The 70,939-nt window shown below is 38.9% G+C and overlaps 4 protein-coding genes and 2 long non-coding RNA genes across 16 annotated transcripts; 3 read left to right on the top strand and 3 right to left on the bottom strand.

The window, feature by feature from the left end:
• Positions 1 to 789: 789 nt before the first annotated feature.
• On the bottom strand, positions 790 to 2,173 carry LOC139191577 (uncharacterized). Its single transcript, XR_011575652.1, has 3 exons — positions 2,032 to 2,173; positions 969 to 1,124; positions 790 to 882 (listed from the first exon to the last, which is right to left on the bottom strand). It is a non-coding gene; the product is annotated as an uncharacterized lncRNA (long non-coding RNA).
• A 507-nt stretch (positions 2,174 to 2,680) lies between these two features.
• LOC139191576 (uncharacterized) lies at positions 2,681 to 7,473 on the bottom strand. Of its 3 annotated transcripts, none has more exons than XM_070812494.1 (5): positions 3,810 to 7,473; positions 3,601 to 3,698; positions 3,419 to 3,516; positions 3,238 to 3,311; positions 2,681 to 3,062 (listed from the first exon to the last, which is right to left on the bottom strand). In XM_070812494.1, exon 1 carries the CDS (start codon positions 5,089 to 5,091, stop codon positions 4,417 to 4,419), a length of 675 nt encoding a protein of 224 aa, XP_070668595.1. In that variant the 5' UTR covers positions 5,092 to 7,473; the 3' UTR covers positions 2,681 to 3,062; positions 3,238 to 3,311; positions 3,419 to 3,516; positions 3,601 to 3,698; positions 3,810 to 4,416. The 3 variants fall into 3 exon arrangements, with proteins under 3 accessions (XP_070668595.1, XP_070668593.1, XP_070668594.1); XM_070812492.1 differs by having other exon boundaries at positions 3,238 to 3,335; XM_070812493.1 differs by having other exon boundaries at positions 2,681 to 3,154; positions 3,238 to 3,335.
• A 10,370-nt stretch (positions 7,474 to 17,843) lies between these two features.
• On the top strand, positions 17,844 to 28,396 carry LOC103435420 (uncharacterized). Of its 9 annotated transcripts, none has more exons than XR_011575644.1 (17): positions 17,844 to 18,966; positions 20,590 to 20,801; positions 20,930 to 20,998; positions 21,078 to 21,167; positions 21,434 to 21,548; positions 21,886 to 21,962; positions 22,849 to 22,910; positions 23,204 to 23,256; positions 23,687 to 23,741; positions 24,772 to 24,949; positions 25,770 to 25,937; positions 26,169 to 26,230; positions 26,567 to 26,639; positions 26,742 to 26,766; positions 27,690 to 27,795; positions 27,880 to 27,926; positions 28,321 to 28,396. It is a non-coding gene; the product is annotated as an uncharacterized lncRNA (long non-coding RNA). The 9 variants fall into 9 exon arrangements; XR_011575645.1 differs by having other exon boundaries at positions 27,731 to 27,795; XR_011575646.1 differs by lacking the exon at positions 27,690 to 27,795.
• A 978-nt stretch (positions 28,397 to 29,374) lies between these two features.
• Positions 29,375 to 38,596, top strand: LOC139191131 (uncharacterized). Its single transcript, XM_070811683.1, has 9 exons — positions 29,375 to 30,033; positions 30,098 to 30,412; positions 30,499 to 30,790; positions 31,054 to 31,080; positions 36,399 to 36,587; positions 36,749 to 36,922; positions 37,316 to 37,513; positions 37,661 to 37,774; positions 38,026 to 38,596. The coding sequence occupies exons 1-9, from the start codon at positions 29,375 to 29,377 to the stop codon at positions 38,368 to 38,370; spliced, it is 2,313 nt and encodes a 770-aa protein (XP_070667784.1). The 3' UTR covers positions 38,371 to 38,596.
• Positions 38,597 to 38,862: 266 nt separating this feature from the next.
• LOC103454347 (glutamate receptor 2.8-like) lies at positions 38,863 to 44,307 on the bottom strand. The gene is made up of 5 exons (XM_008393942.4): positions 43,915 to 44,307; positions 41,762 to 43,122; positions 41,095 to 41,404; positions 40,593 to 40,996; positions 38,863 to 39,456 (listed from the first exon to the last, which is right to left on the bottom strand). The coding sequence occupies exons 1-5, from the start codon at positions 44,186 to 44,188 to the stop codon at positions 39,142 to 39,144; spliced, it is 2,664 nt and encodes an 887-aa protein (XP_008392164.4). The 5' UTR covers positions 44,189 to 44,307; the 3' UTR covers positions 38,863 to 39,141.
• Positions 44,308 to 45,705: 1,398 nt separating this feature from the next.
• LOC103431004 (F-box/LRR-repeat protein At3g26922-like) lies at positions 45,706 to 48,573 on the top strand. Its single transcript, XM_008369152.4, has 4 exons — positions 45,706 to 46,044; positions 46,317 to 47,276; positions 47,361 to 47,504; positions 48,075 to 48,573. The coding sequence occupies exons 1-4, from the start codon at positions 45,970 to 45,972 to the stop codon at positions 48,396 to 48,398; spliced, it is 1,503 nt and encodes a 500-aa protein (XP_008367374.3). The 5' UTR covers positions 45,706 to 45,969; the 3' UTR covers positions 48,399 to 48,573.
• Positions 48,574 to 70,939: the final 22,366 nt, after the last annotated feature.

Genomic DNA, 70,939 nt, shown 5'->3' on the forward strand with positions numbered 1-70,939 from the left:
TCTTGCACAGCAGCCTCCCTTTCAGTTGGAATGCTCTTCTCCAGTTCAGAAATCTCAACTAAGGCACCATCCAATTCTCCCTTAACCTTGGATACTTCCAAGGTAGCCACCTCCAACTGTTTTTTAGTTGCCTCAAACAATTTCTTAAGCCTTAGGTTCTCACCATTTCGCCTTTTCAAGCTCTCCATGGTTTCATCCTTCAGTTGGAGAGCCTGAGTCAAAAGTCCCTTATTCCTTCGGGCCTCGTCCACAAGCTGCTTATTCTCCTTCAGTTTTGCCTTGTACCGCTCAACCTCTTGCAGTCTGTCGTGATACTCGGCCATGACCTGCATGGCAAGACGATCATCACTACCTAAATAATGATAATAAAGAGGAAAAAGTAAGGAAATGACAAAGTAACACTCATATATGAAGACAGCTTCAACATCCGGTCGCAATCCGATTCATCCTTAGCTAAGGGCTCTCCGAGCTCATCGAAGGCGAATCGACGCCCTGCCAAGCAATTGTTGATATCCCCAAAATCCTTTGGCCGCGTGGCAACCCTCAAGTCCTTCCACGGGACACTGCCAGCTCTTTCCTTGCCTTTCCCCTCATGGCGGGAACCAGGATCACTTTCCTGGACAGTGTGCTCCATGGTAAGAGGATGAGGCAACAGTCGGCTCCCTTCTCCTACAACTACGGCAGTAGCATCATCAACGGTCTTGACTCCAGTCTTCCTAAAGGCAGGCCCCTTAAGGACCCCATCTTGGGACTTAGGTCTAACGGATGGTTCCCCTCGGAACTTATGAATTTTCTTATGCGGTAGGATGTCTTCCGAAGGAACTAACACTGGTGCTTTCCTTTTATGGGTGCTAGTCCCTGTTTTCTTGCTTACCTTCTCCACTGCATAAGGAAAATCAAAATAAGAAATACAACTTTCCAAATAAAGTAAGGAATTGAGCTAAGTTTACATGAAGGATACAACTTACTCGATCGTCCCTGGCTCTCGGAAACTAAGGGTTGAAAACCGTACCGACGAAATAAGGGTCGTAGCTTGCTTAAGTGTCTATCCTCTTTGGGCACCCTCAACACCTTCTCTATGTCAGATAGCTCTTGCCCAAACAGTTGGATGGTGCCCCGCGTCACTACATGAAGCAAAGTGTTAGAAGCAAGAAAAGACCACAACAAATAGCAAATAGTACGAACGGTTGATACGTTACAACCTACAGTCTGGAAGTGAGTAAGCACACGTCGCTCAGGCGTGACACCCTTATCATACTCCCAATCATTATACAGAAAGCACCAACGGTTTTTCCATGTGTAGTATGCCTTTTTCTTACCATACACAATACGCTCTCTCTCACTCCGACATGCACACTCGGCATAACCAGTGCATGATTTTGCTGGGCGCATCTTGTAACAGTAACGCCACTGATGGAAGGAAGGCTCACACAACCCACACTCCATCCAAATGATATAAAATCCAATCAAAGTATCCCAGAAACCAGGATTGAGTTGCCCAGGTGCATATCCGATCAAAGATAACATCTTTTGCAACCACGGATGTAAAGGTAGTCTCACCCCTAAAGTCAGTAATATCTGGGTGTAGAACATAACATGACCCTGGGGAGGCTCAGAAGGCCATTCTTCATCATGTACCAAACGTATCCCTACACTACGAGGGATATTACATGACTGCCTTAGCGCCTCAACCTGCTTCTCATTATCTAACAAGTTATTCTTTAGATGGTCTGCTGTGAACTCAGAGCGAACTATGGGTATGGCATAAAAAACAACCCCCTCACCCAACGCCATGGTGGAAGAACTAGCAATAGCTAAAGTTTGACGGTTGGGAAGATCATCCAATGTTTCTCTAGTACCGGACTCTAACAAAGACCCTGAAGACTCCGACATTGCAGACTCAGACTTAGAGCTAAAGCTAGAAGAGCCCTCATCACTAGAACTTCCAGGCTCTGACATCTACAATAAGAAGAAACAAATTCTATCACTACATGCATGATCAAAACATAAGGAAGTTCCTATATTACCCACATGAAGATGGTGCAAAGCGATGCCGGAACCCTTCTCAATCAGAAAGCAATCCGTCTTCCACAGTCACTACAAAACAAGCAAATGAAGACCGTGTCAAGCGCCAAAAAAAAAAAAAAAAAAAAAAAAAAAAAAAAAAAAAAAAAACAGCTTCATCCAAAAAAGCTTCACCCGAAAAGCTTCACCTCCAAAGCTTCACCCACAAAGCTTCACCTCAAAAGCTTCACCCACAAAGCTTCACCCAAAAAAGCTTCACCCACAAAGCTTCACCAAAAAAAAAAGCTTCACCCGAAAAGCTTCACCTCCAAAGCTTCACCCACAAAGCTTCACCTCAAAAGCTTCACCCACAAAGCTTCACCCAAAAAAGCTTCACCCGCTTCACCCAAAAAAAGCTTCACCCGAAAAGCTTCACCTCCAAAGCTTCACCCACAAAGCTTCACCTAAAAAGCTTCACCTACAAAGCTTCACCTAAAAAAACTTCACCTAGAAAGCTTCATCTACAAAGCTTCATCTACAAAGCTTCACCATCAAAGCTTCACCTAGAAAGCTTCAACACCAAAGCTTCACCTACAAAGCTTCAACACAAAACCTTGCTCCAAATAAACAAATTTTGTTCACACAACCTAAACATTTTTTGTTTTACACCCACAAGGGCCCAAAATCTTCCTTCTTATTTATTCACTTATATATGTTCCCAAACATATTATGATAGATCAAATAATAATTCAAAGTCCAAAATTTAGTTATGGACAAAAATACAAGCAATTCACCAGTACTGAAGTTGCTACAAAAACTGGAATCTTCCCCAGCCTAGAAATCCAACAAAGCTTCGCCTCCTTTTCCCTATCAAATTTTTGCAGCTGCTTCTTCTCTCCAATGGAGCTGAATTTTGGACACCCTCTAGTTCTTGAGCAGATGAAAAACTTTCAAGAAGGAACCATTTCTGTTTGAGCCACGGAAATTAAAGTGTTGAAGCTCCAAGCATGACAGTCGGATTCTTGCAGATTTCGAAGCTGCTGTGATGTTTCGAAGATCTGGAAATATTTAACCATTAGTTCATTCTGAATTTTTGATATGTTATGAAAGAGACGATGAGGAACAACTTCAATGAAGAAAGCATGCTGATCTGAGCAAGAGAAAATAGAGTTTCAAAGCTCACAACAAATCTGACGGGTTGACAGAAAAATAATAACCAGTCATTCATCATACCTGAATTTCTTGAGTTATACAGCTCCGAGGGATCTCAAATTTGGATATGTTGTAGTTCACAAGCTGAGGAACAACTTCAATGAAGAAAGCATGCTGATCTGAGCAAGAGAAAATAGAGTTTCAAAGCTCACAACAAATCTGACGGGTTGACAGAAAAATAATAACCAGTCACTCATCATACCTGGATTTCTGGAGTTATACTGCTCCGAGGGACCTCAAATTTGGATATGTTGTAGTTCACAAGTTAAGGAACAACTTCGATGAAGAAAGTATGTTGATCTGAGCAAGAGAAAATGGAGTTTTTGAAGCTCACAACAAGTTTGACGCGTTGATATACAAATGACGAACAATCACTCATCATACCTGAATTTCTGGAGTTGTACTGCTCCGATGGATCTCCAATTCGGATATGTTGTAGTTCACGAGCTAAGGAACAACTTTCATGAAGATGGTTTTGCGATCTGAGCCACAGAAAATGATGTTATATTGAAGAAAAGCTAAAGGAAGACTAAAGCAAAGCAAAAGAGAAGCTAAAGGAAGACAAAATCATGGCACATGATAATGAGTCATACCCTACCCCTCATTCAGCTCCATTCGAATACACCCATGTAAATGACACAAGAAAAAGGGAGGGAGTAAAAAAAAAAAAAAAAAAAAAAAAAAAAAAAAAAAAAAAAAAAAAGTTCATAGGCCTCCACTTCTTTGGGCCTAACACATCTTCATAACAAAAAACAATATATGAAGAAAGAGCCCTGGGTTACCACTTCGAAAAGAAACAAGTGAAGTTTTCCTACTCATGACATTGACTACTAGCTAGACACCTCATTCGGCAACTCTCTTCGCCTGAAGACTTGGGGGACTCCCACCATATGCTACTGCACCTTGATACTCGACAGTCTCACAACCACTCAGTGACTTGGATTTTTCAAGTCTCCAACCGAGAAGTTTTCCTCACTCGGGAAATTAAGGGAACACTACCTCAAACTACATGCTCCACTCACAAAGCTTCAACAATACAGGTTTCAACAAAAGCAAAAAATTCAAAGAACTTTATGAAAAAGGCTTTGGTGTATTTAACACAATATGTTGAAATGAAGCAAAGCTTATTTATTAATATTTTCGATAAGCCACAAATATGTACATATACATGAGTCAAAATAAACAAACAAAAGGGAGCCTTCACAAAGGTTGCTTAGGGGAAGTCTCAGCAGTCGGTAGAGCCCCAGAAAGAGAAAGCACCGGAGGGTGGTTATCCGGAGCCTCAGTACTTGACAAAACCCCAGAAGGAGGAGGCATTGGAGGTTCATCATTTGAAGCTTCATTACCAGGTACAGCCCCAGAGGACGAAGGCAATAAATGCCTTTGGAACAAACCCACAAACCGCTGATGATCAAGTAAAACCTTACCATCAGATTCCTTCATCTGGTCAAGCTTCCTCTTCATGTTTGTAGCATAGTCATGGGCGAGCCGGTGCAACTGCTTATTCTCATGCTTGAGCCCTCTAATCTCCTGTTTGAGACTCATCACTTCAGCAGCCAATGATTCAACTTGGCGGGTTCTAGCAAATAGGCGTTGGGCCATATTAGACACAGAACCTGCACACTGAACACTAAGAGCCAGAGAGTCCTTAACAGCCAACTCATCAGACCGTTTGGAAAGTAGTCTGTTATCTTTGGGAGTGAGAAGGTTCCTGGCCACCACTGCAGCGGTCATATCATTCTTCATCACAGAATCCCCAACGGTAAGAGGACCAGTAGGGGATATGAAGGATGGGCGCCATATGTTGTCTGGAGAAGGCGTGGCTGTCTCTTCTCCAAGGTTCAAGTCAAAACGACGGTCGGAGGGTCCAGACATTTTCAAATGTGTTGAAGAAGGAAGAGGTCAGACAAATCAAGATCTTAGAAGTGCAAGAAATGAGCTTCTACTGGTAGAGATTCAAGTGTGCTGTGGAACTTAATGCCAGCCTCTATAAAAATCTGCACTCGACGGAGCTTCAGAAATCGAAGAGGCGTTTGCTTTCTCAAAAGCTGGGCTGCTCAGAGACCACGAGGGCCGATCTCAGAAATCGAAGAAGCACCTGCTTTTGCAGCCTCGTCAGCACCTGTCACATGCACAATCAGCTTTGCGGAAATTACGGGCAATCTGTCGAAGATTTCTGGTGAAGCAGAAAGCACGTGAATCTTACTGATCAATCACCGCTCTCCATATGCACCATCAACTCCTCGGGTACCACATATAACTTTGTCAAAGATCTCTGACAAAGTTTAGGCACGAGAATTTCGAAGTGCCAGCTACCCTACTATTACCCATAAGGGTAAAGGAACAGCACCACTGCTTGACAACTGGAAAGTCCCTATGTGTGTCGACCTCCGTGTTTTGTGGCAAGACAGGTTGGCAAGAACGACCAACCTTTACTCACATTCGAGAAAAGACTCCCAACATAATTACTTTCTCAAAAACCGGAGTAGCACCGCTTTCCGAATCTCGAGAGTCAGATCCTCGACGGGATTGCTTGTTCGAAAACCGAAGAGGCACAACTCTCAGAACTTCGAGAGCCAGATTTCCTTAGATAAAGCTTGTCTGTAATCTCCACACGTAATATCAGCTTTCCAGATACCACATACCACTTTTTCAAAGTGCTCTGACAAAATTAAAACACGTGAAGCTGGCAGCTCCCACTACATTGCTGTGACCAAGAAGGGTAAAGGAATAGCATTACTACTTGTTATTGGGAAATCCCTATATACATTGACCTCCCTCCTCAACGGACAGGCAAACCTGCAAAAATGCTCAACCCTTTCTCACATTCGAAAAGGCACCCTCAACATAACCTCTCGAAATACTCAGCTTTATTTCCCCCCGATAATACCTCAGCAAATAAGCCACACCAAGAACAAGAGTATCTCATATCATCAGGGTCGAAAGCAAGAGTATCCCATATCATGCTTTCTCCCTGTCTTTGTCTTTGTCCTTGTCCACACCTGCAGGACAAGGAGAAAGAGAGCAGTCAGTCGGAACCTGAAATCAAACCTCCAATTTGGAACTGACTGCCTGGAGCCTTTGCCTGGTTGCTTACTTAGCATTGCTCTCGAGTACTCATCCTCAACTGCTGTCAAGGTCACGAATTCCACCGGCAAATACCTCATGACAGTTGATCAGATATTGGCTCTTTACACTGAAGCTGCCAAGCGTGGATGAGTCACTATGAAGGAATGTTCTGAAGGACCATTTAAATGCAAAGGTTGCACACCACTTCTGCCATGCAAAAGATTGAAGCAGAAGGTTCAACGGTGAGCTGAAACAGATCACTACAGCACGACACCTTTCCATACCACATTCATTATTCCGTCAACAGCAAAAGTATCCCATATCATCAAGGTCGAACGTACTCTAGATTTGATGGACTTGTTTTGACCCTCAAATTTTTGAGTCGGCCTTATACTCTGAAGGGCACCAGAAAACCCTCCAGCACAGTTCAAGAATAAGCCTGTGGAAAGTTACTTCTTCAAAAGCAAAAGTATCTCATATCATCTCTTATCCATTTGCTTCTCCTTATCCTGGCAGTTGAATGAGAGACAAGGAGAATGAGAACAATCAACCGGAAGCCGACGTCAAACCTCTGATCCTGGGTTGCTTACTTGGAAGTTTGACTGCTTACCTTGTCTGTCGCCTCTTTCGGCAGATCTCCTAGCTCGGCGACTTGGGGGACTCCTACTATAGGGTTTGTATCACACTTGACTAAGCCCGAAACTACAACTAAGCTTCAAGTGAAATTGATACATTACCTTGTGCGTCAACATCAGCTAAGTACACCATTCCCGGATGGAGGAAAGGTATTTCCAGAGAAGGGCAGATGAAGATCAGACCACACTTCGGTACTTAGAAGTTTCGTGATTACTCAAGGGATTGGATCTTGCAAGTCCCCAACCGAGGAGTTTCCCTCACTCGGGAACTTAGGGGAGCACTGTTTGTACCATACTTGACCAATCCCGAAACTACCGAGCACCGGCCAACGCTATACTGTCAAGGACCCAGAAGAGTTCCCCTCCGACCAGGAGGCCAATCACTACTCGACACGTGTCAAGATTAGAAGCCAATCAGAGCGCAGCACGTGTCAACATCAAGAACCAATCATAACATGACACATGTCAATGTGACAAAGCTACAAGTTTTTCTATAAATAGGGGTCATTCCCCCACAATATTGCCGAATGCCATTTTGTGTTAAATCATTCACAAGAACTCACTAAATTGAGAGCTTGATCCTTTGTACTTGTGTAAGCCCTTCACTACTAATAAGAACTCCTCTACTCCGTGGACGTAGCCAATCTGGGTGAACCACGTACATCCTGTGTTTGCTTCTCTGTCTCTATTCATTTACGTACTTATCCTCACTAGTGACCGAAGCAACCAAGCGAAGGTCACAAAACCTGACACTTTCTGTTGTACCAAAAGTTCTAAAATAATAAAACTACGAAATAAGTTCAAAATTGTAATATAAATATATATAAAAGTGAGAAAATGAACATGAGGGGAGAAGAAAGAGAAAGGGGGTGGGGCTAAGTCGAAGATCAAAAATGAGAGATGAGAGATGAAAGAGAGAAGATAAGTTGACGTATGGAAGAGGGAGGGGCGAAAGGAGACAAGAAAGAGAAAGAAAGAGGGAGGGTGGGGAAATGAGTGGAAAAAAATGGTAGTTGGTGACACGCCCCGATCCCGATGTCCTTGGGACATCGGGATAATCACGTGCTGGCCGACACCCGAAGGGTGACGAAAGCCATTTAATTTAAGCAAAAGCTGGAAAATATGCTAAAACATTCAATAGGAACTAATAACACAATATTAAAGTTCAACTGCTAACTATTAAAATTAGGATAACGCATAACATGTTCAGAGCATACGTCTAATACTGAATACAAGCGAAATTCAAGATAGAGAAGTGCTATTACAATAGGTGCCGAAGCAGAGAAGATATATCACTGAATCACTGGTAGGGAAATTCCTCGTAGCTCAGATCGTATTCCTCGTTATAAGGTCCTAAAGGGGGCGTAAAACAAACATGAGTGGACCAAGTTGATATATATAATAAAACAGTTATCAACATACTAACCCCCAGGTTTTATGAAAACACACACACACACACACACACACACACATATATATATATATATATATATATATATATATATAATGATAAACATAGGTTTTCCGAAACCTAGCATGTCATGCAATGTCTTAAATCATAACCTGTATATATAATAATCACTAGTAAATGTCCAATAACCCCCAGTCCCGATGCCAGCTCCCTGTCTTTGAGCAGACAGTCAGAGGAAAATACATTTTACGCCCCATGCCAGCTCTCCGTCCCTGTGCTTAATAGCCAGAGGAAACACACTTCAGGCCTTATCCCAACACCAAACTGTCGCCCAGGATGGACCAGACACTATCCTTACGTCCCGTAGCTGAAAGGACCACTAGGTAAGTACGAAACCATTGAACATGTATATATTGAAAAGCAACTTCATAGTATAAAGTCATCCATCATCTATACTATAAAGAGGTGTTCTAAACATGTTCTAAATATCATATCGTCATCCATCATATTATTCTATTAGAACATGGGTTATAGGAAAAATAGTAATTATTCAATCTAGCCTCAGTAAGCATGTTATCTCACAAAACATTTCATAAAACATAATCATTAAATCATGCTTTTCATGTATGCATTTCTACTATTAAAACATGCATTTTTGAAGGGGTCCACTCACCGTACACCGATAGTGCAAAGCTGTACCAAAAATGAATAATGAAATCACCGCTAATAATCGCACCTATTCACATAAAGGGTACATGTAGTCAAACTCTACTCAATCGATTGAATTTGGGAAAACGAACTTCAGAAACGGGTCCAGAACATCGAAATTAGCCTAGGAGAGGTCCTGAACGAAAACCCAAAAAGTCAACCCGAAAGTCAAAGTCAATGGTCAACGGTCAGACGTTGGACCAAGTTTAGGGCTTTAGGGTTAGGCCGATTAGGCCCTAAGGGTTTAGGGTTTTAGGTTAGGGAAATGGGTTTAAGGAAATTGGGTTTAGGGTTTGGGCATCAAGCCCTTAACAAAAACCCAAAGGCTTTTTTGAAACTAAAAGGAATAAAAAAAAAAAAAAAAAGGAATAGGGCTTGGGCTTAACGGGCTTGAGGCCCAAGTTCCTTCTGGCCCTGAGGCTTGAAAGCCAAATGTTTGGGCGAACGGGCCAAAGGCCCTAAAGGAAACGGCCCGAAGGCCTTTAGGTCTTAAGGAATTTTAAATAAAAATAAAAACTGAAAGGGAAAGGGTTTTGGGCTGAAACAAAACGGGCTTAAGGCCCGTAGGTTTGAGAAACGGCCTGAAAGGCTTGGTGCGAAACGAAGAAGAATGCCGGAGCTTTCCCAGCTCCGGCCGACTACAAAATGGGTCATTAGGGTCCGATCTAGTTACCAACATGAAGAGGAAAGAGAGAGGAGTAAGTCTATACCCTTGGTTTGCCGTAGAACAGCCTGAGGTGATCGGAAATCTCCTCAACAACCACGGGCTCACCGGAGATGGGTAGGCTTTCCCTTGAGCCAATCTCATTTTAAAACCTTGGAAATAACAAGGAAATACTCAATAAAACACATCCACGCATCAATCTAGAACGAATAAAGGGAAAACCCGAAGCTTACCTAACCGAAAAAATGAAGAAACTCACCGGAGGTGTTCCGGGGTTTCGCTGTCCTTGTTGCGACAGGAGAGAGAGAGAGAAAAAGATGAGGTTTTGATGGCGATGATGGTGTCTTCTGTCGAGCAGGTGGTGCAGCTATGTGTGTGCATGTTCACGGTGAAAGAAGAAGAGATATGAGAGGATTTTGAAAGAGAGAGAGATAGAAGAGAGCGTGCAGAGAAAGAAATAAGAAGAAAGGGGTCACGGGCTAGGGGAGGGAAAGAGAAACGTGATGGGTGTTGGGGAGCTAACACTTGGCAGCTTGAGGGTGAGAAAATCCCACTTAAGATATGGGTAAAAAAAACATCTAAGGGTTTAAAATAGTTTAAAACCAATAATTTATTGGGGGAATTATAATTATATATATATAAGGGAAGGGTGTAACAATCTACCCCCTTATAAAAACTCGTCCCCGAAATTTACAACCTTAAGCAAATAAAAACGGATACTGACTCCTCATCACATCCTCAGTTTCCCAAGTCGCTTCCTTAACAACGTGGTTCCTCCAGAGCACTTTCACCAACGGAATAACTGAATGATATGAGAGGGATCTGGTACATATTTTCGAAGCATAGAAACGTGGAAAACGTTATGAATTAGTGACAACTCTGGTGGTAGCTCCAGCCTATAAGTAACCGCACCAATTCTTTCAGTAATCTGATAAGGACCAACGTATCGACAACTCAGCTTTCCTCGCTTACCAAAACGAACAACACCCTTCCAGGGAGATAACTTCAAGAACATAAAGTCACCAACCTTATACTCACGATCCCTGGAATGTTTGTTCGCAATGCTTTTCTGTCGGTTTTGCGTTGCCTTTAGGTTTCTCTTAATCAGTTGGATGTTAGCATTGGTAGTGTCCACAATCTCTGGTCCCAACAACACTCGTTCGTCGACCTCTAACCAACACAACGGCGTCCGACACACTTTCCCATACAGAGCCTCATAAGGTGCCATGTCGATACTCAAATGATAGCTGTTATTGTATGCAAACTCAACCAACGACATATAGCTATCCCAATTACCTTTCCACTTGTGAACATACACTCTCAACATGTCTTCCAATGTCTGAATTGTCGACTCAGACTGACTATCGGTATGTGGATGATAGGCAATTCTGAATAGCAACTGAGTACCCATGGCCGTATTAAAAGCTTTCCAAAACCTGGAAGTGAACCTAGGATCTCTGTTTGAAACGATGGAAACGAGTACCCCACGAAGTCTGATAATATTATCGATGAACAACTTCGACGACTTTTCCAGTGAATAAGTCTGTTGAACAGGCAAGAAATGAGCAGTCTTAGTGAGTCGATCCACAATTACCCAAATGCCGTCCAATCTCGACTGTGTCCTCGGCAAACCATACACAAAATCCATGGTGATGTCTTCCCATTTCCATGCTGGTATAGGCAGATTTTGCATTAGTCACTTAGGTCTTTGTCTCTCGACCTTCACCTGTTGACAAATAATGCATCTACTCACATAATCCACCATATCTCGCTTCATTCCAACCCAGTAATAGAACGGACGGATAATGCGATATAATTTGGTGCTTCCTGGATGCATGGCATATGCTGAAATGTGTGTTTCATCCAGGATTTCCTTTTTCACTGCTTCGTTATCCTGTGGCACGTACAACCTGTTTTCTAACATCAAGGCTCCATCCTTTCGAATATTAAAATCTTTCCTTTTTCCCCTGGAAACCAAACTCTTTAGGACAACACACTCCGGGTCGAGTTCCTGAGCTTCTATGACCATATCCACTAAAACAAATCTAACCTGGAAATGTGCCAACCAAGCTCCCTGATCACCCGTGTTCACCGTAACGCCCATTTCTCGACGAGAAAATAGTAGCGGAACATGGATAGCTCTAAGGGATGCAAGTTTTCCGTGATATTTCTGACAAAGTGCATCCGCCACTACATTGGCCTGTCCAAGATGATATTCGATCATGCAGTTATAGTCACTGATAAGTTCCATCCATCTTCTTTGCCTCAAGTTCAAGTCTCTCTGTGTAAAGATATATTTGAGACATTTATGATCAGTGAAGATGTGACACTTCTCGCCGTACAAGTAATGTCTCCAAATCTTCAAAGTGAACACTACTGCACCGAGTTCTAAATCATGAGTGGGATAGTTTCTCTCATGCATCTTCAGCTGTTTGGAAGCATAAGTAATGACTTTCTCATGCTGCATCAATACACAACCCAGACCTGACAGGGATGCATCCGTGTAGATCTCAAACTCACCACTATCGTCTGGAAGAGCAAGAACGGGAGCTTGAGTGAGACGCTGCTTCAGCTCCTGAAAACTCCACTCACAATCTTCTTCCCACTTAAACTCAACCTCTTTCCGAGTCAACTTATTCCGAGGCAGGGCAGTTGCTGAGAAACCCTTAACAAATCTTCGGTAATATCCAGCCAGACCTAGAAAACTCCTCACCTCTGTAACATTCCTCGGTTGCTTCCATGTAGTTATCGCCGACACCTTCTGAGGATCCACACTAATTCCCTCAGTAGATACTACATGTCCGAGAAAGCTGATCTGGTTTAGCAAGAATTAACATTTGCTGAACTTAGCATACAACTGCTGACTTCTCAACCTTTCCAACACCAACCTTAAATGTTTCATGTGTTTGTCAACACTCTTAGAATAGATCAGAATATCATCGATGAACACAATCACAAACCGATCCAGATACAGTCTAAAGATTTTGTTCATCAAAACCATGAACATTGCAGGTGCATTTGTCAATCCAAAAGGCATGACACGGAATTCAAAGTGTCCATACCTAGTGCGGAAGGTAGTATTCGGTACATCTTCATCCTGAATTAGCAGCTGATGATAACCTGAGCGAAGATCGATCTTAGAGAACACCTAAGCACCATTCAACTGGTCAAACAGGTCATCGATTCGAGTCAGAGGATAACGATTCTTCATCGTCACCCGGTTCATCTGCTGGTAGTCGATGCAAAGTCTCATCGATCCATCATTCTTTTTAACAAATAAAACAGGAGCGTCCCAGGGAGACATGTTGGGCTAGATATAACCTTTATCCACTAGCTCCTGTAGTTGAATCTTTAATTCTCTCAATTCCGCTGGTGCCATTCTATAAGGTGGTAAAGAGATAGGGTCTGTACCTGGAAGTAAATCGGTGGTAAATTCAATTTCCTTCACAGGCGGTAACCCTGGTAAATCCTCCGAAAAGACATCAGTGAATTTCTTCACCACCTGCACGTTTTTAGGACTTAACGAATATTTACCCTTCATCACTACGTGGGCTAGGAATCTCACACATCCTTTATACAACAACTTAGATGCCTGGATAACAGAAATAATACTATTAGGAATGATTCGTCGCTCATCCTGAAATGTGATTGACGGTCGTCCAGGTAGATTGAACATCACAGATATCTCCCAACATGCGACATATGTACGATGCCTGGATAGCCAAACCATCCCCAATATAACATCGAACTCCGCCAAATTGAAAGGAACTAAATTAGCCTCCATCATTTCCCCTTCCACTATTACCGGGCAACCTTTATTCTCCCACTGTGCACAGAACAGATCTCCATGCGGCATTTGTACAAGCATATCATAGCCAAGCGATGTAGGATGCGAATGATGAAGACACAAATGAAAAAGTAACACCAAGATCAATTAGAACTCTCGCCCAATTACCATAGATAAGTAACATACCAGTAATAACTTGGGGATCCTGATCAGCCTCATGTTGAGTCATGGCATTGATACGTCCATGGAATTGACGTCCTGCACCACCGTTATGACCACCTCAAGCCCTAAAACCCTGGTTGTTACAGCCTGCTCGATTCCCTTGAGTGCGACTACCTGAAGCCACACTAGACTGTTGCAGCTGTCTCTAAGTGGAAAATTGAGTATGTTGGCTCCCACTCCCGCCATAGTTCTGAGTATAATTGCTGCCATAACTAGAACTCAGGTTACCCCGTCCATTATAACTCAGAACAAATGCATAACTTTTGGCAGGTTGCCCTGAAAGGCAAAATCTAGCAATATGCCCCGTGCCTCCACACTTGTGACACGTGATTGGTGATCTGAAGTGATTGAATGATCGCCTCCCAGTTTCATTGCATGAGCCCTCGTTAGAAGAACCTGAACCTTGGCCCTGGCGTTTGAAGGAATGAGAGCGTCTAGGGCCAACAAAGTTAGAGGAGCTACCAGGTTCCCTCATACTCCGGGATCGAAAACCACGACCCCTCTGGTTCTGGTACAGAGGTTGGTTTCAATTTCTGGGTGGTTTCTGAAACTATGACTGCTCCTGATTATGAGTCTCCCATCTAGACTGCTCGATTATCAAACAAGTCTCGATCATCTCCTCATAACTTTTGTGCCTTATGGCTGCCACTGGTTCATGATAGTCTGGATTCAAGCAAAGCAGTAACTGAACCATCATTTCACTCGGGTTCTCATAAGTGCCTGAATGATGTCTTGACAAACGCCAAAAAGTATTATCAACCTCCGTGATACTCAGATCACCCTAGCGAAACTCCAGGAATTGTTGTCTCATCCTTAACTGATAATTGGGGCTAAGAAAATGTGCGCTGAACAGTCTCCGAAATGTAGCCCAAGTCATCGAAGTACCAGGTAGACGAGAATGCTTCACTGACTTCCACCAAATCTTAGCATTCCCCTTAAGAAAATAAGCTGCAGTCTCTGCCCATTCACCTGGTGGGCATCTCATACTCTCAAGAGTGTCATCCACCTGCTCCAACCATTCTTCAGCCTTCGGACAGTCTCCAACTACTCGAAGATCCGGAATACCATGACTACGAGCAATCTCAATGTATGTGCGATTCGATCTATTACCACTATTAAGGACATTCCGTAAAACATTGGTCAATTGTTGGATTCCTTCCCCTATACCAGAACGAGCTCGTCGAGGTACATTCCCACCAGCTGGGTCCATAATTCTGATAAAAGACAAACAAGATTTAGAACAACTGGACATTAAGGATATTATAAAAATAATGATTACCAAATGGTGGAATGAAATCCTAAGTATGCTCTGAATGAACTAAGCTCTGATACTAATCTGACACGCCCTGATCTCGATGTCCTTAGGACATCGGGATGATCACGTGCTGGCCGACACTCGAAGGGTGACGAAAGCCATTTAATTTAAGCAAAAGCTGAAAATATGCTAAAACATGCAATAAGAACTAATAACACATTATTAAAGTTCAACTGCTAACTATTAAAATTAGAATAATGCATAACATGTTTAGAGCATAAGTCAAATACTGAATACAAGCGGAAATTCAAGATAGAGAAATGCTATTACAATAGGTGCCGAAGCAGAGAAGATATATCGCTGAATCACCAATAGGGAAATTTCTCGTAGTTCAGATCGTATTCCTCGTTATAAAGTCCTGAAGGGGGCGCAAAAACAAACATGAGTGGACCAAGTTGATATATATAATAAAACAATTATCAACATACTAACCCCTAGGTTTTATGAAAACACACACACACACATATACATATAATGATAAACATAGGTTTTCTGAAACCTAGCATGCCGTGCAATGTCTTAAATCATAACCTGTATATATAATAATCACTAGTGAATGTCCAATAACCCCCAGGCCTTATGCCGACTCCCTGTCTCTGAGCAGGCAGTCAGAGGAAAATACACTCCAGGCTCCATGTCGGCTCCCCATCCCTGTGCTAAATAGCCAGAGGAAATACACTCCAGGCCCTATGCCAACACCAAACCATCACCCGGGACAGACCAGAAACTATCCCTACGTCCCGTAGCGGAAATGACCACTAGGTAAGTACGAAACCATTGAACATGTATATATTGAAAAGCAACTTCATAGTATAAAGTCATCCATCATCTATACTATAAAGAGGTGTTTTAAACATGTCTAAATATCATATCGTCATTCATCAGAAATTCTATAAGAACATGAGTTATAGGAAAAATAGTAATAATTCAATATAGCCTCAGTAAGCATGTTATCTCACAAAACATTTCATAAAACATAATCATTAAATCATGCTTTTCATGTATGCATTTCTACTATTAAAACATGCATTTTTTAAGAGGTCCACTCATCGTACACCGATGGTGCAAAGCTGTACCAAAAAGGAATAATGGAATCACCGCTAATAATCGCACCTATTCACATAAAGGGTACATTTAGTCAAACTCTATTGAATCAATTGAATTTGGGAAAACGGACTTCAGAAACGGGTCCAGAATGTCGAAATTAGCCTAGGAGAGGTCTTGAACGAAAACACGAAAAGTCAACCCGAAAGTCAAAGTCAACGGTCAACGTTGACCAAGTCAAAGGTCAAAGTTGACCGGGTCAAACGGATCTGGGCTTAGGGTTGGACCGGGTTTAGGGCTTTAGGGTTGGGCCGATTAGGTTAGGGAAATGGGTTTAAGGAAATTGGGTTTAGGGTTTGGGCATTAAACCGTCAACAAAAACAACCCAAAGGCCTTTTTAAAACTATAAGGAATAAAAATAAAACAACATAAAAAGGAATGGGGCTTGGGTTTGGGCTTGAAAGCCAAAGGTTTGGGCTTGGGTGAACGGGCCAAAGGCCCTAAAGGAAATGGCTCGAAGGCCTTTGGGTCTTAAGGAATTTTAAATAAAAATAAAAAATGAAAAGGAAAGGTTTTAGGCTGAAACAAAATGGGCTTAAGGCCCGTGGGTTTGAGAAACAGCCTGAAAGGCTTGGTGCGAAATGGAGAAGAACGCTGGAGCTTTCCTAGCTCTAGTCGATTGCAAAAGGGGTCTGTAGGGTCTGATCTAGTTACCAACATGAAGAGGAAAGAGAAAGGAGTAAGTCTATACCTTTGGTTTGCCGTAGAACGGCCGGAGGTGATCGGAAATCTCCTCAACAACCACGGGCTCGCCGGAGATGGGTGAGCTTTCCCCTGAGCTAATCTCATTCTAAAACCTTGGAAATAATGAGGAAATACTCAATAAAACACATCCACGCATCAATCTAGAACGAATAGAGGGAAAACCCGAAGCTTACCTAATTGGAAAAACGAAGAAACTCGTCGGAGGTGTTCCGGGGTTTTGCCGTCCTCACTGCGATGGGAGAGAGAGAAAAAGACGAGGTTTTGATGGCGATGATGGTGTCTTCCTTCGAGCAGATGGTGCAGCTATGTGTGTGGGTGTTCACGGTGAAAGAAGAAGAGATATGAGAGGATTTCAAAAGAGAGAGAGAAGGGAGTGTGCAGAGAAATAAAGAAGAAGAAATGGGTCACAGGGTAGGGGAGAGAGAGAGAAATGTGAGGGGTGTTGGGGAGCTGGTACTTGGCAGCTTGAGGGTGAGAAAATCCCACTTAAGATCCGGATTGGGTAAAAAAAAATCTAAGGGTTTAAAATAGTTTAAAACGAATAATTTCTTAGGGGAATCATAATTATATATATATAAGGGTGGGGTGTAACAGTTGGGCCAATTTCTTGGGTTGTTTAATGATAAATATTAAAACTAGCCCATTAAGATCAGTCTGTACAAAGGAACTAGATTGTTCTAGTTTAGACATGCATGAGATTTTTCTAGAAGATTCTAGCAAGCAATATTGAAGGTTGCCGGTGCATGCTTGAATATGCTAGACAATTCTAGCAAAGTATAGCAACAAGATGGCAAAGCCAAATCCACCGACTTAGGCCAGGAAAATCTAGAAAATGTTTTTGTTGTAGAAAAGTCCAGAACAACCAGAAATTATGGCTAGGATGAAAAGAGCTCAATACCACCGACATGGTAAGTCGACTATGATTGCCTATAAATAGGTGAGGTGCTAAGCAAATCAATCAACTAAGAACTAATTAAGAAACTAAGAGAGAAAAATTGATATTACTTATTCTAAAGTAGGGGGGAGGGCAGGCACTGTTCACCTTTGTTTTGATTTTGCTTTATTTACAACAATACCAGCCGAATGGGAGTGGGTTGGGATGGTAATTCTCAAAATTTCGGAGGGTAATTTTGTCCATATGGCTTATCAGGGAGCCACTCGATTTCACGCTATTTACAACAATGCCGTCAGGTTTGGGCTGATATTGGGGCTGGGTTGGAAGGGCAATTTTGTCCTGTTTGTTTGAGACGGATTGGGGTGGGTTTACGTTTGCTGTCATTCAGTGCGGGTTTCGGGGATGGGAGGCCATGCCTCCGATAGAGAGGGAGAGAGAGAGACAGAGCGAGAGAGAGAGGGAGAGGGATCCTGGCATGGATGAGTGGAAGGGAGACAGTGAGAGAAAGAGAGAAGGAGGGGTTGGATGGTGAACAGAGCCGAGTAAGGTCCCCTCAGTTCATGAATCACTCTGGATCGTCCGTTCCCTTTTGCATGTCGGATCAATGGCTGGATTTCGAAAGCTAAGTTCCATTTTTTATTCCATTCTTTGCTGTTAGCATAGATGTGAACTGTCGGGTTAGGTTTTGGGGGTTCCTTTGTTTCGTTTTCTCTCATTTTCTCTCATTTTGGGGATGCATCTCTCTGTTCTGTGCATTGTCTTCTGTTTTAAGGTCAGTTTTCTTCTTCTTTTTTGTGGCTTTTTTTTGGGGGGTTTTCAGTTTGTTGATCTTTCACTCTCTATTTAGATTTTTCGTTTGTGAATGATTAAATGGGTATTGGGTTTTGGTGGTTGAAAATATGTTTTTTTTTTCTGCTTAAGCTTCTTGCTCATTTTCCTGGGATTTTTGGTTTTCGGTTGCAAGGGTAAAGAGAACACTAAAATCTCAGGTTAAATGGGTATTGAGTTTTGGTGGTTTAAAATATGATTTTTTTCTGCTTAAGCTTCTTGCTCATTTTTCTGGGATTTTTGGTTTTCGGTTGCAAGGGTAAAGAGAATGCTAAAATCTTAGAAATTGGTATTGGCAATTGTATTAATGCATTTGCATTTTCGTTGGTTTGCAGTATAGGTGCATTGAGACCTAAAAATATTTGCTTGAACTTCATAAATTTTTCTGAGGCTCCGATCCTTGAAAGGTATGTGTTTTTGAGCTAAGTTCAATTTTTAATTCGCTTCTCTACTGTTAGCATATATTGTTATCATTTCTGCCCTTTTGTTATGAATTATTTCTGGATATTATATAAACTGCATAAAATTTGGATATGATGAGAAAACTAATTAAACTGAATCTTGGTAATGATTTCGTTTTTGAGAAGCTGTCGAAAAACAAAGTTTGGATAGGAAAAACATCATCCTTACCAGTTAAGTCATTGATAGCATTTTGAGCATCCTGAAAAAGTAAATGAGAGTATGATGAGATTCAATTTAGTTACAAATTGACAAACTGTTAAAGGCAGAGGTTGGGCTCTAAACTATTGTTCAGTGTTTATCTGTACTGGTTTGTCTTACGGAAGTATTATTTTAAATTTGTTGTGTGCTTGAGGAGGTCTATCTTTTATTCTGTCCTCAAATTGGTCTGTCTTTGGAATGGAAAGATAAAAATTTCGTAAATGTTTTGATATTTTTGACACGATTTATACTTGGGATTTATATTTTTCAAAGTTTGTAAAAGTACTTGACCTGTGATGAGTTCCTTTGTATACCTTATTAAATAAGTTACATATTTTTTCGTGAATAATTGTGTGTTTGATCTGGTACTAGAACAAGAATGCTGTTTGAAATTTTGTTGGCGTGCTAAGTGAAACTACCACTACTGAGGCTTTGGAGGAATGGTGTCAAAACCCATCAAATTTTCCCATACTTATTGCTTCATTTATTTTGTTAAGCTTTATTTGCCTCATTCTTCACCTGTGATGGTTTCATCAATATTGGTAACATAGGATAATTTCATGTTTTTTTCTTTTGGTTTTACGGCATTTTTCCTCGCTTCAAAATCTTATAGGCTTCATAAATTTACTTACATTTGTTGGGATTCTAATCTTTTTACTGAAATTGTTTTGGTCCCTGCTAAACACTGAACAATAGTTTAGAGCCCAAGTCAAGTATTTTTACAAGGGACTCATCACATTTCAGCAGCTTTGAGAACCGACCAGTAAAGATTATGGTAATTCACTAATTTAAACATAAACCAGCTTTGAGAGTGATACTCACCCATTGTCTGTTTTCCTTGCGAGCATATTTTCTACCCAAAGTTTCCCAAACTGTTCTCAAACCGCTGTATCGGCATATCTTACCAACTTCTAATAGTCTCTGGTGCTAGAACATCTTCTAACGTCATTCTAAAAAAAATAGATTGATACGTAAAGACATCTAAAAGCAGGTAAGTAAACAGTTTAATGAGGACGAAATTCAGAAGTAGACCCAAATTGTCAGATATTCCTTGGGAGTAAGCATTGTTCGTTTTTAATCACAAATGGTAGCTGAAATTATCTTATTTATTACCACCATTGATTTGAATTTGTAATACACAATGTTTAAATCATTTGATCGTTAGTTAGTTAAATTTAATACTGGTAGTTTGGTTGTGATCGAATTGATCCAATCTCAAAAAGTGTGACATGTGAGGTGATAACAGACTAACAGAGGAGAATGAGTTGACACTTCTGTGTTTGATTTACAAATTTTGGCTAATGCTTGCCTTTTTTTTTGCTTCCTGGTGATATATATCTGCCTTTTTCTTTTTCCTGATGAGACTGCAGGTTTTGGATTTACTGATCTTCGATTCCGCCTCCCCTCTCCTCTACCTGACCCTCCTTGAGGGACGGATGGACAGGGGGAGAGAGAGAGGGCAGAGAGCATGCCCTGCGTTTTTTGGGGTTAACGGGTTACCCCACGGGGTTGCTGAGCAGAGGATGTCTGAGGGAGGTATGGGAGATGAGAGGGTTTTCAGTTTTGTCCTCTGATTCAACAGGTAAAACACTGTTCAGAAATCATTGTTTATTGTTTGGTTTTCCATTTGCTTTGTTTGTAAAACTGTGATTGACATTTTTTCTTAAAAAGGGAATGAGAAAATAAAATGGGCAGTACCTTATTTTGCAGGAGAAGATTTCTGATGAGTTAGATAAGAGAGCGAAGAAGTTTCTTAGAGGAGCAGAAGCAAATTTGGAGGTATGGCCTAGAAACTTTGAGTTTTCATGAAACGTATACATGTTTATTTGTCACTGCATCTTGGATTTTGTGTTTTCAGGGCTTGAAAGATAAGAAATTGAAGGGTTAACTTGCTGTTAGAGAAGAATTGTATGGAAAATCTGCACAAGCTGCTGCCAAGGCTGAGAAGGTGATTTGTTTTCCATAATGTGATATGTTGGTCTGTTCAAACTTTAATGGAAGGAAAAAGAATCTTACATAGAGTGATGCTTAAGCAGTAGACTAGATTTTGTACTCTCTTTTCCAGTCGTGTACTGTTGTATTACATTTTTCTCTGATTTATTGGATTTAGTTTATACAAGCGATCTTCTACATGAAATCTTGCTTCTTCTGTTCTTTTAGTCCATGTAATACTGATAACAATTGATTTGAATGTTTGTTTTGTTTTTTTATCAGAATTATCAGTGGCTTCTACCAAGTGAGGGAGGCTATTTGGAGACTGAAGGCATAGAGAAGACATGGAGGATCAAACAAGAATCAATTGCTCTGCACCTATCAATGCCGCCAAATGGTAATAATGCTTCCCTCTCTTCTCTCTGCCTCTCTATATGTATATATTTATCATTTTCTAGATGGAATAATCCATTGATCATCCAAGTGGCTGCTCGATTTTGCATCTTCTCATTCCCAATTGAAGTGGCTGTTCAATCCATACTAGCTAGATACATTTGAATCGGTTAATTATTGTTGCTGACAATATATGATATCTAATGTAATTGATTCATTCAATTTTTCATACCTGGATTTAATTCTTTCTAATCAGTGCTGCAAAATCTGTATTGCAAGCTATTTTTTCCGAGAAACAATCAGATTATTGGATCTAAGTTGCTAATTGTTTTAATTTTGAGGCTTCAATAAAATCAGCACCCACAACTGGAGAAGTCAAGAAGCCTGACTGCTACTGCCCTGGAATCGTCCCTCTTCAGTAAGTTTTCAACACAATATAGTTCAAATCCTCTGAATCATGTTCTTGAATTTTACTATATGTATTTTGTTCTTTGCATTTTGTTATCTGAACTCTATTCTTTGAATTTGGTTACCTGAATCGTGCCTAATATTTGATGTGGCCAGTGGCTTTGTATGGTTGGCTGGTGTAATTTGGGAGTGTTTTTAGTTAATGGGAGACGGGACAAAGGTGTGAGGCAGCGAAGTCAAGTGGGATTAGGAATTTAGGATAGTAGAGTATTTGCTATTTATGGGATTAGAAGTCTTTCTTTATTTTTGTCTTGGTGCAATGAAAAAAAAAAGGGTGAGTAATTTTAACTCCAGTTTAATGTAATAACATGTGAATTTTTCTCATTATTGCTTTTTTCCATTCTATTAAAACAACCTTTGATTTCTTTGATAGTGCCTTTTTCTATCTGTGCTATTATAATTGTTCTCAGCTATATTGGAACTAAATTTTTCGTGATGCTCTTTCCTTTTCTTCTTAGTGAAAAAACATACTAAAGTAACAATGCAATCGTGGTGGGAATAAGCGTTCTCAGCTATGTATGGATGTGTGATATGAATTAGGTGGATGATGTTGAAGCATCTCAATAAAAAAAAAAGGATCTTAGATATTATACATTAATCCATAATGAATTTGTTGTCCGCCTTGCATCAAAGGTGAGAAAGGCCTTCTTTATTTCGGCCTCAATTATTAATTGAAAACTCATTCATATTTTTTCATAGAACTTCCGTCATTATGCGCTGCTATTTAATTGCTCTTTTTGGGTTTTCTAGCCGAAAAGTCAGTCAGTGTATATTTAATTTAGTTCCCCTAATTTTCTTTTTAATTCATTTATTTTTTGTTTTGTTGGGTGATGCAGTTTGATCAAATCGGGTTGAATTGAATAATCCTTGAAGTGACAAGAAGGAACTGACTAAGCAAGTAATAATTCTTAATTACGTACATGTTTTCATTTTAATTTATGATTTGATTGGCCCTTTCTTATATAAATTTTGAGCTCCATAATCATTGGACCATTGACATGTTATGAGTGCTGATTAGTTTATATGTGTAAATATAGTGTATAGGTGTTAAGTACTTCAGATGTTATTGACGATCTCAGAAGGGAAGGGGCATCCCCTTCTTCTTCTCCTTTTTCTTTTCTCTTGAATTCTCTCTCAAAAAACTAAACCACGGCCGCCAGTTTTCTTATCCCTAATCGCCGATCTCCTCAGGTTTGCACCAAGCCAGCGAAGGAATCAGTGGAACGGAGCTCAGACTGTCAGAGGTATAAATTCACATCCTTAATTTTTTTATTTTATTAATTTCAACCGGATCTGAGAAATTCTAAGCCATGGATCTATGTATAGTGTGTGTTGAATCTCTAAGCATCTCTATTTTTTTTTTCATCAAATGGTCTCTATAGTGTCTGTGTATTTGTGCATCCATGTATGAATATGATCTCTGCAAGCTTATTATTGTCCTGGGAAACCACCTAAATTATCGATTCCTTACTTTCTATGTACAATGTTATCAAACTCTAATTTCAAATTTTCTGATTTTGGGGTGGAGGGAGTGCTAATATAGTAATTTTCAGGTATTTTGGTTCTTTGCTGGATTTTTTTTGGGTAACTTTGTGATTTGCAGTTGATTTTAGGAATTGATTTATGGGTTTGGTTTGAATGCACTGACATAAGTTATTGTTTCTGTTAATGCAGATGATGGAAATTGACCCTGAGTTCAAACTGAAACGATATGATTATTTTCGTTATGGTGAGAACTCAGAACCCTTTCTTAAACTTTCATGTTTTTGGAATTGAGAAATTGGGTTAATTTTATGATGATTCACCAAGAATTTGTCAATCATTTTAATGCATATGAGATAGGGTTTCTGCTTTGTAGGATCTGTTTTTGGTTTTTAGATATTGCTTGATTTGGTATTGTCAAATTGTATATGAATTTCCATGTTCACTTTGTCAGTATAAATTTCCAAGATTGTCATTCGATTCTAAAGACATACATTGAACGATACATATTCCAAGATTGTTGTTGGACAATCAAGCAAATCAAGATTATCATTTGTCAAGATTGTTTTTAGAAAGTAATTTCTCTGATCAAATCAAACAAATCAAGCAAAGTGAACATGGTATATGAATTTCCAAGATTGTCAGTATGAAACGATACATTAATGCTTGATTTGGTATGGCTTTTCTTCACAATTTAAATGTAAGAAGCTTTTAATTTTTCTGGATTCAATTTTAAATAAGATTCTGTTATGGGTTGTTAATCAAGCATTGAATTGGTTTTGGAGTTTTCGTTTGATCAGAGAGATAGTGTGTTTTTTTTGGTGAAAGTTTTAATCGGTGAGATTTTTAGTTAGGCTATGTTGTGGGTTTTGGCAAATTTCTAGCGTGTTTATGCACGTGGTTTTGATTATAGACTTGGAAGAAAATGGGATTGAGGGTGAGGGAAAAACGGCGGAGAAAGCATGGAAAAGAGATTTGGGATTAGGGATAGGGAAACAGAGGAAAAGAATATGATAGAGGAATGGGTTCAGTTCATTTTCACTATTTTTTTAACTGATTTGGGATTTTGTTTGGGTTTGAGGCCATCGTTGGCGTTAAGGCGTTTATTGTCACACCGTGTGTGTTTTTTGCTAACTTTTATTGGTAATTTTTATGTTCTTGCGATTTTGTGTGGTAGGGTTTCTAAATTTTATCCTTGATCATTTGGTTTTTTTAATTTACGATTTTACTGATTTTCACGTATTTGTTGTGCAATCTCTTCTTTATTTTCTCTGCAGCACAATGCATTTATGAAATTTCTCATTTTGATGAGTGGGATCGCCAGTTTCCTCCACCTTTTATGTTGCTCACCGCTTCACTGCAAACAAGATTAAACCAGATCCCTTCCAAGTTTCAGCCACCGCTACCACCAGGACCTCAGCTATCTTTCCATTGTTCCTCAAAACTTTCATATTGGTACATAAGCTCAACTCTGATTCTATTTCAAACCCAAAGATTGATTATGTTTACTCTTTTTTCTCTGTTATTTAGTAAACTTTCCCAACCGTCACAAAATGATTTATAAGATTAGGAATTGATAGAACAGTAGTTGTTAAACATTGTGGCATTTGAAAGTCTTTATGTGATTAAGATGTGTATTTGTTTTAATTACAATTTAGGTGATGGAAAATTTAAATTTAATTTGTGCATGTTTCGTTTTTTTTCTACCCAGCTAACAATCTGTTGCTTGGAGTTCATCCTTTTGATTGTACACTAGCTCTTGATGTCAGCTTAATTGAATGTAAATGAAATCCAACTCTTATCTTATCATCTCACCTATCTCTTGGTTATTTGAATTCTCTAGAGATGCCTGTTTTGATTTGTGATTTTGTTGGATTTAGTCTGGTGAAATGTGTTTATCTGCATTGGTTCATTTTAGGGTGTGACTCTGTTCACGTCTGGGGTTGATGAAATTGTTTAGTGTGATGCTTTTTCTTTGTTTGTATTAATTGAGTTTACAATGTATTTTAAAGCCTGAATTATAGATTTGTTTTCCGTATTGAATGTCAAATTATAAGTGTATAGATACAAAAAATAATTTAGTGTATGTATTTTTATGTGTGTTTGTTCCCTTTGTCCCTTTCTCTTCTTCTTTTGCTTCGGTGGCTGAAGCAATTGGGACATTGGTCAGAACCCCTTTCTTCCCATTTTTGTTTATGCTAATTTGAATCGGTTATGTGTGTGTATATATATTTTTTGAATCCTTATCAAAGTTGGTTTCTTTAATGAAATGCAGAGGCTACTCAGAAGGAATTGAGGAGGAGAGGGAAGGTTTTGCCGTCGAAAAAGTCATCTCGGATGGCTGCTGAGGGCTTGCTGGCTCTAGCTCAGAATGAGAACAAGGCTGTTATTATTGAACTTAACTGTGAGACTGACTTTGTTGCTCGATATCTTTCGATACTTGGTAAGTGTGACTGATATGATTCCTCCATATTTTTTAAGTTCTATTTGATTAGTTGCTATTATAAGTATATGGTTGCGTACTTAATTTCAGTCGTCCTTTTTTCCCCTTATTTCTTCTTCCTCTGCTTTGCTTTTGCTGCTTCTTTTTCTTCTTCCCCCTTTTTTCCCCCCTCTCTTGCTTTATTTCTTCCGATATTCTCTCTCTCTTGCTCTCTTCAAAATCCCACAACAGTCTTTGGAGTTGGAGGCTTTTGCTATGTTGGGTTTTTTTCCAATAACTCAAAGGGCCGAAAGGTATTCCCTTTTCATAATCTTCTCTCACAATTTCTTTAGGGTTAATTTCAATTTTCTTATGCCATTTGCAGTGGTGCTTTTTAGGGTTTAACTATTTGATTTCACAGATTCATTAGACACAGTAAATAGGTACATTTTAAATTCGTATTTCATAACTTGGTTGCTTGATAGTACTGCCACTGTTCATCGGCTTCTCCTACGAGACAACAGGGGTATGCAGAGATCATAATAGATGGGTTTTTTTTTTTTTTTTTTTTTAAATATCTTTTACATAATGCTCTTAAATTTCAACATCTTATTTATAACAATGTTGCCAAAATGCATTCTGATTATCAGGTATATCACTATGGAAGAACTAGAGCAAGTCCTCCTCGAATACGGCTTACATGGTGAATTTTAATCTTTCCAGGTACACCCATATCTATATCCTAAACAACTGTTATTATGTATCAATTTGTTAGAGTCAACAAATGTTAAAGTCAATTTATATAATTTATTTTTTGCTTTCCAGGTACAACCATATCTCACTTCCTCTGGTACTCTCTCTCTCTCTCTCCCTCTCTCTCTAAAATCTCTGTTGGGTTTCTACCAATATGTCAATTTGTATAATTTATTTTTTGATGTGAGACTTGGTGCATTTGATTTGGGTTATGGTTTTGAGATGTTATTTGGGAGATTTCATTTTTGAGTTGGATTCATGGTTTTTGCTTAAGATCTTTTTTTTTTCCTTCTGTTTTTTTCCTCTTTTGGTCGCTTTAGCTTGCTGTGCATGTGATATTTTCTTCCATGTCCAATATTATCCAAATTCATTACTGCATTTCAAGAGCTTGCGACTTATAACTTCGCTCCCAACTCCCAAGTGAGTCTTAGATAGCAAATCACCCTAATCGGCACACTCTAATCGATTACAAGTTTTCAGATCCTAAACACTTTGAAAGGGTTTCCAGAAAAGACATCTTTCCAAAGGCAAGTAGTGACACTGTCAATTTCCTCAACCAATCTTCACTGGAATTTTCTTCGTCATCCTATATATTGCAGCATTAACACATTTGATAAGAAAATTTTAGTTTCTGGTCACTTAAGATGGCAGGAAAATGAACACAATAAATTATCCATGGTCTTTATCATGCTAGCTGACAACTGGAAAGTGCCTGAAGTTATTAGTTATTAAACTCTTCCTTTTTGTTTGAAATGCTGGTGGTGTTAGACAAACGGGATAAAAGAAATGGTTGTTGCCCTGTATTTTACTTTTTTGGTTGGCAAGAAGCATATTCAGTTGATTCAATTTATTCTTTTACTTTCTATGACAAAGCAATCCTTTCCAGTCCATTGGTATCAAAGTTTTTTTTTTGAACCAGCATTCGTGGTATTTTATTGATTCACTACCCGATTTAATAAAACTCATAATTTAATTTTATGGATTTTTGGCGCCTGATTTTGGTTTTTGATGTTTTCACAGTGATCGACTTCTTTGGTGTTCATTTTTTTATGTTTTCTCAGTGGTACGGTGACTACCAGAATTACTGGGTTTTCGATTTTATTAGAATCAGTTTTTAAGTCGCCGGGTGTGTATCCTTCTTGATTAGTTTTGTTTTAATCTCATAATCTTTGTTTCTTTCATCGCTAAATTTTGAACTTAAAACATGCAGACTCTAAGGGACAACATCCATCAAGAGTATTGTCATGTTGTCGAGAGGTGAGTTTTTACAGATTTGAACCCCTCATCTTCCTTCTGTTTCTTCTGTAACTTATGGAAACAGGCATCCTACATCTTTTTTGTCTTGAACATTAGTGCTTGAAAGATTAGTTGTTGAAACAAGAACAACACACTTTTTTTGCTTTTTTGTTTAGCTGTTAAAACACGTGCTTGGCCTGTAGGACATATTTTGCCGTCTTAACTTGAAGGGCAATATAAGTGTTAAATGCATGTTACTTCTGTTTCTCAAGGAAACAGAGTATTTTTTTGCAACTATACCTTTTGTAATCAGTTCGGTTGAATCTATATAAAAGTCGAACTGCTTATCTTACCGACACATTTTACTCATCTATCACTTTTGTTCGTTCTTGATTATGTTGAAATTTTTTTTCAGGTTAAATGTCTTAATTCATGTGGTTAAGGCTGGTGCATTCAAGTCCCGCAGCAACGCGCGGGCATTTTTGCTAGTTTTAAACTATTATAATCTACATTTTAATCTAGGTTAAGAGAAGTTTAAGCTTAAACTCGGGTGAAGACGGATACACTGTCTTAACTAATTGGCATAATAGTTGACGAGTTTGAGATGTATCACTGTTACTGTTTTGAAATGTGGCCCTCCCGTGCTGTATATGATTCTGACCCCTCTGATTGAAATTACAGGGGATACCCGTGTCTTAAATGTCGGTGGGGATGTAACAATGATGATAGCATTAGCAATATTGAAATTCAGAAGGAACTCACCCGAATATTAGAATAGTTTGGAATATCACTTTGATAAAAAAAAGGAAGAAATGAGCCTTCTTTAGGTGAATGAATAGATATACTTTTTTCTTTTTGTGAGTAAACAGAATTTGATTTTGATATGAAAGATATTGGGGGAGGGGGATCCGAATCTAGTATAGAGGAATCCTTTGCTGTGCGATTCTTATTTACTTGAGCTACAAGTCTCTTTCAATGAGTAAACAAACTTTGTTTGGTCCTTGTGATTGATTTTTTGTCTATCCTTTTGGTTTGGAGTTGAGAAATGAACGCAAGGCTCTGTGACTGAGACGACCTTTAAATAGAGTAGTCATAAGCTTGCTCTTCATTGCATTTTTTGTGACGCACTCAACGCGCTCAGTGTAGCGCCGTATTGATTTTGTCGCATGGGAAATGTTGCGTAAAAGTCTCCGGTTGATGACCCATAACATTGTCCAATTTGCAGGCTGATCGAAATAATTTTAAAGTTGAAGGAAGTTGCTGCATAAGAGGTAATTGTAATCCCCTTGTTTTATGCATCTATTGCTGGTTTTGGCTCTATTTCTTTCCTTTGTTTTTTCGTTTTCAAGTCGTCGCTTAGTAAGTAATGAGAAGAAGAGCTTTGCTTGGTTGTTGATTTTTTTTGTTTTCTTCCATGTCATAGTCTTTCATTTGATTGTTGTAGCTGGAGGAACTAAACCTTGTTAAGCATGAAGGAGGTTGACAAAAGGAAAACCCCAAATACTAAAAACACTAAGCGGACTGAAAGAACTGAAAGGAGAGACAATAAACCGAATCAAGGGAATGACAGCAAGACATTGAATGGAAAAGAAATTGAATCCAAGGACTCTTATGCTAAAACAGACCCCAGTATGTTAGTAAGTGATTCAAACACGGGCACAGAGCTTTCTGAAGTTAATGAAAACTTGGTTATACATTATGTAGATGATGTCAACAGGTTTGAGGAGGTGCCTCAAGATATGAAAGCTACTCCAATGACTTCCAAAGAGAACATGGATGACGAGGTGTCAGACTGCGAGACAATAAAGGACTCTGTATCATCTCAAGGGGATTCACCTACCCTTGAGGATGAGAAAGTTGAAAGAGCTTCATGGGTACCCAAATCCATTGCAAAGAAGAATTTCTCAAAAAGCTTTTATGGATCTAGGGAGAGATCTGGTAGTGAATCTATTAAGTCAAAATCCAAGGGGTTGCATAACACTGCCAAAAAAGTCACTAATTCAAACAACGGGCCTTCGGGAGTTAAAACCAGAACTTCTTCTAGGAAAAAGGTTCTTCTGATTGCGAAGTTCCCATTGAACCTTCCTCAGAATCAGTTGAGGAGGTTGATGATGAGCCTATTAAAGAGGTAAGAGTAAGTGATATCCTTGATGAGGCCTCAAATGGTGCTCAGATTGTGGAAAGTGACCATGAATAGTAAATGCGGAAGAAAATGGCGAACAAGAGGTTGAAATAGCTTTGGAACGAAATATTGAACAAATGGAAATGCGAATTGAGAAACCTGAAGAAGAGCTGCGAGAAGTTGCCGCTCTTGAAATTTCCCTCTACTCTTTAGTACCAGAGCATGGGAGCTCTGCGCATAATGTTCACACACCAGCTCGGCGGATTTCTAGACTTTATATCCATGCTTGCAAGAATTGGACTCGGGACAAGCGAGCGACAATTGCTAAGAATACTGTATCAGGACTTATTTTGATAGCTAAGTCCTGTGGCAATGATGTCCCCAGGTAAAATTATCATGTTATAGTTCCTAGTGTTACAAATGTTCCCTGATTTCTGGAAAATGATTGATTTTTTCCTTTTGTATGTTAAGGTTGACCTTCTGGTTATCAAACATTGTTGTGCTAAGGGAGATCATATCTCAAGCATTTGGCATTTCACGGCAGTTAAGTCCTTCAGTAAAGTTTGAGGAGTCAAATGGGACTAGCAAGAGAAATGAAGTGAAGTCTGCCTCACTGAAATGGAGGGGTAGTTCTGGTAGCAAACAAATGAACGGTTTAATGCAATTCGCTGATGACTGGCAAGAGACAGGAACCTTCACAGCTGCATTAGAAAAAGTTGAATCCTGGATTTTCTCTCGGATTGTTGAGTCAGTATGGTGGCAGGTACACCTACACAACAAAGAACCTCTCATTCTTGCTTTTAACATGTTAAAGGTGGCTGGGGTCTACATCACGACAATCATATTGTTTAATGGATAAGTTCCATGTTCAAGGCCATTTTTTTCCTTGAAGTGTATACATGAATTTATATAGACTGACAATAATTTTTAATTTTGATTGAAAACTTAATTGTCACTTAACCTGTGATTTTTGTAGTAGCTTTGATGTGCTTTTATGTTTTGCTGACCAGAGTCTTATCTTTTTAGGCTTTGACTCCAAATATGCAATCTCCAGTTGAGAGTTCATTGTTTGAAATGGTACCAGGCATATTGTTTTTGGTTGATAAAGATTGAAACTTGAATAAAAGGTTTGACGAAATTTTGTGTTTGTTTTGGCTCGAGAGAACACAGAAGAGCAAGAGTCACTTTGTATATTTTCTTGATATCCAAAAAACAAATTACAAAGACTATATCCTTTTTGTTTCACAGCCGGTCTACAAACCAGAACCTACATCTAGAGGCCTAGTACTCTTCTCCGATCATAAATGATTATCAGAGGATATCATCCATCCACTTGGAGGAAGATGAGAGTGCTCAGTACAAATAATGGATAAAACACCAGCTGTAATCTTTCTAAAAACAGGGGAAGAAACTAGCTGTTGAAAAATAAAAAGCTCCTTCTAATTTTAGTAAGGGTCTTCATTTCTTCACACTTTCCTGCTTCCTTTTGACTTCATCTGCAGGATTACCTTCTGCAGGATACCTCTAAAGAAAGGAGGCAGCTTAATTCTCAACAGCCTCTCCTAAGCTGCTTACTGGCTTTACTCCTAACTTCATCCTCAAGTAATTGAATCGATCTTTAGGCAAGGCTTTAGTAAATATGTCTGCAAGTTGTTCTTCACTTCTGCAGAACTTCACATTAATCACACCTTCTTGTAGTGCTTCCCTTATAAAATGAAACCTCCTATTTATGTGTCTGGTTTTCTGGTGAAAGACAGGATTTTTCACCATGGAGATTGCAGACATGTTGTCACAGAATAAGGGTGTTGCATCAGCTTGCATTTCTCCAAAATCATCGAGTACAAATCTTAGCCAAATAGCCTGGGCCGTGGCTTCTGCTGCTGAGACATACTCGGCCTCTGCAGTTGATAAAGCAACTGTATTTTGCTTCACAGACGCCCAAGAGAAAATCCCACTACCAAAGCTAAAAGCATATCCTGAGGTGCTCCTGCAATCATCCTCACTCCCTGCCCAGTCTGCATCACAAAATCCTACAAGGATTGCATCACTATCTTTTGCATACTCAATTCCATAGCTCAGCGTGCCTTGCACATATCTCAGAACCCTCCTTGCAACTCCAAAATGTTTCTTTGTAGGACCATTCATGAACCTTGACAACAAACTAGCAGCATACATCAAATCTGGTCTAGTTGCTGTCAAATACAGAAGACTGCCCACAATTTTCCTGTACATGGTTTCATCTGCCAATTCACTTCCATCTACCTTCTTGAGCTTCTCACCAGTAGGCAGAGGAATGGAGACAGGTTTGCAGTCTTCAAGACCAAACCTCACAAGTAATGATTTTGCATACTTGCTTTGATGAATAAATACACCATTTTCAGTTTGTAGGATTCCCATTCCTAGAAAATGATGGAGTAAGCCTAAATCCGACATCTCATACTTCTGCATCATCTCCATTTTGAACTCACTGAGTAGTGTTTTGCTGCTTCCAGTATACACAATGTCATCAACATATATTGAGACAATAAGTATACCACCTTCTTCATCGGACTTGGTGTACAAAGTAGCTTCACTTGTGCTTCTGATGAAATTGCAGCTGGTGAGATATGCATCAATCTCACTATACCAGGCTCTAGGTGCCTGTTTTAAACCATACAAGGCCTTCCTTAATTTGTAGACCTTATGACAAGCATTTTTAACTTCAAAACCTTCAGGTTGTTCAATGTATACCTCTTCTTCAAGTATGCCATTTAAAAACGCAGATTTCACATCTAGTTGGAATAGTTTCCACCCTTTTTGTGCAGCCAAAGCTATAAGGGTCCTAATTGTATCCAACCTTGCCACTGGTGCAAAGGTCTCATTGTAATCGATTCCGGGCTTTTGTGCATACCCTTTTGCCACCAGTCTAGCCTTGTGCTTCTGAACTGTTCCATCTAGATTTAATTTAGTTTTGAACACCCATCTCACCCCAATAACAGGCTTATCCGTGGGTCTATCAACTAGCTGCCAAGTGTCATTCTTTTCAATCATATCGATTTCTGCATTCATAGCTTCTTGCCATGCTTGATCCTGTGCTGCTTCTTGATAATCTTCTGGTTCAACAAAACTCATGTGACATCTAGCATATATCTATTCTAGACTCCTTAGTTTTACAGGTGTTAAACTAGGAGTTGAGTTTTGACTTAGTGATTCACTTCGGCTAGTTGATGTACTGGTTGGGCTCGAACTTGGTTGAGAGCTTTGAGCAGTCTCAACCTGAGTCTCATTTGGACTTTCCTGCACATCACCACCATGTGTTTGATTCTCAAAGACTAGGGACATCACAGGTGTTTCAACTTGCCTGTATTCCCAACTCCAACACTGATCCTCATTGAATACAACAGTCCTGGAGAGGATTATTTTCTTGGACTGCAGGTCATAAACTCTATACCCTTTTTCGCAGCTTCCATACCCCATAAAGATACCTTTTCTTGCCTTTTCATCAAACTTTTTTCTTAGCTGTGAAGGTATGTGAGTATAGCATATGCATCCGAACATTCTCAAATGTTTTATGCCTGGTTTTCTACCTGTGAAGGCTTCAAATGGAGTCTTGCCCTTCACTGAGGTTGTGGGACATCTATTCTGCAAGTATACTGCAGTTCCAACTGCTTCAGCCCAAAAAACTACAGGGATATTCTTCTCGGCCATCATTGACCTTGCCATTTCACCAATGGTTCTATTCATTCTTTCAGCAACTCCATTTTGCTGAGGGGAATATGCAACTGTTAATTGCCTCTCCATTCCAGTGTTAGAACAGAAATCTAAGAATTCATGAGATGTATATTCACCTCCCCTGTCACTTCGCAGCTTCTTAATCTTGAAACCACTTTGTAGCTCCACAAAGGCTTTAAATTTTTTAAATACATTGAACACATCAGATTTGTTTCTAAGAAAGTACACCCAGCACATTCTTGAATAGTCATCGATGAATGTGATGAAGTACCTGTTCCCACCAATGGATTCATTTTGCATTGGTCCACAGACATCAGTATGTACCAATTCTAGTGGATGGCTTGCTCTCCATGCTTTCTCCTTATCAAATGGTTCTCTGTGCATTTTTCCAGCAATACAACTCTCACAGATTTCATTCACTTCTGATAGCTCGGGTAAACCAAGTACCATTCCCTCTCTTTGCAATTTTTTTAGGTTGTCAAAACACAAGTGACCCAGCCTTTTATGCCAGATCCATGACCCTTCTTCAATTGAAGCTCTTTTAGCTACTGGATTTATAGATTCCAAGGACAATGGAAAGCACCTATTTCCAGCCATAGTTACCTTGGCTACCACATTTTCAAGATTGCTGTCATCAAAGATTATAGCCATATTACCACCAAACAGGACATAGTAACCGTGTTCCATCATTTGACCAACACTCAAGAGATTTTCATCTAATCCTGGAACTAACAGAACTTCATTAATGTATCTCTTCCCATGCTTTGTATCTACTACAAGTGTTCCCTTGCCTGTAGCTTGAACCAGATCGCCAGTCCCCATTTTAACTTTGCAGGTAATTGATCTGTCAAGATTCAGTAGCAAAGACTCTTGAGAAGTCATGTGGTTGCTGCAGGCACTATCAACAAACCACACGGATCTGTCCTGAGATGTTGATGCTGCGTGACAGGCATAGAACATTGTGCCATTGGTCACACCTTCCTCTTTTGCATAGTTAGCAACCTGTTTGTCATTGTTACAATCCTTTGCAGTGTGTCCAAATCTGCCACACTTGCCACATTTTGGTTTTCCCTTATACCTACAAATGCCAAAATGATATTTATCACAAGTTTGACATTGTGGTTTCATGACACCTTGACTACTGCTTCCTTGTTTGCTTTGAAAAGTGCTTCTATTTCCCCAACTTCCACCATTTTGATTGTTCCAACTAGAGTTACCATTGCCATTCCAGTTGCTGCTTTGTGACCAATTTCTTCCTTTCTTGTTTTGTTGCCATTTATGGTTCTGTTTACTCTGTGCACCTTTATAACTTCCACTAGTACTACCATGAACACTACCTCCAATCTTTAGACTACTAAATGCCCTCTCAGTACCAGTAACCTTGTCCCTTTCATCATGCAGGTCTTCCCTTTTATCATAGACTTTAACCGAGGCCAAGACTTCCTCAACCCTTATAACATCCAGATCTCTTGTCTCCTCTATTATAGACACTATGGATTTGTATCTTCTATTTAAGCTCATTACTAGCTTCTGCACAATCCTTTTCTCAGGCACATCCTCACCTAGTGATTTCAGATTATTCACTATCTCAAAAAACCTAGCCAAGTAGTCATCTAAGGGTTCACCATCATGCATTCTCAGATATTCAAACTCAGCTCTAATGGCTTGAAGTTTAACAGCTCTTACCTTTTTGTCTCCTCTGAACTCTCTTCTCAGTATTTCCCAAGCTCCTTTAGCAGTCTTCTCATTTCTGATGCGAGGGAAGAGCTCATCAGTTATGGCTCCCTGAATGAGGCTTAACGCCTTGGCGTTTTTTATTCTGTCTTCTTTGGAGATAGTGGGTGCTTCTACTGGAGTGTGCTCAGCCTCACTTCCTTCATCTACAGAACCTTCTTCCTCCTCGGGAGTCTGCTGCGGCTGTATTCCGAGTTCTATCACATCTCATAGATCATGTGCTATGAGGATTGTTTCCATTTTGACAGCCCAAAAATCGTAGTTTGCACCATCAAACTGTGGAGTTCGTAAATCTCCACTGGAAGAACTCGATCCCACCATTTCTTAGTGAGTATCAGTGAATCAACCAACAAAGGAACCACCTTTAAGATTTTCTGGGTTTCCTTCGGAGCTAGATCTCACCCACAGTATCACGCCCTTCTTCGGAATCAGACCAAGTGCTCTGATACCATGTTTGAAATGGTACCAGGCATATTGTTTTTGGTTGATAAAGATTGAAACTTGAATAAAAGGTTTGACGAAATTTTGTGTTTGTTTTGGCTCGAGAGAACACAGAAGAGCAAGAGTCACTTTGTATATTTTCTTGATATCCAAAAAACAAATTACAAAGACTATATCCTTTTTGTTTCACAGCCGGTCTACAAACCAGAACCTACATCTAGAGGCCTAGTACTCTTCTCCGATCATAAATGATTATCAGAGGATATCATCCATCCACTTGGAGGAAGATGAGAGTGCTCAGTACAAATAATGGATAAAACACCAGCTGTAATCTTTCTAAAAACAGGGGAAGAAACTAGCTGTTGAAAAATAAAAAGCTCCTTCTAATTTTAGTAAGGGTCTTCATTTCTTCACACTTTCCTGCTTCCTTTTGACTTCATCTGCAGGATTACCTTCTGCAGGATACCTCTAAAGAAAGGAGGCAGCTTAATTCTCAACATTCATCTACAAATAAGACGACTGTAAGGTTGTCAGGACCTGCACTGGGTGATCAGAAGCAAGGTAGCTTTTCTGTCAACCTATGGAAAAATGCTTTCCAGGATGCTTCTCAGCGGCTCTGTCCTGTTCGAGCAGGGGGGCATAAGTGTGGCTGCTTGCCTGTTTTGGCAAGAATGGTATGAAATCATTGAATATCTATCTAAGAACCCTCTGTGGTTAAATTTTTTTTCCGTCAGACGTTGGAATTTAATTTCAATCGCCAAAGTTTCTCATCTTCATCATTTATTTTTCACTAGAACATTTGTATGAGCTTTCCTTTTGCTATGGCGCCTTTTAGGTAATGGAACATTGTGTTGCAAGGCTAGATGTGGCAATGTTCAATGCTATTCTGCGTGAATCGGCCCATGAAATCCCTACTGATCCAGTGTCAGATCCGATTCTTGATTCCAGGGTTCTACCTATTCCCGCTGGCGACTTGAGTTTTGGGTCTGGTGCTCAACTTAAGAATTCTGTAAGTATCATGCTCATTTTCACTTAGTTATTTTTCTTCTTTTTAAAACAGAAAGAAATATCTACTTTTGAATGGTTCACAACATTTATAAATGCATTTTCTTAAGGATTCCCAAGGAAAATTGGTAGTTTGTTGCTTAGAAGGCCTCAATATTGCTATTCCTGTGGTCCTTACCTGGAGATTCTTAGTGCCGGCAACAACTAGTTGGGTTTAGATTGCTCACTAGTTACTCATAAAACTGTATATGTGAATGTCCTCTTCACCATTTGCTTGAATCCATGACAGGGGCATGACCTGTGCCTCCTTCCTCATAATACTTTTACGTCCTTGGGTCTTATTTTAGAAAAATGTGATTGCTAGATTTAAATAATGAGGAGGCTTCATGTCGTGCAGGTTGGAAATTGGTCTAGATGGCTAAGTGATATGTTTGACATGGATGCTGATGATCCCCTGCAAGAAGATCACCCTGGCAGTGAGGACGATGATGGGCAGAGTGGGGATGGTGATAAATCCTTTCTTCTTCTGAATGCCTTGAGTGATCTTTTGATGCTTCCCAAAGACATGCTTATTGATAGGAGAATCAGAAAGGAGGTTCGTTTTTATAATCTCATTGCCTTCTTATTGAAGGGAAATGGCTGTGGTTTTAGTTCGACTGCCTCAACTTATCTGAATTTTCTGGCGTCGTTTTCACCTCTCCTTTTGGGCTGATTCAAATTTGTTTCCTTTCATGTTTACTAGGTCTGCCCATCAATTAGTCTTCCATTAGTTAAGCGGATACTTTGTAACTTCACACCAGACGAGTTCTGTCCAGATGCTGTCCCAGGAGCTGTATTGGAGGCACTGAATGCCGAGGTATACTTTTGCTTTTATTCAGTTTTTATGTTTTGTGGCCTGATGTGTTTTTGCAATTACAACTGTGTAGGTTTGAAACATTTGACAACGTTTTTTTCGTGAATCTTTTTAAGGATCTTCTGTTTAATGTTAAAATGTGAAACCAAATGGACCATATTCTGTAGTTTCTAATGAAGAAATGCGCTTTTGCTATGGCAAAAACAAAATTAACAACGCTGAAGGTTTGACGTACCCTTTCATCATTTCTTCAGAGCATTATGGAGCGCAGATTGTCAGGAGAACTGGCGAGGAGCTTCCCTTACACAGCGGCACCAGTTGTGTACACCCCGCCTTCCTCAGCTGATGTGGCAGAAAAAGTTTCAGAAGCAGGAGGAAGTTCGCAACTGGAAAGGAGTGTCTCAGTTGTACAACGAAAGGGATATACAAGTGATGAGGAGCTGGAGGAGTTGGATTCACCACTTTCATCCATCATTGACAAATTACCATCAACTCCAACTATCGTAGCAAATGGAAATGGAAACGGAAAGCATGAGCATACAGGTCATGCCTGCACGAATGTGAGGTATGAACTCCTTCGTGAGGTGTGGTCTGCGTAATTTTCAGAAGAGCGGACTCGACATGTGTATACCCGTTGGTTTTCTGGATCATGAAAGTATGGAGAAAACTTAAACAGAGCTGTGAATAATGAAATGGAAATATCAAGAGGATTGAGGAAAAAATGTGGCCCTAGCCATTAGTGTTTACGTATATTGTGTTAAGCTGCCATCTGATTTAAATTACTCATACGCAATAAACTCGATCTGGAAGAATCTATATTCGAAATGCATCAGAGAGGCTTGAGACTCGAAAAGAGAAAACTAGAAATTGAAAATGAAATAGTTATCAAACGGGACCTTCATTTCTTCCTTCAATAGTCGATATAGATATAGTGAATTATCCATTCTAATCCCAAAAAATGCTATCAAAGATGACTCGCTGTTGATTATAATGGCTGGCCAGTGTGTGGCCCAAATCCCCAACCGGTGGTACTAGGTTGACAAATACTATTAAGGCTCGTTCATTCTAGCCTCGTTTGGTTGGTCGGAATGTAAGAGTGGGAATAAGAATATGATTCATTTCCTTGTCGATGACATAATGAATTGAGATGCAGTTAACAAGTATAACTTGGCTTTTTCAGTTTCGATCTCTAATTCGACCACTACTACATCAGTTCTGTATCTAAATAGCTGGCTGAATATCATGGATTGCTTCACCATGGGGATTCAAATCACTATGCGGGGTAGGCACTTGTTGCTTTCGGTGTCGTTTGACCGGCACCGACGCCCGGCGAGATGTTACTTTGGCGTCTAGTGAGGATTCGACTGGACTTATAATGTGAAGGTTACTATCTTGCATAGTTTCTGCCAGAGTGAAGCATTCGGATCAGGGAGTATCAGCAGGTGCCTATTGTGATAGAAGAACATAGCTGCATGTACGAGAAGAGCAAATGCTGAAGAAACCCCAACAAGCAAGAATAATCCCCACAAACTATTGAAGCTAATGGAAGTGGTGGCAGGGTCCCTCTTGCGACCTGCATCTTTCTTGAACCATTTGTCCTTGATACTCTCTATTTTACCTTGCTCTTGCAGATTAGTGATCACCCTTGAAACATCAAGAGTTAGAGGTGAACCTTTTGGGAAGGCCTGCACATCACCAAATCAAAGAAGGAATATAATCCCACATGCATGAGAAAACATGCATTTAAATAATAACAAGAATAATAATAATCAGATGACTTGTTTTTGTGTGTCTTGGAGCTTGGTCCGAAGTCAATTTGAAAATTATAGGAAATTAGGTTAAGGTAAATAAATAATTTCATATTTGATGAGCATCTCATAAAATATGTTAAAATACGTGTAGATTCAATCAAAATCCTCATGAATTCTATACAAGTCAAGTAAACTCCCTCAAAAATCCATGTATTCATAATTCTTCACAAGTAAACTCCCTCAAACTCCATGTACAATACATCCCCAAAACTAAAATCTTTTGCTAAAATATCTCTTCATAATTTATCTCTTCTTTAAAGCACAAAATTTTGATTGCCCAAATCCTAGAACTGAAAATATTTTGACCTCAAACAAATTATCACTTTGAATTAATATATTACTGCAAATGTCATTTGATGAATGAATTTGTAAAAAGCAGTTTGATAACCTTTTTGTTTTTCAGTTTTCACTTTTTTTATTTTCTGAAAATTTGTTTTTGTTTTTTATTTTTAGTTTTCATCCTAAAAACTAAAAGCTACTATTTTGAGTTTCCAAAATTTGTGTTGGTTTTTTTTTCTTCTAAAAAGGTTTTTTAGCCAAAATGGTCATTGATATTTGCATAACACATCACTTTGGTCCCTAAGATTTGGAATCAATAAAAGTGGTCCATAAAATTGTCCATCATCAATCATTTTGGTCATTCCATGCAAAATTATGTTAATTAAGGATCAAAATGACAAATATACTCTCAATTTAATAAATAATGTACCAAAATGATTTGACAAAAATTAAGGGTATTTTGGTTATTATTTTCTTATTTAATGGAGATTTTTCAAGGAATGATCAAAATGATTGATGGTGGATAAACTCAGGGTCCAATTCTATTGATTTCAAATCTTAAGGACCAAATTGAAGAGTTATGCAAATCTTAAGGATAATTTTGGCTAAAAAGCCTAAAAAAAATTAAAACTGAATTGGTTATCAAACGTACCTAAGAGACTCAATGTTTCATGGTAATGCTTGTGAGAATGCATATCAAAAGAGAAAAAGCAATTAGTAGATTAACTTACGAAGGCAAAACCACTGTCAGCATTGAATAACGTTGGTTCAATCATGGTATATTCTGAGCAATAAGTTGAAAGAAATAGGTTCATGAATGGGGTTTCATCAAAGGCAGCAGAAACACCGCCCTTTTCAAAAAGTTGAGCCAACTCTTGTGTCGATCTGTAGGCCCTAAGCTTTTCCACATGAAACCCTAGTTCATTTGTCAGTAACTCCTGGACAAATGAACCTTCTTGGAAGCCAACAAAGTCTCCATTCTTGAGGAGCTGGCCTACGTCAGTAACGGTTGGTTGGAGCTTTTCGACAGTTAACAGCGATGTTAAACTTGCTGTGTAGGTTTGAGTTAATATGAGGACTACAAAACACCATACTACCACTACAAACCTAGACAAGTTGCTCACTAGTTGCTCCCCTGTGACAAAAAAAAAGTATAAAAAAGAGTAAGAGATAGCACATGGACAATTAATGACGACTAAATAATCTATGGATCCAGATGAAAAGAACACGTACTCTGTGCAAAAACCATGGTTGAGAGGGAGAACCAAAAGCTTACGGCAGGCCCGCCAGGCCCGCGAAAATCCTCGTTTATCCGGTGTTCAAGAACCCAGATAACGAATCCAATGAGGATGAAACAACAACAGGTTATTACCCAAAGGTCCCAAGTAAAAGGCTTCAAGAACACCAATGCACCTTGCCTACTTTTGCTATGTTTGATAGGTACCACCATTGATACCCCAGATTCTGTGTAAGGCAATGTAAAGTCAACATACAGCGACCTATTTGCTCTATTCGTCATATCTCCCACTCCAGCATCATAGTTCTGCCAAGTAATACATGACATAAGATTTTATGAAGAAATTGGACAGTTTCTGTGAAGAAATTGGATATAGTTTCTGCCATATAAGTAGGTCTCATCTCTTTTAGCAGAATATATAACTTACTTGCACCCAATGTACCACTATTGATTTTCATGTCTCTCTCGTCATGGGACCAATTAATCATGTAAAGAGAGAGAGAGAGAGAGAGAGAGAGAGAGAGATGCAGAGTACTGGTGATATAGGCCTAGTGTATGTAAGTTTTTCTCTACTATAGATGCGGTTAGAGAAACACATATATGTAGTTTACCTAGCTTTTACTATGATGTAACCAAAATAGTAGCAAAGGATAAGCAGTTTACCCCAAGAAACAGTTGAAAGATCAAATCATTGTAGCTGCCAGCTGCCTCACCATTAGGCTTCGCGAAAGGGTAAAAATCATAGGAAACAGCATATGGTAATTCTTCGATTGCGGCTTTAAAGACATCAATACAGAATCCAGTGATCATGGTTGTGTTAGTGCTAGGATCAAATGTCACGTTTACAAGTTCTCTAAACCCACGCTTCACTGGAACTAGAATTTTCAATGTATTCCCATGGTTAGGATTCTGCCAACCTTTTGGAATGGTGGTTGTGTCACCAGGCCATATAATAGGTCCAAGACTACTGGCATTAGAAGTGGTAGAATATGTGTTTGTGCTTGTGTTTGTGTTTGCAGACTTCATGTTTCTCACAAGTCCATCTTTGGGTGTCCAATATCCAAGTCCTCTTTCCCCACTACCAATTACATTAACTATCTGAAAATCTGATGACTGAAGTTGTCCATTAACAAGAGTAAAATTACCTGAGAGGCCTCTGAATATTGTACTCGATAGTGCTTGGACAAGTTGAGGACCACTTAGAGAGAAACCTAGGGTTTCTAGATCATTGGCTCTGTCGGAAGTGTTTGTCTTTTGGAAGCTGAAGTTTTTAGAACTCCCAACCTTCTCCACTGCCATGGCCAGTGCCCCAGCAGTATCGTAAGCCCACAGTCCAAAAACATCCAACTTAACATTTAGAATAGTTGGATTGTCGTTTTGGAATTTTTGCTGCCATCTGACTCTGAAATGTTCAAGCTCCTGTGTATTTGGGATGTAAGTTTTCAAACCCAACACCCCTTGCATGTTATCTATGGCAGAAGAATTTATGGAACCAAAAAAGTTTGTCATCCCATCCGTCATTATCCAAGCATAACCTTCACTCATCATGCCTATCTCTTTTGCCTTGGCAAAAACCCTAGAACCAAGAGAAGGCAACATGTGTACTATGAATACCCTTGTTTTCATAGTCATCAAGTGTTGAAGCTTTGAAACAATGTGGTCATCAGTGACCACTGGAGGGATGACACTCCAGTAGGAGATACGAGCACCAACTTCTTGCAAAGCATTACCCAGGTAAGGTATTACTCCCTCTCCAAACTCGTTGTCAACATAGATGAGCACTGCTTCACTCCATCCAAAGGCTTGGAAGATGGAACTTATGGCTTTCACTTGAGATGAGTCATCTTGTGCAATTCGGAAAAAATATGATGTCTGAGAAGTAGCTGGGGAAGGACTTGTTGTCGAAAATGAGATTACGGGCACCTGAGCTTTGTCTCCAAGATTGACTACGAAGTTGGCCTCTTTTGATGACTCCGGTCCTATGATAATGGCTTGCACTTCAACGTCCTTTATCAATTCTAAAGCTGTTTAAGGGGTGGAAAAACAGAAATTAAAGTAAATTCTGATGCGGTTCTAAATTGATACAAGAAAAAAGTCGAATTTATTTCCCCCACACCTAACGGGGAATAGTCAGTTGGGGATATGTGGCTCGATATAACTTATAAGCCATGAGTGTGGACGAACATAATCCACCTCAAAAAAGTATCACAATGACCTACAAGTAAAGAGTTGATGATTCATTAATTACTTTCAGCATTAAGATCTTTTAAGATAAACACTACACCTGATCAATAAGTCCATTGCGCATGATCACCCAAGGTATTGGATTTATGCATTTAATTTGGGAACCATATCGGTGCTGCAGCGTATCGCAGACTTATTAGTAATGGATCCATGCTGGTCGAAATTGGTATCCGAACTTAGTTTCTAACTAGGTAGAGCAGGCTAAAGGAAATTCTAGTAACAGGTGTAAGGGACTATATCACTCTTGAGAAACAATAAATCTAAAGTTCAATATGGTGGTTCATTTCTAGTAACGCCAAGACCTGTTAAGATAAAAACTCACTTTTAGATGAGTACATTGAGCATGAACTCACCCTTATTATAACAGGTTAATCTTGGTTAATCTACGTAATATGTGACATATTCTAAGAAAGGATAGTAAATGATGAACAGGGGTGAACAAAAACTGAACCCAAAAGTACAATTCCTAGGAAAAAGCAATCGGTTATGCTTCGAAATTATGCGTGTAACATCAAAATAATAAAAAAGTCAAGAGAAAAGTAATGGAAAAAAATTAAAAGTAGAGAGAGAACCTGCAGCAGCTTCAGCAACGACATCTCTCATGGAGTCCCTGGTGTGAAGGACCAGCCTAGTCTTGTAGTAAGCATGAGAAGCATAGAAGTCAGAGAGGGCCATGTTAACGCAGCTCAAACCCACCTTCCCAAACAAGGAATCAAGGTCAAGGATCACCCCCACATTTACTGGTATCGTTGTGTTTTGTGCCATGTCGGCCATGGCCAATAAGGTCTTAAACAGTAACAACCAGAAGACGAGACAAGAAACATGGCTCGTAGGATTCTTCATCATCTTTTAATCTCTGGAAAGGTTTGCGATTCATTGGCACCGACTAAGAAGAAATTTATATTGTTATGGAATCATTAATTAATTATGGATGAGGAAGTTTCAAGGAAATCTCGTTCGAATTTCTTTGAAGCTACAATGTAGGTGCATTACATACATCTCAGTATCAGTAAATGAAAGGAAACTGCAATCCGTTGTCCTGACCACGATATTAAATATACAATATATAAGTCAATGAAAAATTGTTTGGCTTTGTTGTTTTGTAATATTTGAATGGAGCCTGGACTTTCTATGAATTAATTGTTTAAATTTATCCCTAAATTACAGATGATTTGTTAAAGGGAATTAGTATTAGCATTTTAAAAATCTCATTTGACATTCCAAACTTTTCATAATTAAAAAAAAATACATTTGTGAGGAGTGTATAATGAGATTTTTGAAGTGATATAACAGTTCCCTTTGTTAAATTCTACTTTATAGGTTTCAACAAATAGAAACAATAGATTTTCTATAAAAAATAAACAAAAGACTTTGCAGTTCATGGGAAAGTTACAGCTGTGTTAGGCAACCAGAGATTTAAACTTGGAAATGTAAATGGACCTTTTACAACCTCGGTGACATATTTATTGTAATATTTTTCTTTTGCACATTGACTTTCTTTACCATTTTAGGTTTTGTTTTAGAGTTAAGCTTCGTGTCACAATTTTTTTCCTTGTATGTATCTTTCCTCGTTTTTCTATGAGGGTATGGTTCATTCCCTTCCACTTATTTTTTTTTTTTTTTTTTTTGTGTGTATATTTTTCTATGTCCAAAGTGTGTCGACCATTCACCTTTGGACCGGAGAATGACCTTTTGCATCCTACATTGTTCTACTTCAAAAAGCTAAAATTGCATAAGCACTTGAGTTAAAACTATCATTTCAAAAGTTTAAATTTCTTTCACGTATCACTTTTATAAATAAATTGACATACAGATCAGTTGGTGTAGTCATGAATTGACATACAGAGTTTACTGCAAAAGCAATATTTGGCCTTGTGAAGGTCAAATACTGCAGTGAACCAACTATACTTCTATATGTACTAGGATCTTGTAATGGGGTGCCTTTTGTCACAAGCATTGAGTTGTGGGGCTTGCAAGGAGTATTTGCAGGTTTACAAGACTCCAAACCTGCCTTATCAATGAGATCCTTGATATACTTTGTCTGATTCACAAATATGTCTTCATTATCTCTATAATAAACCTATAGTTCCAAAAAAAAAAAAATGTATATACAATATATAAGGAAATCTCGTTCGAATTTCTTTGAAGCTTCAATGTAGGTAGATTACATCTTAGTATTAGTAAAATGAAAGCAATGTCCTAACAACGATAATGTATATACAATATATAAGTCAATGAAAAATTGTTTGACTTTGTTGTTTCGTAATATGTGAATGGAGGTTGGACTTTCTACGAATTAATTGTCTATCTTATCCATAAACTAAACAAAAAACTAATATGGTACATAATCACACACTACAGATGATTTGTTAATTTCTATTTTATAGAATTCAACAAATAGAAACAAAAGGTTTTCAGGAAAGGAGTCCAACAAAACAAAGGCCTGAAGGTAACAAAATACCAGCACGGCCCAAACAGAACGCCGACAAAGCATCAGTTGACAGCATCAGTTGAGTTTTGAGAGATTGAGAGAGATTGAGAGAGATGAAGACGACACAGTACCGTATGAACTAAACCCAGAAAATCCCACTTCCCAAAATCTCAACCTCCATATTAAGATTTGTAAGATGGAAAAGCCACCGTCGGATTTAGTGAAGAGAAGGTTGCAGCGTCGACCACCTTCTCAATTTTCCCAAGACCAGGTAAAATTGCTGTAAAGTTTGCATCTTTGTTCTTCCCATGTATCCAATTAGTATAAAAAAGCAGCATTTTTATTGTTAAATTTCTTTCCTAGATATCATCAGTTCGTCGGATTCGTTTGGTTCTGTTTTTCTGATTGGTTCCTCGTACTTTGTCTATGTTTTCTGCAAAATTGATTTAGTTATTTAAGGAAATCATGAAAGAGAGGAGAGGAGATAACCTGGTAAAACTTAGTCTTAACATTTGTGTCTGGTTTTTGGGGTTCAATTGATAGGGCGGTGGTTACAATTTGAGAAGTAGGAAGAAAAATAAGCATGAAGACAACAACTTGTTGGATTTGGACCGAATTAGTACGTTGCCGAATGAAGTTCTTGTTAGTATACTGTCTCTCTTGCCACTAAAGGAAGCACAAGCTACTAGCGTACTTTCTAGGCGATGGCAGCATGTGTGGCGGCATGTGCTAGCATCTACTACTACTCTCGACTTTGATGCTGAGAAAACTTTATGCAGTTTGGCTGATCTCAGAGAAGGAGCAAGAGAGTTGGAAATCCGTAAGTACGTCGATTGGGTGAACAGTGTGATGGAACAGCATCAAGGTCCAACCGTTGAGCAATTCAGGGTTTGTTTCGATCTAGATCCTAGGTTTTCAAGTTCCATTGATAAATGGATTCAGTTTGCTATGAAAAAGGGAGTTCAAATGCTCGAGTTGGACTTGTTATCGTATGGTGTTTTTCCTCGGAAGTTTTTTCCGTGCTATACATTTCCGCACGAGCTTTTGGGTATCCAAAAAGATTCCACCTTGAAGCACTTGTGTTCTGATATTCCAAGTCCCAATCCTTGTGCGTGCATTGGCTTTAAGTCCCTCACAGTTCTTAATTTCAAAAGTGTTGATGTGGATGGAGACGTTCTTGAGTACTTCTTGTCGAACTGTCCTGTTCTTGAACGGTTATTGGTGGATGATTCACCAAATTTGCGTAATCTAAGTGTTGTTGGTCCATCGATTTCATTGAAGTACCTAGTGATACAACAATGCTCAAGCTTCAAAAGCATAGAGATATGTGACGCAAACCTTGTTTCGTTTACTCATGTTGGATGTGAAATAAACATGCTTCTTAGGAATGTACCACTTCTTGTTGAGGTATGTGATTATTCATATAAGAGCATACAAGACGCCTTCACCCAACTTTCATGCTGTATTTCTAAGCTAGAGATTCTCAAGCTAAACGGACTTCTGGTTAGTACATCTAATTTGTATGCGATAATTCTCTTTTCTTTTGTTTGATTTTGTCAAGTGCCTTAATCCTGGTTTGGTTTTCAGTTCCAGGAAAGGAATTGTGTATTCCCTATACTAGAAAACCTCAAGCATTTGGAACTAAAATTTCAAGCAAATGATGCTTTCATCCTTCTACAGTTAGCTTCTTTCATTAAGGCATCTCCTTACTTGCACAAACTTGTGTTGGAGGTATGTATTTTTATGTGGTAGATCACCCGTTAAAACTTTATGTACTTTGGTGATTTTGTGTATGAGGTTTTAGTCAAGGGAGCAGGGATGTGGTGTATTGTCCGGGGTTTAATTGTAAAGAATTTAACAACCTATTTAGTAGCAATTTTGCTTACCAATGAAGATTTTAGGATAGTTGTTTGGGGGTGGGGGAGGGGAGTTAGGGATCCGAATCCAGAAAGCGGGTCGTGGTGCTTCTCTTAAATGTCTTTTACTTAATGTGTCCTGTTATTCAATTCCTTTTAATTGTAAAATTAAGTTTACCACCGTAATGCATGTGAGATAAAAGAAATGAAACTCTATATCGAACAAAGGTGCCCTGCATATATTTTGAAGTAGAGAATGTACGGATTTACTAGATTGTCTTAATGGCAATTCTATTGGGTAATCCTATTTGGTAGCTTCCCAAGTTCAACTTTATTGTTCCAAAGACTTGTAGACTAAATGATAGTTCTATTTTGTGCCTATAAACTTCCTGAAACTTTTTGTTCCTGTGCTATTTACACTAATTAAGTTGTTTCCTTACTGCAGTTGTACCCATTATGCGAGAGAAGAGAAATGAGATTTAAGAAACCATCGAAATGCTCCCATCGCTATCTCAAGGTAGTGGAAATTGTAGGGTACGATGGTCGCGCAAGTGATTTTGAAATTGTCAAATTCTTGATACAGAATGCTGTTGAACTGGGGAAAATTGTTATTGATCCCACCGATCCTATCGAACCACATTATTGTTTTCCCATGCACAGAATAAAGAAGACTGTTGAAGAAGTGGTGAGGGAAGAGAAGGCAAGAAATCTTGCAAGGCAGCAGCTTATAGAAGAAGTTCCTTCAACCATAGAATTTGTATGCTTATAAAAAGAGCATTTGCTCAGATTTTCGATAGATTGTATTGGTGATTAACTAAGTAGATAGTGTTTGTAATAAACAAAAATGACAGTTTATGAGCATAAATTTTACTGTTGTGCATGTGACTGGTGAGTCAATATATTTAGCTGATCTCAAGATTAATAGTGACACATCCTAACCCTGATATCTTGGTAGCCGAAATCATGGCATGCTAGCCCATGCTGGATTGTGACGAAGTCATTTTACGCATGTTGACATAACGACTTAAATTATAAAGAAAGTCTACCAAAATTTTGACAAAACCTCGCTTGTTTATAAAGTAAATACTCGTCTATTTACATGTGAGAAACATACAATCTTGTTCCATAATCCTCAAAAGGCCAAACCTAGTGGGTCTCAGACCCTCTACTACATGCATGTAGTTCATGTTCAAAGCATAAGTTAAACTAATACAACAGAAGTTTAAGATGTACATTAACAATCCAGTTATCATATCCTCTAAAGGATGGATACTCGTACAAATGGAAAGACAATTCTTCTCCCTACACTTCGGGAGGTTTTTCAGAGCTGCCAATGGTCCTAGATATCGACCGGATCTCTGCTACTAAGTCTTGAAGGAGGTGCAAAACAGAAAAGCGCGAGTGGACAAAAAGAAAGTATTCTAAGAATCTTTTTTTCTTTTTAACGTAACAACGCCCTGTTTGAAAACCCGTATATATATAATCCATACTACATATATAGTCATCATGTAAAATCCAATGGGTAAAATCACAAGTCCAGAATATCTCATTGTAAAACCATAAATCCAAAGTAATCACAAATCCAGAATATCACAAGATAAATCTTATTTCAAGATATCTCAAAACATGTAAGATCACCATGGCATATAAGCAATCACCCAGGTGGACGCTGAGGGACCTCCCCGAAGCCTCATTCCGACTTGTTATGTTACTTCTTGTGGTCCCATCGTGGTGTAACCAAAGTTCCATAACAAGTAACATAACAGATAAATTGAAGGGACCAACAGACCACTTAGCTTTTGCAAGCAGCCTTTTCATAATTTACAATCTGGATCGTTTAAGCTCATCAATAACAAGTCCTTCCAACTAGAAGTGTCCAATACATGACCTGATTTGGACACCCCTGATACTTCGACAACACTTCCATTTTCTCTATCTCCTGGTAGTACTGAGTTTCTCTCTATAGGGTTTACATGTACTTCAAGGTCAGCAACAGGAACCACTTCACTGACTATGTCACTACCAAGACTCCCGTCAGTCTCCCCCAATATCGTGTCCAAGCTCATCTCAGCTTGACTACTGGAACATTCCCCAATATAGCTAGAGCATGCATGAAGGTTATTCAGCCCCGGAAGAAAAGTTGAGTTAATTGTTTGAGGATAAGCCGAAACATGGGAGTTTTGAAGAAGATACGAGGAGTTAGGGTTTTGACTGAGCTTCTGGCCGTAGGCATCATTGTTATAATACTGAAACTTGTTTAATTCATGGTTCTGTGAGGGTATGACAGGTCCAATATTGATTGCACTCCCCACCGAATTATCACCTCTGCCATCAGTATTACCGTCCCAATGACTAAAAATAGGGTTTGTCTCAAAATTAGCGTTCTGATAGCCTGTACTTCCATTTTCTCTATCTTCTGGTAGTACTAAGATTGAGTTTCTCTCTATAGGATTCACATGTACTTCAAGGTCAGCAACAGGAACCACTTCACTGACTATGTCACTACCAAGACTCTCGTCAGTCTCCCCCAATATCGTGTCCAAGCTCACCTCAGCTTGACTACTGGAACATTCCCCAATATAGCTAGAGCACGTATGAAGGTTATTCAGCCCAGGAAGAAAAGTAGGGCTAATTGTTTGAGGATAAGCCGAAACATGGGAATTTTGAAGAAGATACGAGGAGTTAGGGTTTTGACTGAGCTTCTGGCCGTAGGCATCATTGTTATAATACTGAAACTGGTTTAACTCATGGTTCTGTGAGGGTATGACAGGTCCAATATTGATTGCACTCCCCACAGAATTATTGCCTCCGCCATAAGTATTACCGTCCCAATGACTAAAAATACGGTTTGTCTCAAAATTAGCGTTCTGATAGCCTGCAGGAACACCTTGAACTTGAGAGCGAGGGCTAACACTATAGTACTGAAGGAGTTGGTTATTTTGGATATTATCAGTATTTTGGAAGTCTTGGAGGAAGGGGTCTACATACTGACTACAGTTTGAATCATTGGGGTATATTGGTAGGGTTTGAAGAGTTGTTTGCTGAAATGACGAGGACGGTTGGGTTGAAATACGGTTAAGGATGCCTAATCTATGATCTTCATAGGGTTGCAAAAAGGGAGTTTTTTTGTTAGTCTTTCTTCTGCTTTGTATGAAATCGTCAACTGATGAAGCAAACTTTAAAGACTTTGAAGCACCCTCTCCAATTGGAAGCTTTTCGCTCTGTAAAATGCTGTTGACATCATTTTCACTTACATCAAAGTTTGTGGCTGCATCTGTGCCCTTCGTCCTTATAGCGCCAATATCATAAGCTCTGGCTGCCTGCTCTTCAGTTTCTGATTATGTGATTGTAGAGCAGGAAAATATTAGACAAATGAATAAAATAAGTTAACTAATTGTTGATCAAGCCATTAATGGATAAAATGAGGCATATGGGTCATATGACTTACCAAATGTACCCAGATAAAGGCCATTGTGCCGTTTACCTCTCCCTAGTCTAGCTTGCCATTTCTTTTTGCCTGAGATCCTGTTTCACGGCATGAGTGAGTGAGAGAGAGAGAGAGAGAGAGAGAGAGAGAGAGAGGGAGAGAGAGAGAGAGAGAGTTATAATACCTTGAAACTCCACGATAATTAGATAAACCCTTGGCAAAGCTAGGACTTGCTCTGAAATTCAACAAGTTTAACATACATCAATAAATAGAGATGGCAAGAAAGTTACCCAAAAAGAAAGATGCCAAGAAGAACAATAAACCAGGTAACTAGCGAAAGTTGAATGTTGAGAAAACAAACAATTTGTACCAAGGAGAAGTTGATCATCAGCACATTTTGCACTAATGAGAATGTTGCGTAACAATAACAGCATAAAGCCATAAATTATTTGTATTTTTAGAACATCATATCTCCAACTTTGTTAAATCAACACTGTTACCTTCTTATGAGGAGGAAATAGTCTTGTTTGGTCATAGTTTGCATCTCCTCCAAATCTTTCTTGTATTGTTCAATCTACAAAAATACATAGATATGCAGGATGAGTCATATACCAAAATACAGGAATAAGCACTCAAATACATCGTTGTTGATCTAATAACATACAGGAAAATTTAATTTAGCACACTCGCCCCATAATTTTAGAGCAGCTAGATCATGAGCTCTAGCGGCATCCTCTTCTTTATCAAATCCACCTGCCAAATTTGAAGGAAAATTAAGAAGTAATCAACTATTTAAATTTGAGAATCCCGCAACTTAACTTCTTTGACTTGAGGTTTCTAGTTTATGATTGGACATTGATAAGTTCGTAATGATGCTTACGGTCCCAATTATGAAGCAAATAAACTATTTTACAAAAGTAAATCATAATATATACTATCCTTATGGTCCCTTATTAGGTACAGGCTAGAGCATAACAAATGCGGCTAACCACTCCATATATGTACCATTATGATTTAATTAGTTTTTTCCTTTTTGTGGTGAATGTCTAAGGATTTAGATTGTAATTTTAATTAACGAGTTATCCAAGAAATTCACTCACCAACATAAACTGCATCCGTGCATCGTTCATGGAGGAAACAACGAGAGAAAAAAAAAAAAAAAAACGAGAGTTAATTAATGGATAATTTTAGATGTTGCATGATTAGTAAACAAAAATCGGAGATGGATAATCAAATAACTTTGGTACCTGTCTTGCCTTTCTTTTCTGGTTCTGTGCCATCCCATACAAATGCTTGAAAGCGTCCTTCCGTGTGCCTATATATTCATTGTTAACTACATACTAGATTAAGCTATGCATGCGAGAACGAAAGTGCAGCAGGAGAATAAAAAAATCGAGAGAGGAAAGAAATGTAGAGAGAGCTTTTTACTTTTTATATTTCGAACTATTGTTATTTTCTACGAAACCAGAAATTAATTAATTGGAAGGGGCTTTTATGTCCCCCGGTAGCTAGAAAGAAAAATAACTATCAACACTTTCACTTGGGAGAAAAGTAACTTATGAAAATTGCTTATAACAATTCGAAACAAGTATAAGTTGACATACCTTGAAACTCCGCGAAAAACAGATTTTTTGTTGCCAATTGTGTGTTTTGAGTTTTGATGCGGATGTCTACGTTGCCTATTCATCGGACTTGTACATCCCTTGTTATCTTCATTGATGCTGATCATTGTGGAACATAACATAATTAAATTTTCAAATATAATATTACAAATTAAAAAATAACTTAAGTTTTAATTACCTCATCAAGGGTCCTCCAAAAATCTTCACAGCATTATTTTTTCCATAGTTTTCACCAATTAAACCCGTATCACATTCCAGAGGCCGTGATGATGAAAATGGATTGTTTAAAAAAGAAAAGCTATCGTAGTTAGGCGTTTCAAACAAGGCACTTTCAAGTATGGATGGACTTTGAGGCTGCATCGTAGCATTATCCTGCATTGCTTCTGAAGTATTGTTGTGAAAATTAGTAAAACCCTCATTCTGCACATTAGCATAAAAATGTGATTGCATTTGCACAGGAGGTGATAGACCGTATCTTTGGCTTCCATGAATGTCGAAATCATTTAAGAAGCTTAGATAAGAAGAGTGCTTAGGCACAGAGCTAGTCGAACGCCTCAAATGAGGAGAAGAAAAACAGAAGCTGTCACTTGAGTTCATAGTCTTGACTTGAAAGGCGCTAAGAGTAACTGCTGTAAAACAAATCAATAACACTTTATAGCCTATTCAGATAATAATAAGTGAATAGTTAATAATGAACAATGCATTTAACTAATGAGTTCATTATTGTCTCACATTGAACTAATGTTAACCAGATACCAAATAGTGATTACAAATTTCTGCTTATGATGTGGCACTGATAATTATGGACAAAAGGTGAAAAAGCGATTACAAATTTTGATCGAAATCAACGATGAGGACAGCATTCCTGCAAGGCCAGTGATTCCAATTGGCAAAATGCTTCAAATTAAGATGTTAAGGTGGTGTTCAGCTGATGGTGTCCTGGAAAGCTTTGGCAAAATGCTTCAGATCAAACTTTGTAACCGCTTTTTAGTGCAACAAGCTTTGGCTGCTTCCTTATATGATTATCACTAGTTCGATGCGAGACAATTATAATGGTGAAGTTCTTCGGCAAGCTTATGTGTCCAATGACTATACTTGAAGATGGTGAATGTCCACCGTTCTGACCAGACTTATAGTAGCGACATCACGATTTGGAATATGATAAAATTCATGTGAAGCACACCAGAAGTTATATTCTTCCTTATAATCCATCATAATACATAAACATAATGAATACCAACGACTAGCAGTGTAAAAATGTAATACATGCATATACATGAACATTAATTAACTTAAGAATCCAATTAATTACTACAAAAAATCTAAGCAATCACATACGATAGACTACTATTAACTTCAAGGAAAAGATCATTGCAAAATGAACTAATTAATTAAAACGAAAGGCTAGCTACCTACAATTAAGCTTTAAGGGCTTGTTATTTGCAGTTATCAGGGTTATAATCATCACAAGATATTTTGCTAGACCAGACGACTAGTAGAAAAACCATTTGCACGACATAACTTTATGCGACATAGGAGCTGGGAGCTTCGTGCAACGATTTTAAGCCTCCGTCGCGCAAGTTTTCATCGCACATTTATTAGCATTTTTGAGAAGTTTTTCGAATCGGACCTAGTTGATTATATTTGTTCACATTTCTATAAAAATGTGTGTTAAAGCTTCATATATAAGTAATAGTTAAGTGAAATAATTAAGCACCCAAGCCAAATTGGTAGGACGTATACAGAAACAAAATTGGCTCCCTTTGAAGATTGTGGCTCGACATGATGTGTCGAACCAAAATTGGTAGAATATGTACAAGTTAAGAAAAATATCCGAATGAATACAACAAATTAGGGAAGAAATTGAATGACAAGAATAAGAAAGAGGATGATAAGTATATATAAACAATATATATATACACGCACTTTTATTTCAATCAAAATGGAATTGCTATTTAAAAACAAAAAACAAAATAACAAAATTTGTGTTGCTCCTAATCTAACAACATGATCTGACTGTATTTTCATGTGGAAGTATGTTAATCTCGATATAATGATCCGACTGTATTTTCATGTGGAAGTATGTTAATCTCCATATAACATCTTACCGTTAACTTCAAACGATAAGATGGTAGTAAAATGAAGAACCCCTCGATAAATAATCTCATTTTACATCATTTTTGTTGTAAATTGTATTATTAATTAGGAATGTGATTGTGTAAATTTAAAGTAGAATATAAAAGGATTTGGAGATCCAATTATCTTAGGTTTTGTATTACCTATAAGAGAAGAAGCTCATCTTGAATAGTAAAAATAAAGGTACGAGGCCAGGAGTGAACATACAATTCTCATACACCTGAATCCTTCTCTCTCTCTCTCTGTCACCCACTTTTATAATTTAGTTTACAACAATTTTTAAATTATAAAGCCAGGGTTGAGTCACTTTTAAATTTTTTACATTTATAATTGTAGATTAGTAAGTGAAAAAATTAAAACCTATTGCGCGCCAAAACTCTATGGCTACGTATATAAGGGGGTAGGATTATCTCACTTCCTCTTTCTATCCCTTTCCATCCCCTCCTCTCACACTCTCTATTTTGTCTCTCTTTCTATAAAAAATTAATATAAGATGTTGACGTAGCTTAACCGTGACCATTCAAATAGAAGGGGAGGGAAGAGGGGGGGGGGGTGGTGGAAAGAGGAGAGAGAATCCTTCTTTGTAGATAAGATGACTTAACAAATTTGAACCTGATTGGCGCGAAGTACCGTTAAATTATTAGAAACTTCATCCCATTTCTCAATTGGTAATTTCATTTCTTTTTCTTTCACTCCCTACATCTTAGTAGCGGTAGTATATATAAGGGCCAAAATGGCTTATTATAAATAAACATTGAAATCTCTAAGGTTGCTTCAAAGAGAGGTCAATAATTAAGGTGAAATAAGCACCATGACCCGTTCAGAATACAATAATCTATCACCTTGGTTCTTAGAAAAAAAGGGTGACTAGCTTGTAGGTGATTTTGATTTGGTTATACGGCGATCTATTGAATCATTTGATTCAATTTGCTATTTCCTAGCAGAACAATATCACTGAGCAAAAAGAAGCCAATGCTGATAAATTTTCTTTGTCCACCAAAAAACTAACTCAGAAGCCTTTTCCTATACATGTGTGTGTATGTATAAAATAGATAATTGATCATCTAATGGCAAACAAACTAAAAATAATCATAATCTAATAATTATTTGTACCTGCCTTCGTCTTTGGTGAAGTGGTCTCCTTAAATCAAATTAAACCTCCACAATCCTGAAGAGAATTGAGAAATGAGAGGACAAAAACAGCAGATATGTAAACCGAATATCGAAAATTTACAGGGTAAAGATGGTGCAGGTAGCACTGGAATAAGAAGTGAAAGGGAAAGGGAAGCGAGAAAATACAGAAAAGAGGAAAGCAAAGTTGAAGGCGTTACCAACCGGTGTGCAAGTGTAAGCGTTTTAGACCCAATTGTTTTGCATGCTCAACTGGTTTTATTCATATGTGTAAGGATGAGCTACATCTGGTCGTCTCTAAATTCCATTCCACAATTAATAGGAGGTCATATTTTCTGCCATCTTTAGGCCTCAGAATTTAATTCTATAAGTATCTCGCTTTGGCAATATTTTACAGTAGAAATCTATATGTATTCATGCTTGTCAACTGCCTTATCAAGTTTAATTATTTTGGTAAGTAGATAATAAGGTGCATAATCTTAAAATTAATTTAAGAGAGAAAACTGCCTCTTATATGTGTAACAAATGTTTGCAAATTATTAGTGGCTTTAGAATGGACCATGACACTTGCTTTATTTTAGGAAAGATAATGTTGTCACACAACATGCAAGAAATCTAATTGTTGAATTTGAAATTTGGAGTTTACCTATGGGCCTAGGGCCCTCCAGAATTTGTATTGTTCCTTCCTATAAAGTGCTCTAGACAAAAATTCCAAGAAATACAGTTACATTTTTAAGATGAATCTATATATGTTATACATTATGTAAGCAATTGGAGTAGTAAATGCAGAACTTCATGCCCCAATAACTTTATCTGTGGCTAATTTATGGGCCATCAACTTGATAACAATGTTAGTATATGAGTATGAACATAACATTGGATCTGGTTATAGTGTGAGAATTAGATATGGAAAAGTCTTATTAATAAGCTTTAGTAATCCTAATCCTTATGGGATTGATAGTACTGATATAGTATTTTGAGTTTAGTGGACTTGAGATAGTACTGGGATTGTGTTTAATCACATGTTTTAATGTGGATTGGATAGTTGAGTCCTATACTGATTCTAATAAGAGATCAGTAAGGATTGTCTTAGTATATAAACACTAGCCACTGCTCTTGCAATGTACTGCTTGATTTGATTCAAAGCCCTATTCTTTGAGAGTTGTGAATTACTAAAGAGGAGAAGGTTAACTATAACAAAGAGCTTTCATGACTTCATCATCTTCATCTGGTGTTGTAGGTATGTATTTTACTTCATTTTTACGGTTACAAAATCGTTCTTGACTTTTGTGGTTCAATGGCATCTCTATGATCTATAACATGATATGTGAATATACATCTCACATGTGGTATCGGAGCTATGGATGATTATTGCTGTTGAATGAAAAAATCTTGTTCAAAAACCTCAACTAGATTGTATCTGGGTGTTCATAAAAGAACTGTCGAAACCTAGAAATCAATAAAACTTGTGTTTTAATAAGTTTTTAAATAAAGGATGTCGTTTAGACTATATAGCCGTTACTCACCTTTTAACTAAAAATATGACCATTAAAAGAATCTCGGTTCTCTCTCTTCTTTCATTCTCTCTCGCTCATTCTTCACTAATTTTCTTGGAGATTACACGATTGTGCATCACAACTTACATCGATTCCCAGGAAATCATTGAGAACTAATCTTAATCTTTAGAGGTATGTTCATCGATTTGAAATATTGCTGCAGTCTATATAATATGTTTTCTTTATTTGAGAAAGATTGCAAGATCAGGGTAATATGAATTTTGAAAGTTTTAATCATGCTTGAGTAATACTGAATCTCACTTAATATCTTTCAAACTAATCAAATGTTTCCGCTGCCAATTAAAGACTGCATTAATAGAATCTATGTAATTGAAGAGATTGAATATGTAGATGCGTGTGATGTAACTTTTTGGACATCGTTTGAACATGTATCTGTGTATTATGTTCATGGTGAATTGTTTATTCTATATATGTCTTCTTTTCTGTGATTGCAAGGCTATATATATGATTAAATTGGTTCATTGTGTATGATTTGAGTGAAGTAGGATAGAAATCAGGAATCTTATAAAGATTCAAAGTGCTGATTTCATTATTGTATTTTGCAGTTTCACTTAAATCAATCAATTTGGCATATGTGCCAATACTCATTGGTGGAAGCAACTATTAGAAATGGAGGAGAGAGATAGAATTGTTATTGACACTAAATGAGTATGATATTGCACTTGATACACCACAACCAGCGCCTCTCACAGACAAAAGTAACAAGGCTGAGAAGGTTGATTTTGAGAGGTGGAGAAGGGCAAATAAGGTTGCACTTCAATATTGGAAAGTGGAATGACACCGTGCTTGGGGACATTAAGAAGTGTGAACTTGCATCTGATTATATCAAGGCTATTGAAGGAAAATTCAAGGTCTCACAAAAGGTTGAGATTGCTGAGCACATGACTTTGCTTACCAGTTACAAGTTCGAATGAGGAATTTCTAACAGAGATCATATTATGAAACTAACTGATGCAGCTGAGAAACTCAATTCTATGGATGTCAAAATTTGTGAAAAACAATTGGTGTTCATGATTCTGCAAGCTTTACCTCAGAAATTCAATCAACTGAAGGTCTCATACAACACCCAGGACAAATCTTAGACTGTGGATGAGCTTATAGCCCAGTGTGTACAAGAAGAAAATCATCAAAAGCAGGAGAGAAAGAAAGAAGTTGAATCTGTCAACTATATGCAAACTGCTAAGGCAAAGAACTCCAATTTTGGTAAATTCTCTAAAACTAAGACTGATGATAAAACTATTGTGCCTGCTAAAAGTTCCAATTCCTCTAAATTTAACAATCTTAAAGCAAAGAATAAGAACATAGAAAATGTTAGATGTCATCACTGTAAAACTAAGGATCACTATAGAAAAGATTGTGAAAATTTTAAGGATTGGTTAAGGGCTAAAGGAAAGGCTGATGTTTATGTCTGTGAGGAATCAAATCTCATTGAAATCCCTCACAATTCATGGTGGTTTGATATTGGATCATTAGTTCACAAACAAACTCATTGCATGGTTTTATTAAACAAAAGGAAACTAGTTGCTTCAATGCTTTTGTTGGAGAAGGAACAAAAGTTAATGTAGAAGTTGTTGGGGGTGGTTAGACTTAAATTAGTCACTGGATTTATAATGCAATTAGATGATGTTTTGTACGTTCCTACAATGAGAAGAAACTTAATATCAACATCAAAATTGGTTAAACAAAAATATGTTTTCATTGGTGATGATACATGTGTTAAGTTTTTTAGTAAATGTTCTGTTTGGGTTAATATTTGAACATTGGACTTAGATGAAGAAAAGGCCAAGGGTGTTGAATTAAAGGAGACTTGTCTGAAGCCCAGCATCAAGCCTGGAAGCAAAGTGGAGGCTTCTCAGGCAAGATAAAAGCCACGTGTTTGCCATTAAAGTGACAAGTGATGGAGAAAAACCTATTACTAGCCAAAGAACACTTTCTAGTGGCATTCTAAGAAAAAAATTGATGACTCACTACCTTTCAAATGCTTTCGGACAAGAGCAAAGTTGCAGCAGTCGGGCTAATATGCCTACAAAAGGAGGAAGAGGCCTCACAGACAAGGACACTTAACCAATCAAACAAACAAACATATAAACTCTGTTCTCAAGCTAGATTTGCATCCAAAAGCTGAAATCAACCCAGATTCAGTCATTTTTAGCGACAAGCTATCTCTTTCTCTAGTTTAAAGCTCTGCTATCTCCCTCAGTGGCATAGTATTGATTCCTTTGTGTAAACTTGTTTACCATCCATCTCTTTCTAGATTACAAACCCTTGTAATCACAAAGAGAAGTGACTACAAGAAGTTCAACCTTGACAAACAAGGTGAAATCTTGCCCGAAACTCTTTGTTTATTCTCTAAATTTGTAGATCTATTATGTAATGCATTCTTCAATATGTATTCAAGTCATATTCACCTGTTTTCCTACTTTAAGAGTCTCATTTGCATTTGGATTTGGTTAGTTTAATGGATATGTTATCATTAAAATCAATCAAGAACCAAGCAAATGGCTAAATGGCTTAAAAGGGATCTGGACTCCCTTCATTCGGACAATACAAGACTATGAACTAAAAGTCCTTGTTTACAAGGCAAGAAAAAGAACTTAATGTGGACTTAACCCATCTACAACAATCCTTTGATAACAAGAAGTCCGAGTAACTTGGGGCGCAAGTAATCGACTAAACACACTTGTTCTATGTCTGCTATACTGAGATAACAGTGACACGCCTAACACTTAGTTAGTTTTGATTGCGAGCCTCAAGGCCTACATCTAAGGCCCCACAAAGGCACATTTCAGAACTAACTTTGTCCTCTTCTTGCAGCACATCAGCAAGCAAGAGCCATACTACACATCCAAAATGCCAATCCTTTGGGGAGCTGTGCTGAGGTGCCAATGACCCTTCCCCATGGAAATCTTCGTCACCAACATAATTTTAGCACGCCTGGTGGGATACATTTAGTCTTGTATGCTAAGAAGAAGAAGGAAGGAGAAAACCTTCAGGTGGAACACAGAATACGGGCCACCCCAGTGTTTACCAAAACCAACATAGTTTTGGCATGCTGGTAGGATACATTTAGTCTTGTATGCCAAAAAGAAGAAGGAAAGAGAAAACCTTCATGTGGAACACAGAATATGAGCCACCCCAATGTTTAACAAAACCAAGCATGACAAATCACGTAGAGGATTTTCCTTCCCTCAAAGGACCAACTATTATAGAAAGCCTGAGCTCAACCGAGAAGTTAGGAGGGAAGGTGACCAATGAAGACTTGCTAGCCATTATGATGCAAGTACTGAAAACTATCAAAAGTATCACTCTGGAAACCAAAGGAGAATTAAGTAGACTCTATTCTTTAACAGGGAGTTTGCAAAGAAGATTAGATGTGGAGTACTCTACTCTAATAAATGGTCATGCCAGTGAAGTAATGAAATAGGCTAGTCTTGAGAAAGAACTAGTTATCCCCCTATTTCCTTTGCTTGAAGAAAAGAGGGATAAAGGAAAAAACAAGGAAAAATCTAAAGCCAGTCAGCCAGTGTTGGAGGAGATTCTAGAAGCAGAGTCGCCCGACCCCTTATTATTTTCACTAGATAGTAGGGGGCAGAGTGAGAAAGAAAGAATGAAGTATGGGATGCCCTAATTAATCGGAGAATCCAGTGGAAAAGGAGAGCCCACCAAGGTAGACAAGCTTCCTCCTTATAGGCCCCTACCATTGGCCAGTAAGGGATGAGATGCCAAGTGGAGAAAGCCCGAACGGGAGACTTTCTCGGGCAATGATCGCAACCCAAAGTGGGAAGCCCCACATACCCCATACAACAATAGGGCTAACCAGCAGCTCAAAGATGAGCTAACCGAGTTAAGGAGGATGGTGGCTTAGAATGCTTAACCCCAAGCTCGCCTGCTGTTCAAGATCACCTACCAGAAGCCATACTCGGAGTATATTGATGAGCAAAATCCTTTTCCACTCAACTTCAAGATGCCCACATTTCCCACTTTTAGTGGGGAGGATAACAGTGTATCCTCTAGAGATCACATCTTCAAGTTCTCCAACCATTGCATGGCATTTGAGGACAATCCTAATTATAAGTTAAGATTGTTTGGGAACTCATTGGTTGGCCTAGCATCTCAATGGTATTCTATGTTGCCTCCCAATTCTATTTCTAATTGGGGGCAAATGGGGATGGCTTTCCATGACCAGTTTTATAGGATGAAGCCCGAGATGTCTACCAATGACCTAGTAGAGGTGAAGCAATACAAACATGAGTCTACAGAAGACTTCATGATGAGGTTCATGAGGAGAAGAATGAGATGCCAATTCCCTATCAATCATGCCCAACTCATATCCATTACTTAAAAAGCCTGGAGGCTGCCTTTGAGGAAGAAGTTTTATGACGTACAGTTCAATGAGTTGCAAGAATTGGTAATTGTTGCCACAAAATATGAGATGTTGTTACTTGAGGAATAGCAAGTAAAGCACTCATCTAAGGATTTTTTTAATTTTATTTATTTACAAAAGTAAAGCTACAATTCACCAAGTGCAGTTTGAAGGAGCTGAGCCAGAGTGAAATGATGGCCATGTGATAGGAGCATATTTATGCGACTTAGTTAACATGTTTTCTTGCATTTACTTAGTTAGTTATTGCTTATAAGAGTGTTTTAAGCTATTTTCGTGTGTTTGTAGGTCCTAATAACAAAGTTGGAAAGAAAGTGCATTTTGGTGCAATTTGGAGCAATTTTGGGCCAAAATGGATTGCATGCATATGGAGCAAGTGGGATGGACGTTTTTGGTGTTTTAAAAAGGGTTTCAACACATGCAAAAATCTGAATAATGAAGTTGAAGTGTGGAAGTGTGCAGATACATACACTTAAGGAACAATTTGAAAGGAAAAGAAGTGAAAGATGCCATTTGTTGGATTGCTTTACAAGATGTATTCACATTTTCAGCAACTACAAACATAATTGCAAGCTGAAATGATGCATAACATGTGTGTAGAGGTGTAAAGTGGCCAAAAGTTGATGTTTGCAAGATGAAATGATGCAAAACATGTGTGTGAAAGTTGTCTAACAGCTAGTACATGTGGAAAATAGATGGAATACAAGGCAAATGCAGCAGGAATTAAAGAATGAAGGCACATGGACAGCTACAAAGGAGTTGAATTAGCAAAAGAGGAATGATTGCCTTTTGTTAAAGGCAAGACACAATGATAAAAGAGCATGTAAACTAGCTGTTTTTGCATCATTTTGGTCTTTGTTTGTATTGTTTATTGAAGCCACTTGAGTGATTCTTTGCTTTGGAGCTTCTATAAACAGGGAGTGAAGGGAAGAACACTACACATTACACTACATCAAAAACACAATCAGCCACACCACCCATTCTCCATCCATTCTTTTAGCCAAACCCATTTACACATTCATACACTACGTCACAAACACATTTTCAGCCATCTTTCTCTCTTTTGCCACACTCTCCATCCATCCTAAACACCACCATACCATCTCCCATCCATTCCTCCATACAAATACCATCTAAACTTGTCCCCAAAACCTTGTGCCGCAGCAAAGAGGAAGGAGGAGAAGCCTTGGACATGCATGCCATTCAAGTTAGGATCGTTGGAGCGTTTAGGTGTTTTCTTTCTTTTGATTTCAATGTTTAAATTCTATACTCTTTGTTTTGTACGTATGAGGAACTAAACCCCCCCTTGGCTAGGGGGGATTCGAAACCATGTTTATGCTTGCTATATGATTTGATTACTTTCAATTGCGTTTCATAAGTTTTGAATTCAATTTACTTATCTACATGAATTAAAACTGATTTGTGTGTGTTGGTTGAGAGTGCACGCTTAATTTTCATGCATAAGTTTGATGTAGGATATAAGGGAATTTCACCTAATCGTTATGAACTTATATTCAAAAGTAGTAAAGGTTGTTGATCACAATCGTGTTAAGTAAATTCTTAGCAGAAGTTTCATGCAATTCATAGTAACGAGTGCCTCGCCAATGCTTATGATTTTCAGAGAACTTAATGATCTTTGCTTGTATCTTTGTTATGCAATTCATGCAGGGAACTTGTGAGAAATGCTTTGGGTTGTCGTATGCAATTCATCCAATTCGATAACTTTAGGAAAACCTGAGGGTTAATTAGTGCAATTCACGGTTAATTTGGGGCGTTGGGAATTCATGGTTTATTGAGAAGCAATTGGAAATCGTTTTGTATGCAAGTGTGACATGTGTGGAGAAGAACCCCTTAGCTAGCTTTCCATCCATTCACTTTTATCAAATTCGTTTTAGAATCTGTTCAATTTACAAAGTTTGTTCTTGTTTTCAATTTTCGTCAAAACTCAATCCCCATTTATTTTGAAGTGTTAGATTAGTTAGAAATCAATTTAGTTTGTGTTTTTAAGTGTCTTGAGTCAAGTCATAACCCAATTTCGTCCAATTTAGTGTTAGGTGTTCAAAACTGCCCAGAAAGTGTTTTTAAGGCAGTTTTGAGTGTTTATTTGCTGTTTTGAGTCTTTTGGTTTGTTTTGGTGTTTTATAGTTTAGTTTTGCATTCTTTGAGTCTAGCTTAGTGTTTTAAACTTTGTTTTTACGTTTTGAGTCAGTTTCAAGTGATTTGGCAATCCCTCCTAATCCCCGGCCTAGAACGATCCCTACTTACATACTTTGCTACAATTGATAAAAAGAAGGTTTAATTTGTGTGCTTATATATTTCGCATCAAATTTTTGGCGCCGTTGCTGGGGATTAGCACATTGCTAATCCCTTGGATTGTTTTATTTCAGTTTGTTTTAATGAATTCCAGATTCTGACCTTGTTTTGTTTTCTTGTTTTTAGGTACTAGTTTATGACTCGGAGTTCTCATCCGATTCGTGAACACATTTTGGACTTTGACGACGATTTTGAGCGAGAATTGAGAAGAAAAAGGAAGAATCCAAAACCTAGTGAATCAAATTCAAATTCAGAAGCCGAAGTTGAGTTTGAAGAAGAGGAACCCACGGCAAGAGTGGGTGAAGTAAAGGAAGCCATGGCACAAGACAATCGTACAATCAAGGAGCTTTTGGCTTCGGGATTAGACAATGTTGCACCTCTATGTATTCAATATCCCGCGGCTGCCCAAGGAAAGACCGAGGAATTCGAGTTGAAGTCAAGTTTGCTACACCACATTCCTAAGTACCATGGGTTGTCCATGGAGGATCCTAACAAGCACTTGAAAGAGTTCGAGGTGGTGTGTTCATGCATGACTCCAATCAATGTTGACGGGAGCATATTGAAGATGAAGGCTTTTCCCTTTTCTCTCATGGAAAAGGTGAAAGATTAGTTGTATGAATTAGCTCCCAGAACGGTCACATCTTGGGAGAGCATGAAACGGGCTTTCTTGGAGAAGTTTTTCCCAACTTCTCGAGTCATCCTCCTACGAAAAAGGATAAGTGGAATTCAACAAGATGAAGGTGAATCTTTTCCTACTTACTATGAACGTTTTAAATCTCTTGTTGCTTCATGTCTACAACATCAGATGAAGGAGGAACTTCTTCTATAATACTTCTACGAGGGGCTACTACCAATCGAACGTCAAATGCTAGATGCCTTGGCGGGAGGAGCCTTGGTGGACAAGACCCCCACGGCAGCCAAGACATTAATCTCCAATTAAGCGTTGAATGCCTAACAATACGAATGTGTTGGACAAAGGAGCAACCCACGGCAACACCAAGTGAATGAGGTAAGTGTCATAACCGAACTTCAAAATCAAATGGCTAACCTTACTACTTTGCTTTCTCAGGTGGTGGAAGGTCCAAAAGTGCAAAACGTGGCAGCTTGTGGCGTATGCTCCATGCAAGGACACCTTACGGACAAGTGCCCACAATTGATAGAGAATGGAGGTTGGGAGACCCTCAATGCCGTGGGATTTGGCAACCAATACCAACCGAGGAATGACCCATTTTCTAATACTTACAATCCCGGTTGGCGTGATCATCCAAATTTCAAATGGTGAGAACCCCAACAAGGCCAACAACAAAGCACATTTAGGCAACAACCTTCGGGTTTCTATCAAAAGCCGTTTGCACCAACTCAACCTCAAGCACAACCCGCCCAAAAATCAGGTTCTTCTATTGATAATGATCAGATTTTTAATTTACTAACTTCTATGGCGCAAGGCATGCAAACTAGGGACAAGAAGGTAGACGAGTTGGAGAAGCAAGTAGGGCAAATTGCCGAGTTTATGGGGTAGTTTCGAGAGCAAGGCAAGTTGCCTAGCTCAACCGTGGTCAATCCAAAAGGTGGATTCGAATCTGCAAAAGCTATAACTTTACGAAGTGGGAAGCATGTAGGATCTGAACCCTAACACTCCAAATCACGTTCTAACGAGGTGGAGGAGTTGATGATTGAAGAGGAAGAACAAAAACCACCCACGACAAAGGTGGAAACACCTTTGCCGCAAACCCTATGTGATCCTAAGTCATCCAATCTGTCCAATAGAGGTAAGAACGTGTCAAATCCAGTTCCTACTAATGTTTTTCCTTCGAATGTTCCTTTTCCAAATAGGTTCAAGCAAACAAAGAAAGAAGAAGCTGAAAAGGACATTCTAGAGACATTTAGGAAAGTTCAAGTCAACATACCCCTTTTGGATGCAATCAAGCAAGTCCCGAGGTACGCCAAGTTCTTGAAGGAACTTTGCACCACGAGGAAGAGGATGTCGACCAAGGAAGTTGTGAAAGTAGGCGAGAACGTGTCAGCCATCTTACAACGCAAACTGCCCCCTAAATGCAAAGATCCGGGTAGTTTTACGATTTCTTGTGTCATTGGTAATACTAGGTTTGAATCTGCCATGTTAGACTTAGGTGCATCTATAAATGTCATGCCATATTCAATTTATGCATCTATGAACCTAGGAGAGTTAAAAAATGATGGTGTAATCATACAATTGGCCGATAGATCTAATGCCTATCCAAAGGGAGTTTTGGAGGATGTTTTAGTGCAGGTTAATCATTTGATCTTTCCGGCGGATTTCTACGTACTTGAGATGGATGAATCGGACCATACCCCTTCATTACCCATCCTCCTTGGAAGGCCATTCATGAAAATGGCCCGAACAAAGATTGACGTGTTTAATGGCACTTTAACGATGGAATTTGATGGGGAAGTGATTAATTTCAATCTTTTTGATTCTATGAAGTTTCCTAGTGAAAATCATTCATGTTTTGCTATTGATATAATTGACTCTTTGGCGTAGGACCATTTTGACAATTTGAAGGACGATGCACTTGAATTGGTCATTGCACAAGGAAAGAACATGAAAAACATTGAAACAGTCACCAAGGAAACCCACGGCATGCATGAGGATTCCATTGCCGTGCCCCCTAGTGAAGATATCATTGAGATGGTGGCTGCCCTTGAGTTATTGCCATCGCAAACTGGTAAGTTTTTGGACCCTATTTTAAGTTCGGTTTCGGCTAATAAAATGCTTCCCTCAGTTGTGCAGCCACCCACACTTGAACTTAAGCCATTGCCTAGTCACTTGAGGTATGTTTTCTTGGGAGAGGATGAGACATTGCCCGTCATCATTTCATCCTCACTCACGGCACAAGAGGAGAGTAAATTAGTGAGGGTGCTAAAGGAGTACAAAACGGCAATTGGATGGACATTGGCCGACATCAAGGGAATTAGCCCTACTACGTGTATGCATCGCATACTTTTGGAGGAGGGGTCTAAAACATCTCGAGAGGCTCAGCGCCGTCTCAACCCTCCTATGATGGAAGTTGTGATGAAGGAGATCATAAAGCTTCTAGATTGTGGAGTTGTCTATCCAATCTCTGATAGTAGGTGGGTTTCGCCCGTTCAATGCGTACCAAAGAAATCCGGAGTGACAGTGGTAGCTAATGCCGAGAATGAACTTGTTCCTCAACGCATTCAAACTAGTTGGAGGGTGTACATCGACTATAGGAAGCTAAACGCCACCACAAGGAAGGATCACTTCCCATTGCCGTTCATTGACCAAATGCTTGAGAGGTTAGCGGGTTATGCTTTCTATTGTTTTCTTGATGGTTATTCTGGTTATAATCAAATTGTCATAGCACCCGAGGACCAAGAAAAAACCACTTTTACATGCCCTTTTGGTACATTTGCATATCGTCGCATGCCTTTTGGTTTATGTAATGCACCTGCCACATTTCAAAGATGCATGATGAGCATATTTTTGGATTATGTAGAGAAAATAATTGAAGTTTTCATGGATGATTTTAGCGTCTTTGGTGATTCTTTTGATGGTTGCTTGCATAATCTAAGTTTGATCTTAAAACGTTGCGTTGAAACTAACCTTGTTCTTAATTGGGAAAAATGTCATTTCATGGTTAAACAAGGCATAGTTTTAGGTCATATAATCTCTGAAAAAGGTATTGAGGTTGATAAGTCAAAAATAGATCTTGTACGTCACTTACCCTCTCCGACTTCGGTTAGAGAGGTTCGTTCTTTTCTTGGCCATGCAGGTTTCTATCGTAGGTTTATCAAAGATTTCTCAAAGGTGGCACAACCTCTTTGCCGTCTCCTACAAAAAGAAGTGGCGTTTGAATTCACCAAGGAGTGCACGACATTATTCAACCAACTCAAGGAGTTGTCGACCATGGCACCCATCATTGTTCCACCAGATTGGAGCCTACCTTTCAAGCTTATGTGTGATGCATCCGACTACGCTTTAGGGGCTGTTTTGGGACAAAGGAAGGACAAGAGGCCGCATGTCATCTACTATGCTTCCCGGACGTTGAATGATGCACAATTGAACTATTCCACTACGGAAAAAGAACTTCTTGCCGTTGTTTTTGCTTTAGATAAGTTTAGATCATATCTAATTGGTACTAAAGTAATTGTTTTCACTGACCATGCAGCGTTGAAGTATTTGCTCACCAAAAAGGAGGCCAAGCCCCGGCTGTTTCGTTGGATGTTGCTACTACAAGAGTTCGACATAGAGATTCGTGACAAGAAGGGAAGTGAAAACGTGATGGCTGACCACCTAAGCCGAATGGTGCATAATAAGGAGTCCCTACCCATTGTTGAGACATTCCCCGATGAACAATTGCTGTCCATAAAGGTTAGTGAGCCTTGGTATGCCGATTTGGTGAACTTTTTGGTGTCAAAACGAATTCCAAGCACTTTCACTAGGCACCAACGTGATAAACTTAGGCATGATGCACGGTTTTATGTGTGGGATGATCCATATTTGTGGAAATTTTGCCCGGATCAGATTGTACGTCGATGTGTGCATGATTCTGAATTTCGTTCAATTTTAAGTTTTTGTCACACATATGCATGTGGTGGTCACTTTGGCACACAAAGAACAGCACTTAAGGTGTTACAATATGGGTTCTATTGGCCTAGTATATTTAAGGATGCTAGAACTTTTTGCTTAACATGTGATAAATGCCAAAGAACAGGAAATATAAGTGCAAGGGATCAAATGCCGCAGGTTTCCATCCTCAATGTTGAAATTTTTGACGTTTGGGGTATTGATTTTATGAGTCCCTTTCCTTCCTCGAATGGTTTCATGTATATTTTGCTTGCAGTTGATTATATGTCAAAGTGGGTGGAAGCAAAAGCCACCCGGACTAATGATTCTAAAGTGGTTGCAGATTTCATTAGAACCAACATATTTGCAAGGTTTGGCATGCCACGAGTAATCATCAGTGATGGAGGGTCTCACTTTTGCAATCGGACCATTGAGGCGTTGTTAAGGAAGTACAATGTCAACCATAAGGTTTCAACACCTTATCATCCTCAAACCAATGGGCAAGCCGAGGTGTCTAATAGGGAGATCAAACAAATTCTAGAGAAGACCATTGGGCCAACAAGGAAGGATTGGAGCTCACGTTTGGAGGATGCATTGTGGGCATATCGCACGACATACAAAACACCCATTGGCATGTCCCCATTTCGGCTCATCTATGGCAAACCATGCCATCTTCCCGTAGAATTGGAGCGCAAGGCGCATTGGGCCGTCAAAACATTCAACATGGACCTTGATGCCGCGGGAATTCATAGAAAGCTCCAATTAAATGAACTTGAAGAGATTCGGCATGAGGCTTATGAAAACGCCCGAATTTACAAGGAGAAGACGAAGGCTCTCCATGACAAGATGATTCGAGGCAAATCATTCTCCATTGGGCAGAAAGTGTTACTCTTTAATTCCCGCCTTCGCTTGTTTCCTGGTAAGTTGCTTTCCAAATGGATTGGTCCTTTTGTGGTTACTAATGTTTTTTCTCATGGTGCAGTCCAAATACAAAGTTTGAAGACGCAACAAGAATTCAAGGTAAATGGGCATCGTTTGAAGCCCTATTATGAGGCCTTTGAGGAGCAAGTCGTGGAGAATGTACCCCTCCATGCCATGGGCCCTGTTCAAGCTTAAATGGAGGTATTGTCCGGCTGGAAGACGTTAAAGCAAGCGCTTCTTGGGAGGCAACCCATGTATTCAAATTAGGAAGATTTTTGAATCGCTCCACAAGCAGTTTTGCATTTCTAAAAACCTTCCCTTTTCTGCATTTTCATTTTGCCTGATTGTCAATATTTTTTTTAATTTATTTGGTTGTTGCTTATTTAATTATTTTTGGGTTTGGATTTCTTTTTTTTTGAAACATTGACAGATATGCAAGGTATTTTTATATTCATAAAAAAAGAAAAAAAAAGAAAGGAACATTAAGTAGAAAAATACAAGAGGAAGCCTTCACAAAGGTTGTTTGGGAGAAGTCTCAGTAGTCGGCGGAGCCTCAGCAGTCGGCGGGGCCACATAAGGAGGAGGTATCAGAGGTTGATCATTTGGAGCTTCACTACGCGGTACAGCCCCAGAAGATGAAGGCAAATTCTGTTGGAATAAACCCACAAACCTCCGATGATCAAGTAAAATCTGACCATCAGATTCCTGCATCTGGTCAATTTTCCTCTTCATGTTTGTGGCATAGTTATGTACGAGCTTGTGCAACTGTTTATTCTCATGCTTGAGCCCTCTAATCTCCTGTTTGAGACTCATCATTTTAGCCGCCAACGATTCAACTTGACGGGTTCGAGCAAATAGGCGTTGGGCCATGTTGGACACAGAACCCGCACACTGCACACTAAGAGCCAGAGACTCCTTAACAGCCAATTCATCAGACCGTCTGGAAAACAGTCTGTTATCTTTAGGAGTGACAAGGTTCCGGGCCACCACCGCAGCGGTCATGTCATTCTTCATCACCGAATCCCCAACGGTAAGAGGACCAGTAGGGGATATGAAGGATGGGCGCCATATGTTGTCTGGAGAAGGCGGGACTGCCTCTTCACCAAGGTTCAAGTCAAAACGACGGTCGGAGGGGCCAAACATTTTTAGAGGTGTTAAAGAAAGAAGAGGTCGGACAAGTCAAGATCGTAGAAGTGCAAGAAGGGAGTTTCTACAAGCAGAAATTCAAGTGTGCT

This window comes from Malus domestica, chromosome 14 (assembly GCF_042453785.1).
Source record: "Malus domestica chromosome 14, GDT2T_hap1".
Taxonomy (NCBI): Eukaryota; Viridiplantae; Streptophyta; class Magnoliopsida; order Rosales; family Rosaceae; genus Malus; species Malus domestica.

What these genes read in the sequence shown, in the direction of transcription:
- LOC139191576 (XM_070812494.1), bottom strand. Translation starts at nt 5,091, where the DNA reads ATGTCTGGACCCTCCGACCGTCGTTTTGACTTGAACCTTGGAGAAGAG.
- LOC139191131 (XM_070811683.1), top strand. Translation starts at nt 29,375, where the DNA reads ATGAAGGAGGTTGACAAAAGGAAAACCCCAAATACTAAAAACACTAAG. An exon ending in TTGAGTCAGTATGGTGGCAG is followed by an intron (nt 30,791 to 31,053) that starts GTACACCTACAC and finishes TTATCTTTTTAG; the next exon opens with GCTTTGACTCCAAATATGCA. An exon ending in TGCCTGTTTTGGCAAGAATG is followed by an intron (nt 36,588 to 36,748) that starts GTATGAAATCAT and finishes GGCGCCTTTTAG; the next exon opens with GTAATGGAACATTGTGTTGC.
- LOC103454347 (XM_008393942.4), bottom strand. Translation starts at nt 44,188, where the DNA reads ATGATGAAGAATCCTACGAGCCATGTTTCTTGTCTCGTCTTCTGGTTG. An exon ending in CGTTGCTGAAGCTGCTGCAG is followed by an intron (nt 43,123 to 43,914) that starts GTTCTCTCTCTA and finishes CCCCTTAAACAG; the next exon opens with CTTTAGAATTGATAAAGGAC. An exon ending in TCTTTCAACTGTTTCTTGGG is followed by an intron (nt 41,405 to 41,761) that starts GTAAACTGCTTA and finishes ATTACTTGGCAG; the next exon opens with AACTATGATGCTGGAGTGGG.
- LOC103431004 (XM_008369152.4), top strand. Translation starts at nt 45,970, where the DNA reads ATGGAAAAGCCACCGTCGGATTTAGTGAAGAGAAGGTTGCAGCGTCGA. An exon ending in TCAAGCTAAACGGACTTCTG is followed by an intron (nt 47,277 to 47,360) that starts GTTAGTACATCT and finishes TTTGGTTTTCAG; the next exon opens with TTCCAGGAAAGGAATTGTGT. An exon ending in TGCACAAACTTGTGTTGGAG is followed by an intron (nt 47,505 to 48,074) that starts GTATGTATTTTT and finishes TCCTTACTGCAG; the next exon opens with TTGTACCCATTATGCGAGAG.